At 53.1% G+C, this 69596-nt stretch overlaps 10 protein-coding genes across 10 annotated transcripts; 6 read left to right on the plus strand and 4 right to left on the minus strand.

Moving 5' to 3' along the window:
* Positions 1-682: 682 nt before the first annotated feature.
* On the plus strand, positions 683-2186 carry HRG_11250 (uncharacterized protein; the record flags this gene model as incomplete). Its single annotated transcript, XM_044869720.1, has 4 exons — positions 683-914; positions 1411-1836; positions 1937-1996; positions 2041-2186. 4 exons carry the CDS (start codon positions 683-685, stop codon positions 2184-2186), a joined length of 864 nt encoding a protein of 287 aa, XP_044715273.1.
* Positions 2187-4660: 2474 nt separating this feature from the next.
* Positions 4661-6311, minus strand: HRG_11251 (reverse transcriptase (RNA-dependent DNA polymerase) domain-containing protein; the record flags this gene model as incomplete). The annotated part of the gene is made up of 5 exons (XM_044869721.1): positions 4661-4894; positions 4988-5322; positions 5389-5668; positions 5740-5835; positions 6240-6311. The coding sequence occupies 5 exons, from the start codon at positions 6309-6311 to the stop codon at positions 4661-4663; spliced, it is 1017 nt and encodes a 338-aa protein (XP_044715274.1).
* Positions 6312-6643: 332 nt separating this feature from the next.
* HRG_11252 (uncharacterized protein) lies at positions 6644-7401 on the minus strand (the record flags this gene model as incomplete). Its single annotated transcript, XM_044869722.1, has 2 exons — positions 6644-6721; positions 6769-7401. 2 exons carry the CDS (start codon positions 7399-7401, stop codon positions 6644-6646), a joined length of 711 nt encoding a protein of 236 aa, XP_044715275.1.
* A 5743-nt stretch (positions 7402-13144) lies between these two features.
* HRG_11253 (cyclin domain-containing protein) lies at positions 13145-14071 on the plus strand (the record flags this gene model as incomplete). The annotated part of the gene is made up of 1 exon (XM_044869723.1): positions 13145-14071. One exon carries the CDS (start codon positions 13145-13147, stop codon positions 14069-14071), a length of 927 nt encoding a protein of 308 aa, XP_044715276.1.
* Positions 14072-14323: 252 nt separating this feature from the next.
* HRG_11254 (uncharacterized protein) lies at positions 14324-15821 on the minus strand (the record flags this gene model as incomplete). The annotated part of the gene is made up of 2 exons (XM_044869724.1): positions 14324-14462; positions 15073-15821. 2 exons carry the CDS (start codon positions 15819-15821, stop codon positions 14324-14326), a joined length of 888 nt encoding a protein of 295 aa, XP_044715277.1.
* Positions 15822-23131: 7310 nt separating this feature from the next.
* HRG_11255 (uncharacterized protein) lies at positions 23132-23939 on the plus strand (the record flags this gene model as incomplete). Its single annotated transcript, XM_044869725.1, has 2 exons — positions 23132-23278; positions 23421-23939. The coding sequence occupies 2 exons, from the start codon at positions 23132-23134 to the stop codon at positions 23937-23939; spliced, it is 666 nt and encodes a 221-aa protein (XP_044715278.1).
* A 6665-nt stretch (positions 23940-30604) lies between these two features.
* Positions 30605-32066, plus strand: HRG_11256 (FluG domain-containing protein; the record flags this gene model as incomplete). Its single annotated transcript, XM_044869726.1, has 6 exons — positions 30605-30633; positions 30682-30892; positions 30953-31389; positions 31442-31803; positions 31850-31944; positions 32025-32066. The coding sequence occupies 6 exons, from the start codon at positions 30605-30607 to the stop codon at positions 32064-32066; spliced, it is 1176 nt and encodes a 391-aa protein (XP_044715279.1).
* Positions 32067-34660: 2594 nt separating this feature from the next.
* Positions 34661-35864, minus strand: HRG_11257 (uncharacterized protein; the record flags this gene model as incomplete). Its single annotated transcript, XM_044869727.1, has 4 exons — positions 34661-34978; positions 35094-35246; positions 35451-35645; positions 35748-35864. The coding sequence occupies 4 exons, from the start codon at positions 35862-35864 to the stop codon at positions 34661-34663; spliced, it is 783 nt and encodes a 260-aa protein (XP_044715280.1).
* Positions 35865-42428: 6564 nt separating this feature from the next.
* On the plus strand, positions 42429-44195 carry HRG_11258 (RNase H domain-containing protein; the record flags this gene model as incomplete). The annotated part of the gene is made up of 5 exons (XM_044869728.1): positions 42429-42559; positions 42610-42626; positions 42807-42845; positions 43058-43241; positions 43613-44195. The coding sequence occupies 5 exons, from the start codon at positions 42429-42431 to the stop codon at positions 44193-44195; spliced, it is 954 nt and encodes a 317-aa protein (XP_044715281.1).
* Positions 44196-46354: 2159 nt separating this feature from the next.
* On the plus strand, positions 46355-49948 carry HRG_11259 (endonuclease-reverse transcriptase domain-containing protein; the record flags this gene model as incomplete). Its single annotated transcript, XM_044869729.1, has 6 exons — positions 46355-46653; positions 46728-47350; positions 47397-48323; positions 48473-48576; positions 48656-48739; positions 48977-49948. 6 exons carry the CDS (start codon positions 46355-46357, stop codon positions 49946-49948), a joined length of 3009 nt encoding a protein of 1002 aa, XP_044715282.1.
* Positions 49949-69596: the final 19648 nt, after the last annotated feature.

Raw genomic sequence — 69596 nt, forward strand, 5'->3', positions numbered from 1 at the left:
GCCAAGTCGGCGGATTATGGCCGAGACAGCAAACCAACAGAACTTATCGCAAGACCGCCGAGTATATCCCTTAGTTGGGAAGCAAACAGCAGTGGTGGAGTGCACCCCCTATGCAGCTCCCAGGGTGTGCCAGCCGCTACACCAACGGCCCCAGCAGACCTGTGGAGATTTCCCTTACCCAGGAGGCCACGGGGGACTAAAGACGTGATTGCGACTGTGTTCGACCGTCCGACCTCCGTGCTGCGATATGCCAGTCCGCATTATTTGTTTCGGGAGCTTCGGGTAGTTTGGTGCTGTCTGAATTCATCAAGTTAAAGAGAATTACACTATGCGGTTCCGCTGGTTGGGCTAGGTCCTCACACCTCAAGAATCAAGGCTGACCAACTGCAGGGCATACCCACCTTGGTTCCCACCCCCCCACAAACCTATCGGATATTCGGACCAGATTGCCGCTGGCAGGTGCAGCACATTTGAACGCTGGAGCCTGAAAGATGTGGACAAGCGCGAAGTGTTTGCTTGTAACAGTACATCAATACCATGCTACTGTACCATGTGGCCATTCTCTCCAGAGACCAAACCGCAATAAATACCATGTTTCGTCGCGTGCTCAATTTCTACGTTCCATACTTGGTCCGCACCATCATAATAAGTCCGAACCTCAATTCATCACGTCTTGTTGATCATGGCTATGACGATTCCGTCCAGTTCTCGCATCTTTCAACAAATCGAAGATATACAAATTCGAATTTCACAGTGCGAGCAAGAATTAAAGTCCCACAAGTCACCACGATTCGAGTATGAGGAGAGACTGACCGATGTCAACACCCGCATTGATGAGGCTTGGGAACGTCTGTTTTCAGGTCAAAGCCCGATCGATCGTTCCGAGCTCCAGAGCAAGATTCTGAATTATGGCCGTGAGTTGGAGAGGATTGAAAGTGAACATAAAGAGGGCCTCGAGGGTGCAGAGGCTTCTTACCAGCGTCGTATCGATGCTGTTTGGAAAGACTCTTGCAAAGGGCTTATCGCAGTATTGGAATCTATGCTGCTTCCAAATACACCGCAAAGCAGACAGGGCTCCAGCAAACACTTCCGAATGGGTCAACTAGAGATCAGCCGAAAGGCTCTCAACCGGCAACACCCGTCGAATCAGTTGGGCGTCGTGGGCCTCCTGGGGGCCTTGCACGGAGACCACTGACACCTGCGGCAAAAGCAACAGGGTAAGTTGCCCATGCCCGACCGAAAGGACTATATTGACGAATCAAGCCTAAACGAAGGCTCGATAGGATGATTCAGCCGCAGTGGAAGAGGCGACGAATCACTGAGAGCCAAGAGCGGCATAGTGACGATTCACTGAACGAGAATGACGGGCAGTTGCAGGATGATATAGCCAGATCTCTCACCCTGGCGAAGTCTACCTTGCTTTCAAATCCGACGCCTGGTCGCCAGTACTTCTCTTGCCCACAGACAATTTGCACGATGTTGGCCTTCCAATTACAATCGAGGCATTGGGTCTGACGAAAAACGTCCCGCACTGTTATGAGTACGACCGGGAAGAGAAAAGCTTTCGATGGCGAAAGGAGTACGAGGGTGGCGGACGTCTTTTCGCAGAGCGGCAATACCCCATCATATTTTTTGATTGCTTGGATTTTCCGGAGAGAAGCTCAGTCGGCTGGGTCGCTGCCAGAGACCTCCGAAGCTTCGACTTAATGGATGCCAATATTGACAAGCGCATCAAACACGTCGGGCAGGTTCGCCAGTTTGTCAATGAGCGGGAAAAGTCACGAGCAAAGGATAAGGATGATGCATCTGCCTCTCAACGAGCAAGGTCTGTTGATGGTGAGTCCCTGGTCTTGATGAGAAAACCCCAATTCTAACACACTATTCCCAGGTGACGATACTAGGAGCTTAGGGCTTTCCGTCTGACGCCCAAAACCAGCTGCGGAGATCAATCTCAGTCAGGTGAAATCGGATTATGCGCGGCCAAAAGGACCCGAAGGTCTCAATCGACGGGGAATGCTCAACTGACGATTCGGAACCAAGACTTGGGTGCGATCCCAATCGAGAAACAGCGAGCTGCCCCCAATCTGAGCAGGATCGCGATGGCGACCGCCCCAAGGAGGACTTCGGTCTTGCACCTCATTCGAAGGCTCCCATATCAACTATGGGTTCGACCTCAGGATCTGTAAGGCGCACACACACAACGAAACAGAGAGTGAAGAACGGGGCCAATAATTCAATTCGTTGATCTCTAAAGAGTTCCTCCAGTGGGCTGTGGGTATCCCTGCGTCCTTATATACCTCTGGCCGCGCGTCGTGATCCCCACTTCGGTTTCAGATCGTACAACCCACAGCTTTAAGCGCGTGACAGGTTGCCCTACCTCCCGAGGAGTTCGTCCCGAACTCCTAGGACCTTGGACCCGTAGATTGATCGTAGTCCGTCAGGAACGCCTTGTCCACGAAGTCACGACGAGACACCCAGGAGTTCTCTTCTTCTCCATGACCCTTCCATTTCACAAGGTATCGTCGACGACTTTTTGGCCCACGATGATCGAGAATTTGTTCCACGTCGTATGTAGTCTCCGCCATAAATGGGTGGTCCTCAGGCTCAACTGGCTGTTTGTCTCGACTCCGGTAAGGCTCCAAGCTGCTGATAGGCAAGACATGGTGGATTTTGACTGCTGACGGCAGGCGGAGACGATAGGCTAGTTTATGCCCCCCAATGGCCTGTTCAATCTGGTAAGGACCGACGTACTTCTCGGTCAACTTCTTAGTCGGGCGCCGTAGCGGAAGGTTTTTGGTGGAGATAAGGACCCAGTCACCCTCTTTGAAGGACATCGACTCTCGATCCTTATTATAGTATCGCGCCTGTCGCTCTTGGGCCTTTGTGATGAGGAGCGCCGTGCGTGCGTGAAGTTCTCTGAGACCCCGGTCTCGGTCTATCGCCCGGGTGCTGAAGCTTTCGAGTTGTCCCTTGACATGACCCTTAGACCGTGGCTGATAGCCCATCAAAACCTCGGCTGGAGCTCCTTTCACCGTGTCATGGTATGAGGTGTTATACGTGAACTCCGCCAATGGCAACTTGTCCATCCAATCTGACTGCTCTTTGTTGCAGAAAGTCCGTAAGTACTGTTCGATCGTCTGGTTGACCCGCTCAGTTTGACCATCAGTTTGAGGATGAAAAGACGTGCTGAGGCGTCGCTTGCAATGAAGCAAATGGCAAAACGTGGCCCAGAAGTGCCCCGTAAATAGGCTCCCTCGATCGCTGACAATGCCATCAGGCATTCCATAATGCTTGAAGATTTCCCTCAGGAACACATCTGCCAAGCCATCACTGGATATGCGCGACGACACCGGAATGTACCGTGCGTAGCGGGTCAGGCGGTCGACCACGACTAGGATACCGGAGTAAATCTTCTTCTCACATCGGACCGGCGGGAGGTCCGTGATGAAGTCCATCGAAATCTCTTGCCACGGACGGCTTGGCGCTGGCAGTGGCGCTAGCAGCCCGTACGGCTTATGATGCCTCGGCTTTGCGAGCTGACATTCGCGGCAGGTAGAGACATAACGACGCACGTCTCGACGTAATCCGGGCCAGTAGTACTGCACCTGGATCCGCTTGCAAGTCTTGGTTCCGCCTTGATGGCCGGCAACCTCATCGTCGTGAAACAACACTAGGATCTCGTTTCTCAAACCCAGAGGCACGAAGATCTTCTTGCGGTAACACAACAGCCCCTCGTCATTGGTGCTCCAGACTTCTGACGATAGCCCACCGGCGGTAACGCTACCAGGGACAGTGACAAGCTGCTTCTGTTGGGCAACAAAGGCGTCCCCTTGCTGTGCCGCCAGCAGGGCCTCTTGCAGTGACTCTTGTAACGTTGATGCCGTTACAGCGGTGCCCTCCTCCTGAGACGTCGTCCTCGACGTCCTCAAGACTCGTGCAACACGCCTGAGACGGTCGAGCTTAGCTCTTCCATCAGCGACAGGGACAGCCAGGGGCGACCTGGTCTGATCGCGTAATTCGACAGCCTGTCTAGAGTGCATACGGTCCCTACCCGCAGACTCACGGGAAACAGCCGATCAATCTTTTCGAGGGCGACGGGGACAGCCGGTCGCGAACCGGACTGCTCGCCAAATCCGACAGCCTGTCTTGAACACACACGGTCCCCTTCCGCGGGTTCACGAAACAGCCGGTCAACATGTGCATGGGCGACAGGGACAGCCGGTCGCGAACCGGACTGATCGCCAATACCAGCAGCCTGTCTTGAACACGTACGGTCCCCTTCCGCAGGTTCACGGAAACAGCTGGGCAAACTTTTCAAGGAATGACGGAACGCACGGATCTCGCAGCCCGGCTGTTCTCATCACCTTCTCATGGTCCGGCCGTCTTGATAATCCATCCGCAGGATTCTTCAAGCCCGGCCGGTAGACGATTTCAAAGTCAAAGCTGCACAACTGGTCTAGTGCATTCATCTGTCGATTGGTCAGCTTAGCTTTGGACATGAAGTACTTATGGTTCAGGTGGTCCGTCAAAACGGTGATCTTCTGCTCCGTATACGCAAGGTAGTGGCGCCAATGGCGGAAAGCTTCTGTGATAGCTAGCAGTTCGCAGTCCGGGATTGCGTATCTTGTCTCTGCGTCCTGAAGCTTCCGCGAAAGGAACGCTACGGGTGCCATCGATCGGCGTGCAGTTGAGAGATTATTGCTCCGATAGCGAACTGGGACGCATCTGTTTCGATTCGTATTGTCTTGGAAGGATCGAAGTGTCTGAGAACAGGCCCACATGTGAAGGCCGTCTTGAGATCCTCAAAGCCCTCATTGCTTTTGGATCCAGCTTGAAAGCTTCGATGCCCCTTGCGGAGACGATCCGTGAGCGGAGACACGATCTTGCTGTAGTTCTTGATAAAGCGGCGGTAGAACCCAGTAAACCCTAAGAAAACCTGTATGTCTTTTACAGAACGGGGTGCTGGCCATTCTGTGATAGCATGGACCCGTTCCTCTTCCATGTGGATTCCTTCCTCATCGACCACGAACCCCAGGAAGGAGACTTTCTTCACCGAGAATTCGCATTTGCTCAGATTGGCGTAAAGTCCGGCTTTTCGTAACCTTTGCAGGACGTCCTTGACATGGCCTTCATGCTGTTCCGGGTCTTCACTGAAGATAAGGATGTCGTCCAGATAGACAACACAGATGATGTCAACCAGGCCTTCTAGTGCATCGTTGATATATTGCTGGAACGAGGCGGGAGCGTTGACCAGCCCAAATGGCATCACCTGGTATTCGTAATGGCCATAGTGGCACCTAAATGCTGTTTTCCACTCGTCCCCTTCGCGAATCCGGAGTCGGTGATATGCGTCCTTTAGGTCGAGCTTGGTGAAGACTTTAGCTCTACCCAGTCGGTCCAAGATCCCCGAGATCAATGGCAAAGCCGCTCGGTTCTTCTTGGTCACCTTATTCAACCCACGGTAGTCGACGCATAACCGTAGTTTCCCTCCCTTTTTAGGAACGAAGAGAATCGGAGAGCCTGCAGGACTGATTGATCGTCGAATCCATCCTTTCGCCTGGGCCGAAGCGATGTATTCGCGTAATACCGCGAGCTCATGTTCTGACAGATTATAGATGGGTCCTGGAGGGTATTTGCCCATCCTCGAGGTCGATTGGATGGGAACGCCCTGAAAGAGGGGTAACCTAGCAGCCTCTTCCTCTGAAAGACGTCTGCCCAATCTCGGTATGCTAAGGCAACTTCTGGTAGGGCTGCGTCTTCTAAAGGAGCCACCGCTTCGTTGTTGTTCTCGTGGGTAAGGGGTATACCAAAGTGAGATTTCGCGAGACGCCTGATCTGTTTCGCGCCGCGAACGAACGATGTCCTTTGCGGGGGCGCAGCGAAAGCCCAGGTAAGGTGATCTGCCCTCTCCAGCAACAGACTGATATGTTTTAGCCAGGTTTGCCCAGCCAAAGTCCTTCCTTGTCAGCTACAGATGAGACGAAGCAGAAGACCCGAAGAATTTTCTCGGTTCCCCAGCTATCCCTTGCCTTGAGCAAGACGTGGATAGTTCCTTTTGTGTCAATCCGGCTATGGTCTGCCGTTTCGGGTTGCTCCATCGTTGGTTCCACTCGCTGCCAATCACGTTGAGTGAGCAGCCTTGGAGATCAGGTTGTAGTGGCTGCCTTGATCAAGCAAAGCCAAACATGTCTTGGACCACCGGCCATCCTGTCGCAACTGGTAGGGTATCCAGTTCTCACCGCTCTGAGACAGGAGCCGGTGTGGTTCCTAATCCTCATCCTCCGGTTCTTGTTGGACCCTGCGTATCCCATTGGGACCCGTAGCCGGGTCGGAGTGACGGGCCGTAGTGTGTCTGCCGTCACCGCATCGTTTGCAATCAGGCTCGGTGCACTTTGGTCGTATGTGACCGGGCTTCCCGCATTTGAAACAGGCGCCGGGCTTCTCCTTCCTTGTTGATGTATCCTCTTCGCCATTCGTTTCTGTCGACCTCGGATCACCGGCGCTGCGGTAGGGTTGGTAACCCTTGTCATGGAAATCGTCGTCATACTCATGGCCCTTTTCTACCAAGTCGGTCCACGATTTGGGGTAGTTTTGGGATCGAAAGAGATCCTTGATATCTTTGTTACAGCAGAAGAGAAACATCTCAATGCGTAGCCAGTCGGAACAGTTTGAGGAACTCGCTTTCAATCGCACGATATTGCCGAAAGAAGTCCCGGAATGACTGGCCGGGCTTTAAGCTTGGTCAGGCTGGTGTATGCATTCCGGTACGACCTCGGGATTGTTGATATTGCTCCAGAGCCAGTCCTCCATATCTCCCCACGTCATGTTTTCTTCACTTCCATCGAATTTGAGTCGCAGATTGTCTAGGAAATCCCTTCTCAATGTCTGGCTGAGATGGCCCGCCGCTAGCCTGATTCTCCTCTGCTCATCCTGGTAGTGGCGGGGGTGCTCCCGAAACACCCACTGAAGGGTTCCGACAAAGGTAGAAAGCTCGGCTGCCGAAGTGCCCCGGAACTGCTGAATCTGTACCTGGTTTTTGTTCTTGGGCTCGTAAATGGGAGAGCGTTCCCGAATCCTTTGCCGCGGTGGTGGGCTATACTCTGGCGACCTGGACCGTCGTCGTGACCTAGAGCCATGTTCGCCCGACTTTTCTAGGAGGGCGCTCAGGAGCTGCTGTATCTGCTCCCCTTGCCGCCACGAGCGATCGATCTGCTGATCCAGCTGTTGCCGGATCTCTCCTAGTTCGGTTTGCGTTTCCTGAGCTTCATTGAAGGCCACGTTGGAGGTGGTTGGTTCAGCCTGTTGCCCCACATTCTCGCCCCGCTGGGGTCTACCATGCGACTCTTTCCTTTTCTTCGCAGCTCTAGCCGCTGCGAGCTGATCTAGCCTTTTTTGTGTCATGGTTTTTCTTCTGTTCGTCATCGGGGAAGGTCCTGGTTCAACCTCGCCGCTATCCGAGAGAGATTCCGTTGCGTCCGATTCCTCCACAGGGGGAACCTGCGCCGAAGATGGGAGTGCTGTCTGTGAGGTAGAGCCCGCCACCTGAGCTTGGTGCATGTGGCGCTCCACTGCCCTGGCCAGTTCTGGAGGAAGCTGCGATAAGTCCATGATTCAAGCCGGTCCCGTTCAACGGTCTCTGTGCCCTAAAGGGGAGAGAGATCAAACTGTAAGGCGCACACACACAACGAAACAGAGAGTGAAGAACGGGGCCAATAATTCAATTCGTTGATCTCTAAAGAGTTCCTCCAGTGGGCTGTGGGTATCCCTGCGTCCTTATATACCTCTGGCCGCGCGTCGTGATCCCCACTTCGGTTTCAGATCGTACAACCCACAGCTTTAAGCGCGTGACAGGATCTGACGATGGTACTCCATGCAGCGAAGGGATTACGAGGTCACGCCTGCAGGATCATCTTGCTTCTGATACTACGATTATAGTGCGCGATGAGCGGCCACCAAACACTGCCCAAGACGGACCTGAGCAAATTTTGTTGGACCACGGTACGTCGGTGTCGCACTGGGAAAAAAACAAGGAGACTCTGACTAGATACTAGACGAAGCTAGAACTGCGACGCCTCAACACCATTCGAAGGCGACGGCCGATGCGCAGAATTCGTCACGCTTCTACGAAATCCTGGATGTTGAGCCTAACAGCGAGCGAGAGCTCAACCCAATGGGCCGGACGTGGGACGCCAACTTGAGGTGTTGGCGCTAATGATTGTCTGCCTCATACAAACTCTCAGACTGCTACTGCACCTACATCCACGTCAGATTTGGATGATTGTGAATACGAGAAACAAGCTCTTCAACCCGAAGACATGGATAAACTTTGCAGTGACGGGTTGCGATTGGCTACTGCGACGCGGACGTCTCAAGGTTTCCTTCAACTAGCGACAAATCGGGAAGGACTGGCATTACGCGCACACCTTACAAACGTTGAGACCCACTATTTTCAGGTACCAGCAAGCTAAGTTTGTGACCCAGACACGGGACAATGGCGACGAACAGTCTGGAGACGTAAATCAGTGTTTGCGGCTGCGAGACAACGCGGCTCTGCGGCGCCATGAAGACTCGCTGGCATTCCTGGACGGACCTGACTCTAGTGAGTACACAGTCAGCCTCGTCAGATCTCAAATCATTGATATGGGGCGACTGACACGTACACCGCTATATATGTTATGGCAGTGACGCAGCAACCTAACTATTCGATGACGTCCAGATTTAATGGATGGCCCCAACTTCTCCCACAGAATCTTCTTACGGAATTGACTCAAGTCTCAGGGTGGAAGATCCTGGCCCACATGTATTCATGGATCGTTACAAAATGTATTGTTGCCCCTTGAGTTGTGATAATAAGTGGCGATATTTGGCCTGGTTTACGAAGCATTTGCTGCGTCATCACTCCGAAATACAGTAGATGCTGTCTAGCTGTTTTTACTGCACATTGCTAAACTTCCATTGATTGAAATAGGCCACATCAGCCATGCTAGCAGCGGTGCTGTTGTGATGTGCATCTCACTTTTGGCTGGGTGGTCCATGCGACAAAGTTCTCTGCGGACTACTATGCCCTGCTCTACCAGCTGCAGATTATCTTGGATGATAATAAGTCCGCCTTACGACGAAGAGATATAGCCGCCAAGTGTAAGTGAGAAGATAAGAGAAGAGAAAGAGGTGGAAGATGTGGGGTGCTTGGCGACTGATAGTAGACGTCAACCCCAAGAACCGGTATTAAGGCAAGTTCGCCCTGCCGCCTGGAAGTGGGAAGTTGTTGGAGTGATGCTGTACAATAAGTAAGTCCTGTCGATACTTCTCACCTTGGGAGCATTTCGGCGTTTTCGTATGGGATGGAGACGCCAACGATCTGACCTGCCCGCCAGGGCGGCCACGATTATCTCACGGAGGATGAGCCGAGCAAGCATGAAGATCGGGGACTGAAGAACTCTTGATTCTATATATAAGTGATAGTGAGAAGTTGGCTTCTTATACTTGTGACGTTGGGTTGAGTGCCGATATCGCCACTCAGGCAGCCTAGATGACGATGTCATCTAGAAGGTTCGAATCCATCACTAATATGGCAGTACGAACAGCCACGACCTAAAATATGGGCCAGCTGTGCGAATATGGAAATCAGATTGTTGGAGGCTGATACATCCTGTGTGACAATGTTCATTATCTGGTTAAACGGAGACAATGAGGAAGGCTACCCCATCGAAGTCTTCAATGAACGCGGCTGTAGGGTTCAGTCGACTTACGTTTCAGCAAGTAAGAAGCGCTATGCCGTTACGTGTGCTTCGTCTCCTACATAGAACAACGACCTTGGTGCCCGAGCCTGTCCGAATCTCACGTTAATGCTAAACAGTAGCGCAAATGCCGAGGCCTCCAGCCCCGACACCAGTTGGAGAAATCGTTCCGTGGTATCAGACAATAAATGGCGAGCGACCCGACGATGAGTCGATGACCCGGCATACTGTACCAGTACCACCCATAGGTTCTCGCACCTCGTGATGATCCTAGGGGTGAGTCCCCATGTGTTCTCGCCGTGCGGTGATCAAGCCGACAGACGGGATGCGGCGGTGCGAGAAGTGGATTTTGGATGCGACAAGACAGCAGCAGGATCGCAGCTTGTCTCGCAACACCTTCTCAAAAAGCCGCCCCACTGCAGCCGGTACGGGATCCTTACACCATCTTCTACAGATAATGATTGCCGGACCTACAGAGTTCTTGTCCCTCACGTATTGCAACGTCGGGGGCGGCGGGTGTAAGGCGCACACACAACTAAACAGAGAGTGAGGAACGGGGGTCAATCATTCAATTCATTGATCTCTGACGAGCTCCATCAGGTGCTATGCAACCCTACTTTTATAACCACGAGAGGCCTCCCAGCCCCGTGCTTTTCCCTGGAAAAGTCACTCCAGCCAGTGGTTGGAATCAACCAGCCATCTACCGTGGTCAAGCACTTTAGGCGCGTGACAGCGGGGTAAAACCGTCTTGGGTCCCTTACAATGCCGTTTTACAAGCCGTCAAACCACACCCAAACAGGCACTAAATGTCTTGAAGTTCCGGCAAGTCGCTGCGCAACAGCCGGAAGGCCTCCTCCCCCGACCATCTTTTTTGGAGTAGTGGTGTCGTTACGGTACAGTGAGGCTCAGGTGCACAGCACCGAGTTTTAGTGCCCACTAAACTCGGAATTAAATCCTATCTCCTTGCTGCCCTAGCTACCCATGGGTGACCTGGTTGACTCGACCATGGGCCGTTCTTCGCGACAGTTGCAGGGCCTTATGTAATTGTCAACTGCGTGAGTTTTGCAAGAAAATTGGCCAAACCGAAATGCCATTCTGTCGGGATGGATGCCACACTTGACGAGGGCATGAGCGTATCATTGGTAAGTCAACACACTGCAGCCAAGACCTGCTACAGGCGATGAACGCCACTCGTAGCGAAGCTCCAGAACACAATGCTCAGAATTTCTTTACGTATTACTTCGTGAATTCGGAAGGAGGTCAATTTGTGAGTACCTACCAGCCCACGGCATTCCATGTTGTGATGTCCAGCCAAGAGTGGTCTACGCGACGGCATCCATAAAAAAAATTAGCCAAAGTTAGCTGTTGATGTCGAGAAGAAGGTCCGAACGAGTTGACGTCTCTAGGTCTCTCTAGGTAATACAGCTTGAAACCAGGTAAGAAGGGAAGTCTGCAGACTGTTATTTATTCTTCCTAGACCACTGAGGGTCCGGAGGATCTCCTATTCGAACGGGGACCCTTGAGGAGTCCGGCATAACTATCACTGGCTCGGGGACCTCGAGAGACTGAACTATCGATCCAAAAGCTAGCAGAGCTATTTGATCGGGGAGATGGAGCTGATGTTGCTGACGTAGATGACTTACGTGGCCTTCAGTAAGTGGCAAGAAGTGCCCTCTTCCTGATAGAATGTATACTATACCTGAAAACGGGATATCAACTTGGGAGAAGCTTGGAGGGATACAAAAGGGGCTGTTTGGACGGGAAAAGGGCAACTGGGGCAGAGCAATCAACACATGCACATCACAGACTATCAGATCATCTGGGAATCTACCTACGAAATGTCCCTTTATTCACTTTTATGCCCACTTTTGATCTCTCCTTCGCGAGAGTTGATCTACACTTCTTGGTACGACATACGACCCATCCAGTGATGAGACGAATGAGTGCCTAAGCCCAAATATATTTGAGAACAGGGGCGAGATTAAGCACAAAAGACATAACTTGCAGCTCATCTAGATTGAACATATAGATCTTCACGTACGAAGCGACCGTGGTTAAATGGAAAATAGTATTTCTTCCGCTGGATTTGCGCAACTTCGTCAAAAGGAGTCGCAGCGGGCAACTACTCGAGTCGCCCCAATGAAGACAGCGCACATTCAAATACCCGACAGTGTCTTGCGACTGGCTCATGCTAGACGTCGAGTTTTTGTCATGTATGAGACCGATAAGAGAATTCGGTCTAGTAAAGACGACAGAAGGAAGCAAGCAAGAGCTCGAATGTCTCGAAGGGAGAGTCACCCACAAAGCGGGAGCTTCGCAGCCGAGGTCGAAAAAGCAGAAGCCACACTTCGGCTAACATCGTGGTTCCTCTCCGCTCTAGCGAGCCGGGAAAACGCATGTTCAGTGGTGGCACAGGAAAGCGACAGAAGCAGGCACGAGGCTGAAGAGGCAATTTCCAAGTGTAAACAAGAAACGATAGAAGCAATACGAACCTTTGTGTAGGATTTTCCGAACATGATGCTTAACTCTTAGTCTACCGGTATGCCTCTGTTTTGCATACTTGATACGGAGGAGTCGAAAACAGCAGGTATACCTCCCCATTTGCGCTATAACGCATCTAAAATTCACTGCGCTGAGGCGAACGTACATGATAAGCGCGTGAAACGCAACGAAAAGTCACCCGCTGATGGATCCTTTTCGAAAGATCTTGAAAGATGAATCTCCAACCTCATCCTGATAGAGCTCCATGGTAGTGAAGTAGAGAAAGGGGGCTTTCGCGTCTTGAAAGCCCTCACACTACCCCCTCTTTTCTGGTGGCAGATCTGCGGTCAACTCGTGCCTTGGCTAATCCATAAAACATATAAGGAACTATTATTTCTACACTACGTGTTGGCCTACACGTTTACTGGGGCGTAACGGTTACCTGACAAATATCGTTGCGTTGCCCCCCCTCAGGATTTATCTCACCTTAAAATCAGCCTTTATTAGCCACAGAAGGTGCCAATTTAACAGACAAGTCAGCCTATCAATTTGTCTGCTGCGTGCGGGAGCAATACAGTATGCAAGCCGGGCGCGAAAGCTTGTGAGTGTTTCTACTCAGTGAGGCAGAACTGGCGACCAAACCATTTTATTCGTCGCTATCGCACAAATCCGAGAGATGCAAAGTCATTTACTCACCTTTCAACCTCGGCAATCCAGACAAGCTCGCCGCAGTCGCCTTCAGACTTCTATCTTCATCCGTCACGAACTACGTATTCCCAAACTCGGACGTAGGTGTCGCCGTGGGTCAGTGGGCTTGAGCTCTAGTTCCTCGCGTTCTAATTCTTTGCGCCCAAACTGACGCCGTCGGCAGTCTCGAATTGCGGTCTCTACAGCCAAAGGATAGCCATTGCCCACCAATATCTAAGATGCTTCCCCGATCTCCCACTGTCGATGCCTTCAACCAGCAAGCACTCAGGCACTTTGGAAACCAGCCAGTCAGCAGCGATATGATCGCGTATCTCGCGAGGATCGTGGACCGTGTAGTAAGCCACGGTTCACCACCTCCGCTCACGAGCCCGTGCGCCTCTCTTCAGCAGAAGGATTCGACGCCCTTTCCTTCTGAACTACTTCAGTATGGAGCTTGCTGGTATGAGCCTGAGAAGTCTAGGCTACCGGCACTGGAGGAGTTCATCGCGAATCTAGTAGTCTCATCGGAGGTCAGAGCCTTACCGCTCATGTCGACTCTCGTCTATCTCAACCGCCTCAAGTCAAAGCTGAATACGACAGCCCATGGCGTCTCTTCTACACCACATCGCATATTCCTAGCGTCACTCGTCGTGGCCGTCAAATTTCTCGATGATAGTCCACCCAAAAACAAACACTGGGTGTTTCACTCTAGCGTCCAGACTGCTACCTCGGCTCTTCAGTTCACCCAAGGCGATGTGAATAAGATGGAAGCGCAGCTCATATGTCACCTAGATTGGGATCTGACAATGAGCGAGCAGGACTTGTGCGCCGCACTGGCGCCATTCTTAGAGCCGCTACCGCTGAATATTGGCAAGGGGCGCGCAAGAAAGAAAGCATGGCGAGAAGATGAGGCAAAACTGATTCAAGACCTAGAAAGGTCCATTCCGAAGTGGACTGCAGGTAGCTACGGCCAGGGCGCTTCCAGTCAGGACGATCGATCCTTGCGTGAGTACAAACGAGTCTTAGTGGCAGCGCTTGGCCAACTCACTGCCTTGGTGAATTGGAAAGCACCGAGAACAATACCGCCGAGCAGCAGAAACGACACGTTGCATGAATCTGGGAGTCAAACCGATGAAATACGGCACAAAGAAGACGTGCCTCGCTGAGACCGCCACGCGTGAGCGTTGACCGTTGACCCAGTCAACGCCGTCGGAGAAGTCCTCTGGGACCGGGGAGTCGGCGGCGTTTGGGTTGGCTGGGAGCTGGCTTGGGCGGGCACCCGCTCGAAAGCCTCGGACGGTGTCTTGGGTAGAGCCCGTTTTGCTTTGCCACGGGGAGTGACTTCGAGCAAGCTGTTGCTTCATGACGCCATTTCAAGGAAATACCGCCCAGCCAAGGAACAAAACTTGATGATAACTCTACCAGTCATCGCCTGCCGCCGTGAGGACCTTCTGATTCTGCCACTTCTTCCATATGGCTGTCGCATTTGACGAGGCACCCGAGTGCGGGTTGCGCAGACCAAGGAAGAAGCGTGGGCTACTTCCGGCTGCACACCATCTTTTCGTGGAGTGTATGTCAGACTATTGATTCAAATTACACTGCTATCACGACTTTGCAAAGCGGTACATCGACGTTCTCGGGAAGTTGCGTTCCGGGGTTGGGGAGCATGGAATAGAGGGCGTTTGCCAGCAAGCGGGGTGACTGCCATCCCGGACCATACCCGCTTTTCTGCGGCCGGCTGGACAGTACAGATTCATCTCAACATTCGCGCCCAAACATGATATAGGTGCATTGAGAAAATCCGATGCTAGACTTTGTATTGGCCTCTTTCAGGCGGGAGGTCCGCGTGGTTTTTCTCTAAGCCGTGTCGTTCACCATTTGTCTACATTTTATGTCTCCTTGCCCATCTCGCGGCGGCTGGTGGGGTTTGGTAATTGCATCCCTGCAGAGTGTGGCAGCCTTAATAAGAGGGTGGTGCGTTTCCTCTGCCATGTATGGTGACTCGCAGATCAATGACACCCTACCTCATGAGCGACGTGGGAGGAACATGAGAAGATGGTGTTCCGCTGTTCCCATTGCCATTGCAAGAGGGGAAACGTAATAAGTATAAGTACAGCTGGCTTCCTCCCGGTGTCGTCCTGGGTATCCCAGAGCATGCCCTTGAAACGAGCCCTTGAGATGAGCCCTTGAGGAGAGCCACCGAGCCCTTGAGACGAGCCCTTGAGACGAGCCCTTGAGACGAGCCCTTGAGACGAGCCCTCGAGACGAGCCCTTGAGACGAGCCCTTGAGATGAGCCCTTGAGATGAGCCCTTGAGGAGAGCCACCGAGCCCTTGAGACGAGCCCTTGAGACGAGCCCTTGAGACGAGCCCTTGAGACGAGCCCTCGAGACGAGCCCTTGAGACGAGCCCTTGAGATGAGCCCTTGAGATGAGCCCTTGAGGAGAGCCACCGAGCCCTTGAGACGAGCCCTTGAGACGAGCCCTTGAGACGAGCCCTTGAGACGAGCCCCGAGACGAGCCCTTGAGACGAGCCCTTGAGATGAGCCCTTGAGATGAGCCCTTGAGGAGAGCCACCGAGCCCTTGAGACGAGCCCTTGAGACGAGCCCTTGAGACGAGCCCTTGAGACGAGCCCTTGAGATGAGCCCTTGAGATGAGCCCTTGAGGAGAGCCACCGAGCCCTTGAGACGAGCCCTTGAGACGAGCCCTTGAGATGAGCCCTTGAGATGAGCCCTTTGAGACGAGCCCTCGAGACGAGCCCTTGAGACGAGCCCTTGAGACGAGTCCTCGGGATGAGTCCACGCGATGAGCCCTAAAGACTTGTCGACGTTTGAACCGTCATTGTTGGTGTTTGAAGTTGATATTGGTTCTCTAGCTCGTGGTTCGACTTGGGTAGAAGTTCTCCAAGAGCTTATCATCTTTTTTGATTTATTGTGCCCGATGATTAAGTACCCGCTACCCTTTCGGGGGCATTGGAATTAGGACTTCATTCTGAAAGATGTGTTGAGTGTTTTCTTTTGGTAATGGCGTGAACACATCATGCTGGCAAAGATTACTTGTTTCTATCCTGCTAAGACGCTAGTATTCAGATTTAACGTCCTCAGATCAATAAAAAAATACGGGTAAGCTATGCGTGGGGTTGTAGGATTCACCATACAAGGCCAAATAATGCTTGCAGAAAGCATTTGCCTTGATTTAACAGCTCAACAAGTCGCCGCTATATTCCAGACCATCACTCTAGTGGGGTTCAGGTACAGCGTCCGGGCTTCAGTGTTCATTTAAACTTTGAATTAAGCCACTTTGGGCTGCTTGAAAGTCACGGCCAGGTAGCAACCGCGAAACCGAACGTATGGCTCTCACGAAGAAAGTCAGCAGAAAAGGCATATTGTAGTTTCATTGTATACCTTGTCTCTGTCCTCCTCCTTTCTGCCCTAAACCCAAGCCCCTATTTATATCCCTCTTTCGTAGTAAAGGTAATGTGTTCAGGAGGCTGGGGACCTGAGGTCCCCAGCCTCTCGACTGGAGATGTTCCAGTCTTTCAAGAGGAGCTTTCAGCCTCCTCGTTCAGACCTGGTTATCAGCTCCCTTGCTGCCCTAGCTACCCATGGGTGACCTGGTTGACTCGACCATGGGCCGTTCTTCGCGACAATAGCAGATGAATGATTGCCCAACCGCTGCAATCAATTTTTGATAGGTCTAGAAATTAACTCCTGGCTATATGGACATGTTGCCATGTTATATAGCTGTTAAATCAAGGCAGACACTCTTTCTGCAAGCATTATTCAGCCTTGAATTGTGAATCCTAATAACCCCACGGATAACTTACTGTCAGAGGGAGCAGACTGACGGTCTAATCCGCACACGTATAAACTCCGGTGAAAGAGGCAGGTCAGACACAGGGACTTGAGTCAGGTATCGATACAGTAGAGGAACATTGCCCTAATCAGGATACACGGGAATTGGCCCTGATTCAGGCCCTCCACGGGTCCAAGATTGGTATCTATTCGTATAAATACCCCCTCAATGTCGCACAGATAGATAGAAAACATGCATCATCGTTTGGACTCAATTGTGCCTGCCCTTATCCTTCCGCCCGCGCTCTCAGCTTGCTGAGACTTACCCATTGATTGATCTGCGGACGCTAAACCTAAACCTCACTGTATATACCATGGAGATATGTCCATATTGCCAGGAGTTGATTTCAAACATATCAAAAATTGATTGCAGCGGTTTTGGGCAGTCATTCATCTGCTCGGTTTCGCGGTTGCTGGTCGTGCATTTCAAGCAGCCCAAAATGGCTCAAATTGAGCCACTTTGGGCCGCTCAATTCAAAGTTTAAATCAACACTGAAGCCCGGACGCTGTACCTGAACCCCACTGTGCATGCAGGGGCTGTCGGTTTTAAAAATACTTCTAGTCGCACCTCAGCCACACCTTGAGGGCAGCAGCCAGAACCGGCCTAGCTGAGCCTTATTATCTGGGTCTGAGGGTGAAACTAAAATCGATCGGGACTGTACCCTATATGTTAACTTATGAAACAGACTTTCTTCGTGAGAACAGCCGCAGGGCTGCTAGGCAGCAGCCTAAAGTGCATTTAAAGCCTGGTGGAAGCCTCCGCACCCGAACAGTACAAGCCACTGCACCTTAAGCCGACGACCGGCTGCCCCCTGGAGCTAAAACTCCCCCGACCGCTTCTCCACCACCTGCTTGCAGCCAGAACCCGTCACGGGGACTTTGCCGACTACCACGAGAGGTTCAACCACGACGATGCGCGACTGACGTGCTCATGTGGCCGACGAAAAGAGCCAAACCATGTCTTTTATTGCCGAAAGATCGAGCCGCGGCATCGGATGAGGCTGACGCCCTCACCGAATGCAGCAGTCAATCGCGCAATAGGCAGAGACTTCGACAGGTTCGTCAAGCTGGCGAAGGCGTCCTCCTTCTTTGAATGGGCTTGCCCTCGCCACTAGGCGGCTGCATCACATCTTTCCTCACCTCTTTCCTTTGTTCAAATCCCCGGATTCGGCCAGGCAGAGGTGCTGCAACACCTTTGCCCGGCCGGGCCAACTGAGGCTGCGCTCTGCAGTCTCCGACAACGGTCTCTTGGAGACCAAAACTGAATGGCAATCTCACCACCGCGCCTGCACGACCCGCTGACGGGCACCAGGCTCAACACGGAGCGCCTCAGAGCCGATGAAATGCTGGATGGTGGTTGGTTACGTTTGCGAGAGGAGACTGTAGACAGCCTACTAGCTCAGCACGTCCTGTGCCCCACTGGGACCTGAGCGGCCTCACGGCCGCTGGACGGAAAATACACATACATACATACATACTTCGTGAGAACAGCCAAGAAAAGTTCTGGTGGAGAAGGCGGGAAGGGAGGAGGGGGGGAGGGAGTGGTGCTTTGTACACCCTCCTGGGGACGGTTGCCACACCTTGTGCCACTGGACAGCCGACCACACTGCAGCCCGAAAGCACTTCTTCGCCTGAGTATCCTGATATTCTACACTGGAGTCAGTCCGTGCTTCTGCGAGAGGTCGCTCGATATGACTTCAGGTCTCGCAATAAAATGAGGTAAGAGTCAATCTGTTCATTGTCGTCTATCTAAACTGAATGTGAGAAGTTCTGTCTTCTTATAGTCCTGAGGGAATGTGACTGCTTTGCGGTGTCGAAGTTGCCACTTGCCACCCAGGGTGCTTTTGTAATGTTATCTAGAAAGTTCCATGGCGTTGCTTAACAATCGCATATTTCATCATACGCATCTTGAATGCGACATCAGGAGTGGCTTCATTCAGGGCTCGCTCGTTAACGTGTCTTCTCGACAGGCCTCGCACGGCAAGGGGAGGTTTGTTTCAGGCCGAAACGCATACAGATGTTCAAGTCAGATGTCAACCATCTTCAAGCTTGACAGTTCGATCGCGTTCAAGTGCCCTGGAAGGAGCATTGAAGTGAGAGTGTCATCTATGTAGCTACGGTAGTCCGGGGTGAATGTTACGCAGGGGCTACCCGGTGAATAGGACGTGCCGAACAACGCATTGGCCGACTGCAGTGATACCATCCCTTAGCCTCCCACCACGACTGGAACTAGAACTCCTTATTTCGTCCGCCGAATGGGTGTGAGGTCTGCCAGTGCCTCGCGGTAGCAAACATTCATTCGAAAATTGTATTTCAGGGCGTACAAAACGGACAGTCGGCTGAAAGGGGTGTGCCTACGTGGGAGGTGCTGTGGCGGTGGAAGGGAATTTGCAGCATTTAGAAAGCTTCCCAGCCTAGATAGCTCGGATTTCAGAAGGAAGAAAATGTGTAGCAGCCCTCAATTTGACCTCTAATGATCTATTTTACTTTCACGAGCATTATCGTCTAAACAGAGGCAATATCGTGTCAGAAGAGTGTTATAATTTGACAATTGATCCTCTGGCTCCCAAGTAGGGCCGTCGTGATTTCTCCACTTTATGGCGTAATATACTTCGCCTCCATCCATCTCGTAATGCCCGAGAACACGCTCAATCTGATCGTCTACAGCACAGTATGCGTCTCGTGGACATTGTTGAAAGTCTTGCCACAGTTGGAAAGTTTGACCATCGTCATAGATCCAAAGCAACTTGTGTGCTCCACACAACCAACCCCGTTCATCGCGGTTTTCGACTCTCACGCCGTACAATGTTGAAAGAGCAGTTCGAAATTGTTGAATGAGTTCAACGATAGTGACATTTGCTGACCATGGGACCTTGACAAAGTCTCCTCGACGCGGGCTTAAACGAGAGTATTGCGCCATTGCAAGATATGAAATAAAAAAAGAGCGTATAATTGTAACAAATCGCAGCTCTGAATTCAGCCGGCGGATGTTGGCTAAGAAAGAGAAAATTAGCCGATGTGTGGTTACTCTTGCATATTTCCTGCCAGCTAAAATCCGCTCCTGAGGGGAGCAGCCTGAATGATTCATGGAGCCTCCAAAATCTTCCCGAGAAAGCAATACCTGGCGCTTGGAATACCTAGATAAAACTTTACAAAAGGTGTCTCCGCTCAAACTACTTGTGCTCGCACAATCATTCTTATATCATGAACGCAACAGAGAAGAGATCTACTGGGCATTCCCAAACTGAAATAGAGCTTGCCTCTAGTTGTCCAATCCACCTGGCAATGACGGGGAAATGCTGCAATTTCTCGATCCCATCTTCAAATGCTATACTGGGACTCTCCGGGACGTCAACATCTATTCCATCTCTTGGTTCGAGCATACATCGAGTAGAGAATTGGACTCGTACAGCAGGCAGCGGTCAATCTACCTTACCCGACAACTCTACTCATGGTTGGACGATGGCACCACCCGTTTCACCAGTTGTCACTGCGTTTGCACAACATAATCTTGCTTTCTCCGTACTGATGATATGGTGGATCACTATAACGGTGATCTTGCATTTATACTAGACACGTTTACGCACGATTGTTCGTTGGTATGTTCTTGAGTCTAATTTAGCTCATCAACTCAATGAGTTTGCACAGCTGCACCCGTATCTCTTTGCTGGAACCTTTTCTTTGCGCCTTAGAATCACGATCGGCATCACCCAATTAAACTCCACTCTTCTAGAGTATTAAGGGCTTTGATGATTTGAACACTTCACCGGTGTTAATATTACCTCGAGGAGCCGCTTAGCTAAAGGAGACGAACGGTACTGGTGTCGGGTCATCCGGGAAAGTTCAATTTTTCATTGAGACTAAAATGCGCCAAATGGGTCATCATAGGTACATGGTGAAGTCTGCAGACTGATATGTGGGGAAACAGCGATGGTTGATTACTATAGAGATGTTGTACCACGGATAAATGAAGCTTTCTCTTTCTCTTTTGTGACCTAAAGCAGATGTTGTATACCGGCAAGGGAAACTTTGGATTTATACGGTAACTGCCCCCCGAAACTTCCGCGCTTCATTAATTTGATGCCATCTGATATCTACTCGACGGAACACCTTATCTTCGCAGTTGCGTCCACTCAAGTCATTTAGATTTGAGGAAAAGGATAATTCGCCAAGTCAGACGACCGAGCAGATATTTGTGCCTCTTCCGCAACCGGCTCTTGAATTATATTCAACGCCTCGCGAAATTTCTCTGGGTGGTCTCGGAATCTACCACGACGTTTAGATATCTAAAATTTGCATGTAGTGGAAGGTAGTGGGATTCGCACGTCTTTTTCAGAGCTTCAAAGCTTCAGAAACCATCAGTCAGGCTGCGATCGAAGCATTGATGAGAAGCAACAGTAATGGCTTACCCTTCTTTCATGGCACTTGCACTATCCGAGAAGTCAGCCATGTCTCAATCGGATGTGCTCTTTCAACCTTACTAGTCTCTTACCGACCGGTTATGTTCCCCAAACTCAATTTGCTTTTCTCGAAGCTCGGCGAACTTTGTCATATAATCCTCGTGTTGAGACTTTAGCGTATCGTGAATACTCTGGAGGAGCCTCGATCTGGATGTGATAAGCCATGGCACAGCTATTTTAGTCGACTGCGCGAGTTTGCTTACATCTGATCGGATTGCGGCTCCAATGCTCCAGCAGCTTCACTGTTTCGCGTCTGGTACCTTGTTCGTTGCCTCCGAGTAATTATATTTGGATTTTCTTGGTGAACCGAATCTTCTTCTACTTCGTGAGACGGGGACCTGGATCGCCCTCGCTGTGGGCCGGCATGTGCGGATTGTCTCATACTTGGAAGCCCGGCCTTATCGCGGCGTGAATGTCCAGTCGTTGGAGCAGGACCCGGTGGTTTGCCCTGGGTTTGACTAGCCATCTTGGCTTCTCGATAGTTGTCTCGAGGCTCCTCTTGCGGGTCATCTTGAGGACCAAGCAGAGGGTCTGTCGGGCCATGAGGTCGGCTAAGACAATTCAAGGCTTGGTGCCTTTCATGTAGTTGTTAGTGATGAAAGAGAATTGCAGGAGAAGACGAGAGATTACTGAAAGCTAGGGTTTGGATTCGGGTCGAATGAAGGAGGCTGGTGAGTTTGGTATGTCTGGTATGGCCAATTGGAAGGCTGTTGAATAGGAAAAATCGGTTGCTGCTGCGACATGTACGGAATATGCTGTTGAGAATAGCTGTAAGGTACCTGAAGTTGCCAATTAGACGGCTGTTGCGGAGGAAGGTTGGCAGTTTGTTGCAAGGCAAAATTTCCTGATTGCTGGGGGGGGAGGTTGACACCGCTAGTGCCTAACATAGGTAATTGAGTTCGACGCGATTCTGACATGGCAAATTCGAAGCAAATGTGGTATGTAAGAAAGAAAAGAGCGGCAGAGGGCAAGAAAAAGCCAAAAGTGGGGCCATGGACTTTGATACTGCCCAACGAGGGCACGCGATCTGCTCGTCCTTTGTTTTTGTACTGAAGAGTGTGAAAATAGAAGAACTATTCGCCACCAAGAAGCTCAGTCTTGGATTTGCTGCATTGTCGAAAGCCTGATGCTCGTGTAGGCGCAATTAGACATTTGGACAAGAAAGCTCTGTAACCGCTCACCCGCTCGAAAAAATGCGATTCTCCTACGTGCCACCCAGAGCGGCCAAAACATGCTCCTGACTGCTCTCGCACTATGCCGGCAAGAGGAGCGGTACGTACTGACAAGGGCAGGCTGTGCTCCGCAAGCCGCCATACGCATCCAATCCGCGCTCATGCTTCACACCACTTGAAGCTGCCGAAGCACGCTCCAGCCACGCATGAGCCAGAATGCGCTCCCACTGTCTTGTTTGTCGACATAACCTCGATCGTTCGAGTGTGGCAGCCATCTTCGGCAGAGGGTGTGAAGGAGGAAAGGGTTTGGGACGGGTGTGGTGGCTTGCGAAGCGATGCCTCAGAATCCTTGCTAGATGGTGCATCATGCCTGGGTAAGGTGGTGTGAAGAGGACTGAGCGCGCGCTAGCTTGCCAGGTGTGATGGTGTGGATGGTGTGACGCAGCCTATTTTGGTCCCGCTTGATGGTCAAATGCGACGAGGACACTCATGTTGGCTAGAAATGCGGCAAAGCGAGCATTAAATTGATTGTCTCTAAATGCTTTGATGTTTTGCTCCTTACCTCCGCCACCACGAGACGAGCCGTGAAGGTTGCTGCACTACCTACGACCTCTCGAAGATTCACATCTCCTTTTCCTCGGCAAAGAGGATGACCTGAATTCTAGGAAGCCGATTGCGCCCATATCAGGCTGCATCACAAGAATCTCACTGGAACAGCTCAAAGTTCACGCGATTAAAAGAAATGGCTCGCAAAAGACATAACAGAAAACAGAAAGAGGCAGCTCGCAAGAGAGGGCCCAGTCTGTTAAACAAGGGCTACGACGTCGGGCGAAAGGCGGACATTATCGCGGGGGCTTTCTACTGGGAGCCAACTCATCATAAGTGGATGGTAAAAAGCCATGTGCCCCGAGGCCTGGAACTACCCGATTTGAACCGAGTTGTAGGTTAACATCTGCGATTCGAGTTGCGGTTTCTTCGGCTTATCGTCGAGCTGGAGTGAAATGGGAGGTTGGCCTCTAATGCCTGTGCAGTTCCAGGCCAGCGAGGACTCGGCTTCGCTGGATGACAGGGACAGTTTGACGCCCGACTCTGTAGATAACGCTATCCAGGCTCCAGTCGAGCCCGAAGCCGATGGTTTCAACACGGACGAGAACTCCTCTGAAGGGATCGACCAGATCCATGACGATATGCCTCACGACGCGGAATCAAGTAGCCAGCGTGGCGATGGCAATGGCTGGCAAATGGTTGGGAATAACGATTCAGCGTCTACGACTGAGGCTCAAGATGACAGTTTTCCATCGTCATCCAAAGACTGGATGACGGCAGTCCCCAAGTCTTTCCTGTCACCTTCCATGTTAATTCAAGACGAGCTGGATACGCTTGAAAGCATTCATGTGCAGAACCAGCTACCAGAGTGGACGAACGTTATCGGCACAACTTCCTGCCAGGTAGAAGCGGCAAACACTCAATCAAGGCCACCCTTGCCAGACCATCTCCAGGACGAGGTACTGCAGAGGGGAAAGGGGGCAAATGGTGGCCCTCGCGATTGACCTTGGCCTATTTCTGTTCTAGTTTTTGAAAGTCTCTACCCTACTAAGAAACAGGCAACCTCCGAGTACTTGATCATCGCGTAGACGTTGTTGACCTCTAACCGTCTGGTGACCCGGCATATGTTGAGCTAGAAATTACGACAAAAGTGTAGGTTCACCGCAAATGTGCTTCCATTTTTGGAGGAAAAGCTTCCATTTCTGGAGGATGGGCTGCTCTTTTCGGAGGACATTTTGCGAAGCGCCGGTGGCGGGGCGTGTGCTATTTGTCCCCACCCCTCCGCTGTAGCTCCGAGGTGCCCCGCCATCCCCGGCCGCGTCGACCCCCTAATCAAACCGCCAGTGTGCTAATTTTAACAGCGTCAGAATGTATTAATTGACAGATAACATGCCGTTCGGCCACGAATTTTTGCTCAAATCCCCGGAAGATCAGGATACATGAGAGCAAAGCATGGCGGTACCAAAAAGCTCACCGCGAGCTCAGCACTCCCCAGCCTACTACCGGTCGAAGCGCGAGCGACTCCAAAAACATGGGGCTTGTTGGATCCACCTGTGCACTAGGCACCGATCGCGCACGTATAACTAATCGACCGCGCTAGTCACGTGCGAGTAAGAGGTGAGACACAGGGAGGAAGGTCTTTGCACACAGTTTGTATGGGACACGTTTCCCTAGTTACACAAGATATAACCAATTGAACCAGTTCGAATAACCTCACTGCAGTGAAGAGCCTGTCCACACTGATCAGTGTCGCCCGGCAAAGGTGACACAGAACAGCAAGACGGAAGAGAGCTAACCTATCGTCACGCTCTGCAAAGCGAGCTCCTGACGGTAGGATAGTTGCTACAACGCGCGGATTGCTACGAAGACTCTGCATCAGAGCCCACTCTAGTTATCCAACCGTGCCTAAGCTTTGCTGTCATCAGCGACCCTTAGGCGTGCCCTATCGCACATTGATAACCTCATTGACACCCTGTGCCCTGTTTCTCAGCACACAGCCTGTCAATATGTCTGACAATTCATCTGCCGCACTAGCCCCGGCAACAGCCCAGGATACCCCGGCCAACGTGTCTCTCGAAGACAGGCAACTCGTTGAACGGAACCTGACGATCGTGGAGCTCCTTCACTCCCGATCAGGCATTTCGACGCGGATTTCCTCAACGAACCTATCACCCAGAGCTCCTCCTTGTCCACCGCAACAGCTTCTTCTTAGGCTGTGTGGCAACATACACGGTGGATAAACGTAACCACGGAATTGCCCTGCTTGGGGATCTGTATAACGACTTCACGGGATGGAGCTATGATGACTTCGAACTAATCAACCCACGCCTTAGATCAAGACTCCGGACGCTTCTCAGAATTAGGGATCTATATGGGCAAGGCCAACTCTAGCATCTCTCGAGCTTTATGTGGCCTTCTAACAAGTAACGAACTTCCTGAATGGGATGAGAACGAGTTGCTTGGTCAAGAGGTTGCTGAAAACACCGTGGCATATAAGGTGAAACAGAAGCTGCTCCAAGGAACTGTTAAAGCGGCTATATCGTCACCGGCACCGGTAGTAATCCAGCAGCCAACTATTACCCGACCGGCGGAACCGGAATCCCTCAGATCATTGAGACCCATCAACCCGCTCAGCAAGAGCCTCAGCATCAATGGCGCGAATCCCTCGGTATCAGCAGACGCTCCCGTACGGACTACCAACTTCCGAGATGCATACACGAGCATTCCACCTGTTCGATTCGAGAACGAGGAAGTTGAGGCCGATCTCACGATTAGATTCATTAAGATATGGGACAAGAAACTAGCCTATACCGGCGAACCATACGATATCTTCGATGACAAGATCCGGAAATTCATGAGCGTGTGCCGTCAAGCAAACATTCCTCCGTCTAAATTCCATGGTGTTTTCCCTTCGATTCTGGCCAAGGAAGCTCAGTCCTTCTTTCTACACGAAATCAGCACTGATTTAACCTTCGCTGAGATGTATCAGAAGATGAAAGAGCACTTTGACACCGAAATCAACCAGAAGATGTATCATACCCACTGGAGCACCCTCACCTTCAGCCGACTTCGGGCTGAGATGCCCGGTAAGTCATCTGACGAGGTCCTCCAGGCCCTTCTTACGAAATTGCGGCTCTGTAGGAGAGCACTCGGGATAAGTCTGGCGGCGAAGGTGGCCTGATCGATGCAACGCTCAGGGCGTGCCGTGGTGTGCCTGAATTCCGACTCGCGATATACTCTCCCGCACCTACATTTGAGGGATTGGCATCACAGCTTCGATCATCGCTATCTGCCATGCAAGATGAACGATCTGAACAACCCAGTGGCCAATATCCCCAAGACCTGGATAGAGGACATGATCAGCACTTCGTGGATCGCAAATTTCAGCGAAATTCCGGCGGAACAAGAGGTCAATCACAAAGGCGTCAGCCAAATTGGAAGAAGAAATGCTACGTTTGCGGCAAGGAAGGTTGTTTCTCAACGAGACATCCTGAAAACGAGAGAAAAGCAGCCAAAGAGAAGTATCTACGAGAGAGAGCTTCCACGGTCAATCTCGTTCGTATGCTATGTTCTTGGCTGACTATGAAGGGGAATCACAGGATCAGGATGACTCGAGAACCGAGGAATCCGATGATTCTGACTCCTCTGACCCTTATGAATCGTTCTACGCTGCTGCGACCTTCTGTCCAACGAAGCTTTCCATCATCGGATCTCTCCAGTAGGCATCAAGTTATTCAACAGTGACGAACCCACACAATTCATACTAGATCGTTACTCTCAAGACTCGTTCCAAGGAATCATGCCGGACACAGGTGCGGCATGCATATCGACGGAGGAATCGAACAACTGCGTGCTCTCCAACGAGAGATGCCCCAGTCCAATTCCGTGATGATCGCAAGCCCGAACCAGTTAGATTTGGTGCAGGAAGATTGAAACACCACTTGGCGTGATCACCTTGAACACACCAGTGGGAGAGGTTGATTTTCATATAGTCAACGTGCCAACGCCATTCCTCCTATGCCTAGCTGATATGGATCGGCTCGGCGTATATTTAAATAACGTCACGAACGAGCTCGTTGGCAATGGTGTGAGCGTTCCAGTGATTCGAAGATGGGGTCACGCGTGGTTCTTCTTGCGGAAACAAGAGGCATCAGTGGCATATCTCACGGAGGCTGAATTGCGGCGCCTCCACACGCGTTTTGGTCATCCATCCGTGTATCGGCTGCACAAGCTGCTGAATTCGGCTGGCCATGATGTGGAAATCGAAGCTCTGGAAATGATCAAGAAGTTCTGCCACTACTGTCAGATGAAATCCGACCCGCCACGAAGGTTCAAGTTCAGCTTGAAGGATGATTGTGACTTCAATTACGAAGTCATCGTTGATGTCATGACATTGGGTGGCAGACCAGTCCTCCATGTTGTTGATCAAGCCACTGCCTATCAGGCAGGAGATTCCTATCCAACATGACGGCCAAGGAAACGTGGCTCGCGTTGAAACAATGTTGGATGGATACATACCTTGGACCACCCGATGTGATCACTCATGACGCAGGCACGAATTTCGCTGCTGCCGAGTTCCAAGCAGAAGCGAAATTGATGGGAATAACGTGTCATCAGGTGCCTGTGGAAGCACATTGGGCTGTTGGGAAGGTTGAGAAGTATCATGTGCCCGTCCGAAGAGCATATGATATATTAAAGGCAGAGCTGAAGGATACCGTGAGCCCTGATCAAGTCCTTCAAATGGCTTTCAAGGCTGTCAACGACACAGCCGGTCCGGATGGCCTCGTTCCAACCCTCCTCGTCTTCGGTGCTCTGCCTCGAATGACGATGGATTCGCCGCCTACACCTTCCGCAATGGCAAGAGCTAAGGCGGTGTGGCGAACGATGTCAGAGCTGAGGAAGATCAACGCCCAGAGGAAGGTTCAGACCGCGTTAAATACGCGTAATGGGCCTGATACAGCGTTGCGCCTGCCCCTATCCCTGGCGCTAGGAAGCGAAGTTCGCGTATTTCGCGAGAAGCACGGATGGCAAGGCCCATATAAAGTGCTCGAGGTGACGGATACGGAAATCGCAGTTGACCTGGACAACGGACCAGCGAAATTTCGCAGTACATGCGTCCAACCGTACTATCGTCACCCGGAATCGCTCCTTCCTCAGTTGCAACCCGACCCTAGCCCTAGCCGCACAGACCCATCAACACAACAATCACTCCTTCCTCAACACAATCCGATCAACAACATCCTCTTCAAAACCCTCTTCCCTTCCACCCACAACTCAACAACCTCTTCCTCTTCCTACCACAGAAGACCAACCCAAACCTTTCGAATACCCTGAGCCAAAGAGGCCGCGCAGGCGTGGCCGACCTAGGAAGGATGCTGCACAAAATGGCACATCAGAATCCACTATTGTTTGCTCACCCGTTCAATTTATCGTTCATCATGAAGCTAATGCGTTTCTTGTTCGAAAAGAAATGGAACATCTCGGCCTAGCCAAGCGGCTACGAGCTGAAGGAAAGATCACAAGCACCGGTTTCCCATTTGAAGCTTCCGACACACTCGAGCTCACGAACCTCCTCGCCGCTGGGGTCATTGTACCCGAAGAATTCGATGCGAATAAACATGGTGGATATCGTGTCTTCAAATCACGAATGGTCAGAGAGGTTAAGGAAGAAATACTGCAACGCCATACGAGAAATCACGCCTCGTTGTGCAAGGATACAATGATGATGGGAAACGTGGATCCTCACACAAGCCCCTACCATCAGCCGGCCCGCACAACGCGTGGCCTTGGCCTTAGCACCGTTTCTCTGCACACGGGATATGTTCATCATGATCAGAGACATCACGATGGCATACACACAATCCCAGACCAAGCTGGCCCGTGTCATCCTTGCAGCCCTTCCTCAAGAACTCAAAAGAAGATATCCAGAGGAACAATCCTGCGAATCGTGAAGCCGCTATATGGCATCGCAGAGGCAGGAGCCCACTGGTTCAACACATATCACGACCATCACTGCCGCAAGCTTAATATGGAAACCTCTTCGTTTGACCCGTGCCTTCTGATCACGGCAAACAACATCGCCGACAAGGACCTGTTTGGCATCGCGGCCTTGCAAACGGATGACACATTCATTGTTGGCACAGATGCATTTCTCAAGATCGAGGAGAAAGAACTCTGCTTTAAGGCCAAGCCAAAAGAGATTCTCCAAGAAGGTTCCATCTGCGACTTTAACGGCAGCCGCCTGACCATACAAAATGGCTGTGTCATCGTCAGGCAGAAGGGCCAAGCCCAAAACCTCGAGGAGATCAATCTTCAGGCATCAAGTAGGCATCAGGATTATGCTGCTCAACGCGCCGGGGGCATATATCGCTTCGATTTGCCAACCCGAAGCAACATACGATTGTTCCGTTGCGGCACAAGCCCAAGAGCCCGTTAATACCGACTTCAAGGCTTTGAACAAGCGGATTGAATGGCAGATCAACAATCCCGACCGTGGCCTATGTTACATACCCATCGATCTCGAGAGCGCGAAGATCTTTGTGTTCACCGATGGATCATTCGCCAACAATAAGGATTTAAGCTCTCAAATCGGCTTTGTGATTATCATCGCCAATGAGACCGCGCAATCAACCGATTCATTTTCCATCCGCGGAAACATTCTTCATTGAGCTCAACTAAATGCAAGCGCGTTACTCGAAGCGTTCTTGCATCAGAGATCTATGGATTGACATCGGGCTTCGATCTCGCATTTGTGATCAAGCAAACGGTCAATACGATCGCACAACGCCTTGATCTGAAGCAAATCCCGCTCGTCATTTGCACAGATTCATATAGCCTCTATGAGTGCCTCGTCAAACTTGGCACCACAACAGAGAAGCGACTCATGATAGATATCATGGCGCTGAGGCAGGCATATGAATCAAGGGATATTGCGGAAATCCGTTGGGTCAACGGCGCAGATAACCCTGCCGATGCTATGACGAAGGCATCACCAAACAGCGCCCTCACGCAGTTTATTAGCGACAATCAGCTAAACGTGAGGGTGGAAGGATTCGTTCATCGCAATAACACAACAATTCTCGACGAGATTTAATCGGTTTTTCGTTCCTTCTTCTGCTTTACCGTCGTTCTTTTATTCCATTCACATTAACGAGGAGATCCTCGTGTCCATATTCCAACGTGGGACCGATGGAATCAGCTAGCGCATCCGGCGCTCGAAATGCGGCCCATGATGGCGTGTGGCAGAACACACCCAGTGTGGGGAGGAGAGCTACAGTCAGAGCACACTATCCAACATAGTGATGCATCGTGGTAGGAGTTTGTTGGTGTTCTTGTTCGTGTTTTTCCTATCTCATCTTAATTCGCTGTGTTTGGTGTGTTTTGGTGGATTGATTAGTGCGCGATCATCGATTTAGAAAGAGGTTCCAGTGTTGGATCCACCTGTGCACTAGGCACCGATCGCGCACGTATAACTAATCGACCGCGCTAGTCACGTGCGAGTAAGAGGTGAGACACAGGGAGGAAGGTCTTTGCACACAGTTTGTATGGGACACGTTTCCCTAGTTACACAAGATATAACCAATTGAACCAGTTCGAATAACCTCACTGCAGTGAAGAGCCTGTCCACAGGGCTGTCAAAAAGCGGCACGCCGAGACAACGAAAGTCAACATGCATGGAGTGAAACAGAAATGGACAAGGTGAGCCACCTTTTCTGTTGTATTCAAGCAGCAGGCTAATGAGACTAGACACTGCGTACACCTGTCAGTCGATCCGCTTGATCATCTTGCAGAATCGACAAAGGAAGATATCATGACATTTTTGGAGTGGATGCTCGACTCGCATCGAAGGATTCGCAAGAGAAGCACTGTGCATGCCTACAAAAGAATTTTTTTCCAGGTGTACCGGAAGTCTGTTGGAGCTGATTTCAGCAAGCAGGCGAACGAAGAGATCAATGACGTGAGTTTTGTCTCAATCGTGGAAGTTTATGTGTTGCACGATTAGCTCACTGCTCGATAGTATATCAACGGGTATTTAACTATTCGTTACAAGCTCGACACGTCGGTGAACGAGAAGCCCGTAATGGGCGTCGACGACGTGTATCTTGTGCAGCATCATCATTGGGTCCATGACACTTCAGTTTTCCCTGATGAGCGCCAGCGCATACAGTTAGCCTTCCTGGTTTTGCTCCAAGCGTATACAGCCACACGGCCCAGAGTACTCGCCTACAAGCGACTCGACAAGAACGCCGTCAACGACCACTACTTCGGCTGTGAAGATGAAGCGACTCAGGTGGACTGTGCGGATGAATTTGACCCAAAAGATGATGATTTCAAGACAATTTGCTACAGGGATGTCCAGCTGCTCCTCCTCAAAAACCCGGAGGGAGGAAGGGATCTTCCAGCTATGGAGGTGACGCTTAGGTACACAAAAGGATGGGAACGAAGAGAAAACCCGTGAGTGACTCCTCAGCACTTGTACTGACCCTGGCTCACACCGGGTTCCCAGAAAAACCTTCATCTTCTACGAGGTCGACGACTTGTTGTTTGATGCTGTGCTTCATCTTTTGGCCCTTGCACTTCTCGACCAAGCATTCGAAGCGAACATCCAGAAAGTGGACGACTTCTATCGAATCAGAGTCCCATCCCCACGACACTCTTTGGAGTTTCGTTGGCGGAAGGGCATGAGAGACATACCGATATTTCGGCAAGCTGTATCAACGAACGATGGAGCAGTCCGCACGTCTAAAACCGAAGCGCTCCGTTACCATACCTATCTCTACTATTTGCAGAGACTGGGGCTCGTAACAGGCTTCATGCAGATCCTGAATCCGTACTGCATTCGCCGAGGGTCAGGAGAAGCGGTTGAAAGTACGTAATCAGGTCAGTGTGTGGCTTCATTCGCTGACCTTTCTAGGCACCGCAACGCAAGCACAACTACAGCAAGTCATGTGCCACATCAACGCGGCGACTTACCAAGCCTACATCAATCAGAGAGTTCAGTGTGACACGGTAGCGGCGTTCCTGGGACGCCCCTCAAATAAGGCATTGTTAAAAGCGGCCGGCCACATGAGCCGGCATGCTGATCCCAGGGCACCAACCGACGCCAGTGCCATCGAGCTAAGGAAGATTAAGACGAATCCCACGCTTGTCAGTCTCATCGGTCTTCGCGATTCTCTCAGTAAGGAGGTCCGTCGCGAGTCAGGAACAATCAAGGAGGCCGAGGAAGCTGGCACACGGCTGTTCGAGATGTATCGCACCGTAGAGAACAAAGTGCGATCGACAAGGTCGTACCTACGGAAACTGGCCAAAGTCAACACAAGAGACGAGTTCTTCGATGCAATCCATACCATAGAGATCAATGCCCAACTCAAGGACGAGAGCCACTCTTTCCTAGACTTGAAGCCAGGATCTTGGCAACCTCAGCAATCCTACAGCTTGGAAGAAAGAAGACTTTTAGCCGAACTTATTTGCGCCAATACGACGGAACTCGATGACGAGACGAGATTGAAACACCGGCTCTATACGACACACGCGATGGTTACGCTAGGAAGGAAAATCGAGTCTCGCCCGCCAAAGATGGTAGTCAAAGACGTTGCAGTCGACTTTCCGAAAACATGTGGCAGGGACCAGTGCTTTATGTGTTTTTGGGATGAGACGGCGCCTCGGACCAAAAGGTCTTACAAGTATTTTTCTGCCTACAGAGCAAGAGATCATCTCGTCTCCCAGCATCTACAAGGCCTCGACGTGCGGTCTGTAACGTGTCCAGAGCCAAATTGCAAATTGAAAAATATTTCCTTTGGCGACATGAACAGCTTTCAGAGTCATTTAGCTAAGGTTCACAAGTACGACATCTTCAACCGTTATAAAATTTCCTTCAAGTCTTAGCTAGAAACTTAACCTAGTCCGTATATGGCATCAGAGAAGCAGGCAGTATCTGTTGGCTAGTATAGGCACCGCTGTTAGTAGGTCACCTGAAGGATCAAGGGAGGGCCACCTGAAGGATCATTATGAGACCATGTATCGGGGACCCATAAAGACCTCACGTATGGGGCCAGTTTGGTGCCTATGTAAGTCACCTGAGGGTCCCTCTGACTACGGCATAAATAGGGCCCTGTGGCCGCTTCTTTCTAGCTAGATCATGCATCTTTATCCCTTCTTGTGCTCCCCTACCTCACGAGTACCAGAATAACAGTCCATCGACAGTATCCTACTCTATAGAAGGTGGATGGCGTAAACCGAATTCCTATGTAACATGTCTACGGAATGAAGTTTGCAAAAATAGTAGCCTGGCTTTCTCCTCTTCACTTCAGAATACGACTACGCCTATAGGTGTTAATTATGCGAGGCTCTAAAATTTCCTTGGCCCCAGTCCTAGCACTCTCCATGGCCCCTGTGAGGGTTTCGTATCGAGATCAAGCTGAGTAATGTTCTCCAAGACAAGGTTTTGTTGAAGAAGCAGAATACGTCGGTTCTAGATACAAGACGTAGCGCAAGGAAGCAAGAGAAAGACATAATGTGGCTTCATCGCGCGAAGGACAAAAGTAGCGATGTCACGTGATGGCGCGCGTGACCCCCTTGGCGCTCAGGTCCGTGACAGCCCCTTATTGTTGGTGGCTTTTTTTCAGTGGATGGAGCGCCCGAGCGGTTACTAGAAACATGCAAGCTCGTTCCCAAAAGGCATTGGCGGGCCCCATGGGGGACCGGTCTCCTGTTACTAGTAACTAGACGCCCAACGTCACACTAGTTACTGGTGACCGAACCCTGCTCCACAACGATTACTGGCACCTCGCTCATGGGTGTTACTAGCAGCGTATGGCTAAGCGCCCGGAGGTTACCAGTCCCTTTGAGGTACCGACAACCGACGCCCGTAGGTTACTGGCGGCCCCTGGTTGACAGAAACTCGCAGCCGAGCGATTACTGACAACCGCGTGTCGTCGTTACCGGCGCCTTGCGAGCCGGCGCTTAGCGGTTAGTGGTAACTTCGTACTTACTGCGCATCAGCCGTTGGCCGCCGTTGGTGATAAGAACGAACGTTTAACAGGCCAGCCGATGTGCGCCTGAGTGCTACCGAGCTCTGCATGGCGCTGTGTAAAACTGCGCAGGAGGTTCTTGACGCCTATGAGGTCGAGATAGACGCTTTTCGTCACCGTTAGTTACATGTGCCCGCCTAAAGGTACGTCCCTTCACTTTACGTTCCCTCTCCGTCTCACGCTCCCTCTCCGTCTCACGCTCCCTCTCCGTCTCACGCTCCCTCTCCGTCTCACGCTCCCTCTCCGGCTCACGCTCCCTCTCCGGCTCATGCTCTCTGGGGTCATGTGCCGAGGTTACCAACCTGCCATTTTCGGGCGCAAGTCCTTCTTCTATCAGAGCGGCCAAAATTGACAACGCCTTAACTCGATAGTGATCAATTCGCCGCAGTGACCTGCTGATACTTACATGGCCGACATTGCACACTCTGATACAGCTGCACAGCATGCCAACGACAAGGACAAACGACCCGCCAGTCGCCTGCTCACCCCAGAGCCTACCCCAAGCGTTGAAGATGGTAAGGTTGTAGCGGAGCTTGCCCGAAAGGCTGCAGAGGATAGACACACGAATCAGCAGGTTTCGGAGCTCTTGTGACCCTTCTGTATGGCTGCATATACCGGTATATGTGTGGTCTCGCAGTTCTGTAACCTAACTCCTGGCTCCCAAAATGAGTGGCTGCAGAAACGCGTTTGGCAGCTCACAAGAAGCGGGCTCCCATAAGCAACGACGATACGGCCCGAATGACAGTCGGCGTCGAGAAGAGCAAGTCCCACTGGAAAGCCAGGTGAGAACGCCGCTGCCTGGAACCCAAGGCCGGCGTTAGCAGTCCATTCATTGCCCTTGCCGCCTTGGCCGGACGGACCTGTTCCTCTTCAATGATAAACGGCTCACCCTCGTCGTCGCCCTCTTGGCCGAAGGCTGACGTCACGCCGGCGTCGCGCACATCGTCATCGGCGCCATCTTCACCATGGTTCGACCCTAATGTATCGTCGGTAACCTTGTTGGCAAGGCTTCGCTGACCGGCTTGTAGTGAATGTCAGCGCCCAGGACATATTGAGTGCTCGGGGCGTCCTTGTATGACCGGCAGTGGCCCCTTTTCTCTTTTTGCCTTGCTTGCAAAAGTTGCGCACCATCTTTGACGGAATGTTCTCTTCCGACTCCCATGTCGGATTCCGATCCGGAGGCCAGTTGCCTTCCCATCGCATCTGAAGGTAGCGCACCAGCCCGCGTCCCTCGACGTCGTAGACAGCCATGTTCTCGAGTCGCTTGACCACCCACGCATGCTCCCCGTCGTCATCAGAACTGGTCGCGAGTGAAGTCTCCCGGGCGGGGCGGGTGACTCTACACGGCATGGCCCTGGGTAGGCTTGATATTCAACTTCAAGAGCCCGTGGGCGTTTGTGTACCGGAGAAGACGAATTGAGGTGGCGCGGGTCGACTCGTCAGGGCCGAGGCTGGCTAATGCGCTCCTCTAAACGTGCCATTGACCGCAATGGCGCCAAGCCCCCAAGTGCCCCATTCCGATTCAAGCGCAGACTGCTTGCCATCATCAACAACGTCGACTTCGAAGTCGTCGGCCATGTACCAGCGGGCCTCGCGAGCTATCTGCATAGAGGGGATTCCGCCCTCGTCGTTGGAAAGCCCGTCAAAGCCTTCCAGCCTGGTCCTGTGCGACGTAGACGCCTAGGCTCATTGCGCCCATTCTGATACGCGTCGGGGGTCCCACATCCGGGCTCAGCAACGGCAGCCGACTCAATGCCGGTGTGGGCGGGCGGTCAGCCCTACTTCGCCGCCCGCGTGCTTTTCGTGGGCCAGCTTCTTACGGTCCCCGTCGAGCTCTGCCTCCATGTTGGACTCCCATTCCTTGAGGGCTCGCGGCGAAACGTAGTCGAGGATCTTCATGGCAGGGACCAGGTGCCGGGCAGCGAGAAGGTCGTGCCATCCGACAACGTTCGTCATGCTTTTCGACAGCGGCTTGCCGTCGGCAGCCGGGCCCGGCGAGGGCAGCAGAATGCCTCGACAATGTAGGGGAGGCATATGCCCTGGAGCGGCGGGCCGCTGCCGGGGACGTAATCGCGCGGCTTGGAGCGTAGCGTTATCTCGATTCGACTCGTCGGCTTGTTCTTGCGCGGCCGAAGCTGCGTGTCTGAGCGAGCCGGAAGAGGCTTCGTCGCCATGGCAGAGTGCTAGAAGTCGTCGTGGCTGCGCGGTCAACTGTCGTGACGTGGTGCCAAGGGGGGAGGCCGGAACGCGCCCGCCCATTCGAGGCCAAGGAAGTGTGTAGAGGCGAGACGAGCAGGCCGAGGGGGCGCAATGCATGCGGAGGGAGCGTCGGCACTGGCGACGAGGCGTGGCCCGAGCCGCGGCTTCATCAACGTTGACGAGGCGCAAGATGCCTAGGACTGACCTGGCTTTTTACAATCTGAATCATCACGTCGTGCCTAGACTCGAAGGGAAATAACCACGCTTTGAGTCGGCAACCACCCTATACGCTTTCGACTCCACAGGAAGTTCATGGCGCTGTGACATGTCAAGACTAGTGGCCGTAAGGAGGAAGTGGCCAAAGCGACTGTTTGCGTGTTTTTTGAACCCAAGATGGTAAAACGGACCGATGAAAGTGGTTCCAGCAGACTTGGAACATCTGACGAAATATCACCTTGCAAGTGACTGTGAATCCCTCGGGGAAGCCACTGCAGATGCCCAGCCAATTTTCATCGCTACAGGGAGGAGGCCATCCAAGACAGAACAACAATGAATCAACACTTTTGCACCCCAACTATCCCTACCGTCCCAATTGTCCCCTTTACACCCTCTGCCCAGCTCTCTTCGTGAGATGTCGAATAAGTCACTTCCTCCCAGCTTCGTCCGTGATGCAGAGACTCTTATTATATTCCAGGAACACGTCTAACAGCTTGATGAAGATTCTCGACGTTGGGGTTGATGGTCTCTTGGATACGTGCCGTCTCAGGCTTGCGCTCACTTGCAGTATTCGACTCATCTGCAGTAGTGACTGTCACCCTATTCCTTTCACTTCAGCCAATCGCCAACCGTCGTCATGATAAATCACGAAGTCATTCTTACCATCGTCCTGAAAATGGGGCCGTTGAGCGGCTGTGGTGATATCGGAGTGAAAACCGGACTGTTCCTGGTAGCCGAAGAACCTTTCGAACATGCGGAGGGGCCGAAAGGAGGAGATTCGGTTTGCGACATCGTCTTCCAGAAGGTCGAGTGTATGGTCAAGGCTGCGAATAGATCATATACAGTAGTGGGTAGAAGCTCCGGGAAACACAATATGATCTGGAGAGGCAAACATCCACACCATCAGTCTAGTTTGATGGCAGCTCACAAGCGGAGAGATGCGATGGGGGCCAAGTGCAAGCAGCATCACAAATAGCGGCCCTGAACCATACTTATGCCCCTGACCGCACTGGCCATAAACCACGGTCAGGGTGTCCGGCTGCCCCTGTGTTGAACGGGAAGTAGACTGCGCCTGTTAATGCATGTTTTTATGAATCGAGTTACTTGAAAGGAGGTTGGAAGTATCGCAATATCTCGCATTTCCCACCCTATGGGGCGAACCAGTAGGCTCTCCTTGTATCCTTGCTACGGGCGCAAGCATCGCCAAAAGCCCATGTAACGGGTCCAAGCCAGCAAAGCGAATAGACCTCAGGCCACCTTACCAAGGTTCCCCAACAAGGGGAGTGGCAAGTCGGTTGGTCGGTTGGCCAGTTGGACCAGGTCCTGGGAGCCGCTCACTCCACGCAGGTCTTACAGAGGTTACCTTCTTCTTCCAAGGCTGATGCCGAGGAGGGCAATTATTCTTTGCCATGAAGCTTCGTACGCTGAAAGCTTCGCCACCTCCAGACCTTCCCATGCATATGCATACATGTTGGCACTTGGGGCCAAGTCGGAGAGAAGAGAAATCAGCAGGCAGAATTCTGCGTCACGCTCACCCCCTGAACCCCGCTGCAGAAGAGCTGCGGGCTTGTCCGTGTCATGCGGACGAGGCGGTCCGCCCAGTCACTCTTCGCCCTAGTACCTATTCGGAGGTTGGGTGCTGATGGATTTGAAGAAACCTCGGATGTGATCGGCGCGTACATGCAGAAGCTGGAGGTGTCCTGGTCAAGCTGGGGCTGACTATTAGACATTCATTCCAGGAGGTGGCTTACAAGCATCAGTCAAGCAACAGCGGACTACTGTCCCGAAGGAGGAATAAGGGGCAAAAGACAGCTGGCCGAAAGATGCCATGGGGCGGCCAAAGTTGCACTGCAGAGAACGTACGGGATGATTTGCTGGAGCCCACATTAGGAGTCACGGAAAAGCTCATCTGGGACAGCTCGTTTGCAGTCGCGTGGAGGATAGAGAAACTTAAGCACCGGTCCACCCGTTTCCTCGGTCCCCCATCATTCTCGTATTCTTGCACTCTCAGAAGGCCAATGAACGGCAGAATCCCACAAAGAACCTCCTGCCTGCCATGTCGACTGACTCCCTCTCGACGTTCCAGGAGTATACGGATACGGAGTCGATTGCACGTGGACAAACTGGCCAACTGCGTGCTCTCGGCAGGCTTCTATGTCCTGAATCGCCAACACCAGAGGCTCTAGACACCGTGACCCAATATAAAGGCGCGAGCCGTGGCGACAAACGTGCGCAAGATGAGATTTCAAAGTCACCTACAACCGACACGCCAGGCTTTCTAACCATACGCCATACGCCATACGGACCCGTATGGTTTATGGTGTATGGTTTGTTCTCATATGGTGAAATAAACCATATATTGCCCATACGAGAAATGACGTCATTGCTCATGACACCCGTGGCAGTTACGACGTTATCCATCTACGATGGAGATATTTTTCTCAGGCAAACAACCCAAGGAGCGAACTCACCGCGGAATGCACGAATTGAACGGCATATGAGAATCAACTCAAATATCCCTAATGTAATTTGGGTCTGCTATTGCATTTTCAGTTCTACACGCAACCTATTCCTAGCTTCCGAATTATGTTTTTGGGTGACATACCGTGACAATCTAAGCAACGTTGGTTACCCTACACTCTTTTCGCCGCATTCATGAGGAATCCTCTGCAGACACCTTCCCCTGTTTTCTTACTTTCTTGGCATGCAATTGTTAAGAAAGTAGCGCAATTTCCCACCAACTCGCCTAACAACTGCACGTTAATCATTCCAGCCGCGCTTTGCGCTGGCTTCGGCAGCAGCCATGGCATCTGCCACGAGCTCGCATGCCAGCCCAGATCCCTTTGATCTGGGTGTCCATACCCCGCCCAACCTCGCGCGATTAGCCCGTGCATCTCAGCTTCGACACAGTTCCCCCATTGCGAGCCGTCCCATTGGTCTCACATCCGCGTTTCGGCGACCGGCGGCGACGCCGTCCTCGCCCTTATCAGACTCTCCAATGCCGCCGCTACGGAAGGAGCGCAGCGTGAATCCACCCCGAACCGGCCTGGCTCGGCCGAGTCCGTTAACCTCCAGCCGGTCTCGATCGTTGAAGCTGCCAACAAGCTCGCAGTTGAACAAACAAATGCCTACAACGCCAAAATGACAGTGTTCCGAGCCTTTGTGAATCATTCGAACAGACAGCCAAACAATACACGTCCGGCCTTGAACACAGCTTTGCGGAACAATTTTCCAACAGCTTCCTCGACTTTTGGAAGCAGGCGCTCTCCGACCTCAATTCCGCACCCGCCCGACCTACAGCAGCGTCGCCGCCGGTCGCCCTGCAAGCCAGCCCTCGGGGCCACACTCCCACGGCCGCCGCAGCCCCGCAACAGCAACGACCACAACAACCAATCTCCCGTCTCCAGGGACGACCAATCCCCGCCCCACCAAAAGAAGACCTCCGTGTTTTCGTGCGGCTCGATGCCGAAGCGCCGGCGCGAGACCACAGCAGCTACGCAATTGGACCCACATCGCCGCCAAAGTCGGCATCGACTTGCACCGGGTCCCGGCAGCTTTCAAGGTAAACCCGGATGGGCCATCCGAACAACGGACGCTACCATCAGGGACCTCATCGTCCAGCGACAGTCGGAATGGTCCGAGGACCTAGACGCGACCTCGGTGGAGATTAGTCACAAATGGTACACGTACGTCGTGCCCAACTGCCCCGAAGACTTACGGACTTGCAGGGCAATGAAGTCAACTACGAGGCGGCCGTCAAAGACGAAATCGCCTGCCAGACCGGGCTCACACCCATCAGCATCCGTCCCAGCCGGCACGATTCAAGCGACCTTCCGAGTAAGACGCTTATTGTGTCCTTCCTCGAGCCTACCCAGAGACCTTGGACTTTTGGCTCCAGCCGACTTGCCCGACACATCGTCAGATCCAGCATGCCCAGCCAGTGCAACAAATGCTGGATTTCCACGCTCGACACAGCTGTGACCGACAACCGTCCTGCAAGCGTTGCGGAAGGAACGGCCATGACGGTGAAACCTGCGTAGCCCTCGAGCAGTGCGCAAACTGCCTCGGACCCCATTCCGCAGATTTCTCGAAATGCCCTGCACGCCCTAAGCGATCACACGGCGTCATTCGCCGCCTGACGAAGGAGGAGAAACCCTCGTCCGACAGATGGGCACCCAACTATTTGCTCAGCGGAAGCAACAGTTCGAGCGCATAGACCAACCCGAACAGCTAGAACGAGACTCTCCGAGATTCTCAATTCCATAGCTCCGAGCACTGCTCAGCCCGACGACCAGGAAGCCGAGCACCCAGATGACAGGTCACGGGGCAGGAGCGAAACCTCAGTCCTAAGCTCGACCAGGACCATGTCTCCGCCATTCATTATGGTAACCACGACACCTCAGCCTCAGAGCGAGGGCAACGAATCTAGACCAGCTTCCTTCAAAGAAGCGACGCATCAGCCCCATTGCACTATCTCCATGACGAGACATCCCCGCGTGAACCAAAGCGACAAGAAGACCCTGCGAGTCTTCCAAGCTAACGTAGGCAAGATCTCGCCAGCACATGACTGCGCCCTTGCCTCGCCGACTCTGAACGATACGACATAGTGCTCCTCCAGGAGCCGTGGACGGAAGCCAAGGACGGCCGATGTCTTACCAAAACCCACCCAGCCTACGATACCTTCTCCCAGTCGACAGCTGGGACGACAACAGCACCCGACCTCGAGTAATGACCTATGTCCGGCGGAGTCCCTGCCTGATGACAGATCAGAGGAGGCCTGTGGCGACCCGCGACATTCTCTGGCTCACCATCAACAACATAACAGTAGTAAACTTCTATCGACAACCGCACTACGATGAAGCACTGGAGATGCTCCTCCAGTGGACCACACCAGGAAGGTGCCTAGTAGCAGGCGACTTCAACGCCAAACACAGTAGCTGGCAAACCGGCCGGCTCGATGGCCGAGGTGACGACATCGCCTTTGGGCCTCTGAGAACGGCCTTAGCTTGCTCAACCCTGCCGATGTGCCAACGAACCCACATGGCAACACAATAGACCTCGCCTTCTCCAACATACCACTATCCGAAGCTGTCGTGGAGGAACACCTGGCCACCAGCTCTGACCACTTCACGCTCAGCGTGACACTCGCTGACCTGGCTCCGGCCTCGGTGCCGCTAGGAAAGGTCCGCCTCACCTCTGACGACGAGCTCGCTCGTTTCGCCGAAATGGTCGATTCCGGAGCAACAGCTATCCCGGCCGCGGCCTCGTCTCCCAAGAGCTTGATTCCCTGGCGTTGGCGCTCGTGGAACTTCTCCAACTGGCAGCCAAGGCCGCCGGTCGCCCCGTCCGCAAAGGGGCACGCAGCGCGCCCTGGTGGACAGAAGAATGCGCCCTCGCCGCGGCGGAATACCGCGCGATTAGGAGAGTCTACCCTCTCGGCTTCAATCGGGAAGTCCAGCTTGCAAAGAGAGACTTCCAGAAAGTCGTGCGGCGAGCCAAAAGACATTACTGGCGCAATCTGATCGACAGCTTCACTGACAGCGCCTCCATATTCAAAGCGGTCCGATGGCTGAGATCACCGGGCGCTTTCCAGCCTCCGCCCCTACAAGTAGGCGATGTAGTTTACGAGACGCAGCTTGACAAAGCCAATGCCCTACGGCGGGCGACGCTCGAGCGGCGCACGGCGGACGACGACATCCCAGATCCGTGGATCCCAGTCGACACAACGAAAACCGTTCCTTCACGCAACAGGCGTCACTTGAGGAAGTGCGCGACGCAACCCTACGGACAGGAAACACGTCTCCCGGCCCCGACAGCATCACGGTACAAATGCTCAAGGCGGTATGGCATATTATCGGAAGCCACGTCCAGCGGCTGTACGAAGGCTGCCTCACCATCGGCCATCACCCGAAGCCGTTCAGAGAGGCCGAAGTAGTCATGATAACAAAACCAGGCCGAAGGAACCTCTCGACCCTCGTGCCTGGCGACCCATCTCCTACTGTCCTGCCTAGGCAAAGGTCTCGAGCGGCTCATCGCACGCCGCCTGGCATGGGCCTCCGTCCACTACGGAGTCCTCCATTCACAACAAGCTGGCGCTCTCCGAAGAGATCTGCCGTTGACCTTGTTGCCGCTCTGCTGCATGACATTGAAGAGGCGTTTGCCCGCGGACAAGTTGCCACGTTGGTGACTATGGACATCCAGGAGCCTTCGACACTGTCCTCCGCAACAGGCTGATCCTTCGCCTCCGTGAGCAGGGGTGGCCAGAACATCTCGCTCGATGGGCTGGTTCTTTCATGCATGACCGCTCGGCGCGCGTCAGATACCAGGACACTACCACGCCCAGCTCGCCTCTCAATGCGGCCTCCCAGGGATCACCAGTCTCGCCCATCCTTTTTCTGTTGTACACGGAACCAATTTACCGCCTAGGGAAGCCGAAGGGGCGCTTCGGCTACGCAGACGACACGGGTATCCTATGCATAGGTAACTCCCTGGAGAAGACAGCCGAGAGAGCGTCGCGCTATGTAAACGAACTTGTGGCCTGGGGCGCCGCCAACGGCATCGCCTTCGACCCGATGAAGACTGAGGTCATGCATTTCTGTCGAAGCAAACCTAAAGTTGCCCGCCTATATTTCACGGCGACTCAGAGAAGCGCCCTGACCGAGCACTGCGATGGCTAGGCATCTGGCTCGACAGCACCCTGTCGTTCAAGACACACGTGGAAAAGTGGACAGCCAAGGCACAGGTCGTGGCCTATCACTTGAAAAGTCTGGCAAACACCAAACATGGTCCTCTTCCCGGTGCCGTTCGCAGAGCCGTAAGAGCATGTATCGAACCGGTGCTGCTCCACGGCACCGAGGCATGGTACCCCGGATTAACCAGCCCGCGATGGACCCAGCCAGCAAAAGAAGGACCATCCGGGATACAGCAACTCATCCGAAAGATGAACAAGTCGCTTCACACATCCATCCGAGCCATCCTGCCTGTTTGGAGGACGACGCCGATCAATGCCCTCCATCGAGAGAGCGGCATTCCACCGGTGATACAACTGCTCGATGTCGTCGCAGCGCTTCGCGGCCCGCCTCAAGTCTCTCGATGAAGCCCATCCGCTTGCGAAACGTACAGTCCGGCCCAAGCCCCTGTCATCCACAGGTCGATCAAACTGAAGTACCAGGTGCCGCGAGAAGGCTTCGGACCCGACTTCGACGCAGTGACCAGCTGCTGCCTTGCAGCAGGCGGCCAATTCTCCTCCCTCGCCGCTTCGGCGACGATCAGGCGCTGCCTCTGCAAACCGCCCCGAAAGACCAGTCAGCAGCGGATTTCCGCATTTGGCTCCGGTCAGTGCCACCACACACTCTGGTCGTCTACTCAGACGGATCGCTCTCCTCGGATGCAGCGGTCGGTTATGGCTATGCCATCCATCTGGATGGGCAAACCGTCCTAAGTGGCTGCGGCCGACTTGGGCCCGCTGAGGTTTTTGATGCGGAAGCGAAAGGCGCGCTCGAGGGCCTGCGCGCTGCCCTAAGCCTCCCACGATCGCAGAGGGTAGTCGTTTGTCTCGACAACATCGCGGCGGCAACATGCCTCAGAGGCATGCCGGCAGACTCCTCCCAGGATGTCTTCCTCGAGTTCCAGGCCCTGGCCACAGCACACGGTGCCACGGAGGTCCGCTGGATCCCCGGCCACACCAGCATCCCAGGCAACGAGCAGGCCGATGCCTTAGCGAAAGCAGGAACCTCTCAACCCGAGCCCGCAGGCGCTGTCCCGACACTGGCATATCTGCGCAGGGCTGCCAGGCAGCAGCCTGTGTGCATTTAAAGCCTGGTGGGAAGCCTCCGCACCCGAACAGTACAAGCCACTGCACCTTAAGCCGACGACCGGCTGCCCCTGAGCTCAAACTCCCCGACCGCTTCTCCACCACCTGCTTGCAGCCAGAACCCGTCACGGGACTTTGCCGACTACCACGAGAGGTTCAACCACGACGATGCGCGACTGACGTGCTCATGTGGCCGACGAAAAGAGCCAAACCATGTCTTTATTGCCGAAAGATCGAGCCGCGGCATCGGATGAGGCTGACGCCCTCACCTACTGCAGCAGTCAATCGCGCAATAGGCAGAGACTTCGACAGGTTCGTCAAGCTGGCGAAGGCGTCCTCCTTCTTTGAATGGGCTTGCCCTCGCCACTAGGCGGCTGCATCACACCTTTCCTCACCTCTTCCTTTGTTCAAATCCCCGGATTCGGCCAGGCAGAGGTGCTGCAACACCTTTGCCCGGCCGGGCCAACTGAGGCTGCGCTCTGCAGTCTCCGACAACGGTCCCTTGGAGACCAAAACTGAATGGCGATCTCACCGCCGCGCCTGCACGACCCGCTGACGGGCACCAGGTTCAACACGGAGCGCCTCAGAGCCGATGAAATGCTGGATGGTGGTTGTTTACGTTTGCGAGAGGAGACTGTAGACAGCCTACTAGCTCAGCACGTCCTGTGCCCCACCGGGACCTGAGCGGCCTCACGGCCGCTGGACGGAAAATACACATACATACATACATGAGGAATCCTCTGCATCCTTCCTTGTATTTTTACTTTCTTGGCACGCAAGTGTTAAGAAAGTAGCCTATTCTCACATACTTTCGCTTAACAAGTGCTCTTGACAAAACACCAATTGAGCCGCGCGCAAGCGCCGGCAGCGACCATGGCACCAGCCTCAGGTTCGCATGTCGACTCCAATGCCTCGAGACAAGGCACGATCGCCGCCAAATCCGGCGGCTCACATATCGCATCTCCGACCTCGCTACCCGACGGAAGCTCGCCGAAACGACTCGTTTCCGCGGCCCAGCAGCTGGCCCAGTCAATCTCGTCCACCGAAACGCCTGAAGCTGCCGTCACGGAAGGAGCGCAGCTGGAAGAAGCCCGAATCTCTTCGACTCGGCCCAGCCCACTGAGCACGCGCCAGTCTCAATCCTCGAAGCGGCCACGAAAATTGCTCGCGACAAAACGGCAGCCCATAACGCCAAGCTGGCAGTCTTACGGGTCTTTAGCGAATCATTCGAACAAGCAGCAAAGCAGTTCACGTCTGGCACCGAAAACAGCATCGCCAAGCAAGTCGCCACCAAATTTCTCAAATTCTGGACTCAATCGCTTGCCGAACTCGAAGAACCACCGAAGCCCACGTACAGCAGCGTTCTCGCATCCGGCAAGCCGAAGCAAGGACAGCTGGCCTTTACAGCCTCCGCCCCACCACAGCGAAAACCACAGACCACCACTCGTCTGCCAGGACGACCGCCCGTAGCCCCACCGAAGGAAGACCTCCGTGTCTCGTCCGACTTGACGCTGACGCTCCGGCCCGAAACCACGAAAGATACGCAATCCGGACCCACATCGCCGCTAGAGTCGGTATTGACCTGCGCCGCATTCCGGCAGCCTTCCCGGTAAACACGGGCTGGGCCATCCAGGCATCGGATGTGGCCACGCGTGACTTACTTGTGCAACGGCAGGCGGAGTGGGCTGCAGACCTGGAAGCCGCGGCCGTAGAGATAAGCCAGAAATGGCATTCGTACGTGGTAGCCGATTGTCCTCGTAGGCTCACAGACCTACGAGGTGTCGTGATCAACTACGAGGAGGCGGTCAAAGAAGAGATTGCCTGCCAAACCGGACTGAAGCCCATCAGCATACGTCTATCGCGACACGACTCGGGTGATATGCCCACCCAGACCCTGATTGTGTCCTTCCTGGAACCCACACGAAGACCCTGGAGACTTTTCGGCGCCAGCCGTCTCGCCCGTTACATTGACAAACCCAGCATCCCTAGCCAATGCGATAAATGCTGGGATTTCCACGCTCGCCACAGCTGCGACCGGACGGCGCGCTGCAGACGTTGCGGCAAGACCAACCATCGTAGCCAAGAGTGCGCAGCCCTCGAGCAGTGCGCAAACTGCCTCGGGCCACATTGCGCTGATGACCCTAAATGCCCTGCCCGCCCCATGCGCGTTCATGGCATTGTACGGCGCCTGACGAAAGAGGAGAAGGGTCTGGTGAGGCAGGCGGGAGCTCAGCTCTTCGCGCAGCAGAAAAGACAGACACCAAACCACAACGTGCCCGAGCAGTCTTGTCAGAGCCCTGATTCGAGTCAGTTACGTTCTTCGGAGTCGCAGGCAGCTGGAGAGGATGGAAGCTCTGGCAGAAGCGCCACCCAGAGCGAGCCGCTTCTCACCCCTTGCATTGTCGTGGCCACGACGCCGCCGCACGCTAGCGATGACAACCAGTTCACCCCTGTCGTCCCGTCGAAGAAACGACGCACTAGCCCTGTGACGCTGCCCTAATGCATCACCGTCATCCCAACAATCGAAGCGACAGGAGGTCCTTGCGAGTCTTCCAAGCCAACGTGGGCAAGATCCTCCGGCGCATGACACCGCTCGCGCTGGCTGATTCGGAGCGATACGACATTATCCTGCTGCAGGAACCATGGACAGGACTTAAAGACGGCCGATGCCTCACCAAGACGCATCCGGCCTACGACACATTCTCACCCGTCACCGACTGGGACGGCCGCGACACTCGTCCGAGAGTCATGACATACGTCCGGCGCTCCGCAGGCCTCGTCGCTGATCAAAAGAGACCTGCGGCGACTCGTGACATCCTTTGGCTCACCGTGAACGGGACGACGGTAGTTAACTTCTATCGGCAGCCGGACTACGACGCGGCTCTGGAAATACTGCTTGGTTGGTGCGTGACGGATAAATGCCTTGTATCTGGCGACTTCAACGCCAAGCATCCCAGCTGGCAGGCCGGTCGACAAGAGCACCGCGGCGAAGACATCGCGTTCTGGGCCATGGATAACCGACTCAGCTTATTGAATGCTGTCGATGTCCCGACTAACGCGCGCGGCAGCACGATCGATCTCGCCTTCTCCAATATACCTTTGGCGGACGCGGTTGTTGAGGATCATTTAGCAACCGGGTCCGACCACTTTACCCTTAGTATCATGCTGCCTAGTCAAGCCCTAACACCCTTCCATTATGCAAGATCCGCCTCAACCCGATGAGGAATTGAAGCGATTTGTCGAGCTGGTAGAAGCCGGTGCAGCTTTCATCCCGACTACAACCTCAACTCCCTCCGAGCTGGACAACTTTGCGTCGGCGCTGGTGGACCTTCTTGGTTGTGCAGCGAGAGCTGCGGGCCGACCCGTCCGTAAGACGACGCATGGGGCGCGGTGGTGGAACGAAGAGTGCGCAAAGGCGGCGGCCAATTATCGCGCGTGGAGGAGGGTGTACCCTCTCGGCTTCGACCGAGAAGTGCAGCTAGCCAAGCGGGAGCTTCACAATGCAGTGCGCCGAGCAAAACGCCTTTACTGGCGCGACTTGATCGACAGCTTTGCCGACGGCGACTCCGTCTTTCGGGCGGTCCGCTGGCTAAAATCCTCAGGGCCGTGCCAGGCACCTCCCCTGCAAGTAGACGGCCGAGTGTACGAGACGCAGCTGGAGAAAGCCACCGCCTTGCGGCGAGCAACCCTGGAGCGGCGCACAGCGAGCGACGACATCCCAGACCCGTGGATTCCCGTGAACACGGATAAGATGATTCCCTTTCCCAATCAGGTCTCCTTTGAGGAGGCTCGCGACGCCACTCTACGCACCGGGAACACATCTCCAGGCTCGGACAACATCACGGTGCGGATGCTTCGCGCTGTCTGGCATGCAATCGGCAGTCTCGTCCATCAGCTGTATCAAGGCTGCCTCAGGATTGGCCACCATCCGAAGCCCTTCCGAGAAGCAGAAGTGGTTATGATCGCCAAGCTAGGACGCAGAGATCTGTCTACACCCCGCGCCTGGCGCCCCATCTCCCTTTTGTCTTGTCTCGGCAAGGGCCTCGAGCGGCTCATTGCACGGCGTCTAGCGTGGGCTCAATCCACTTCGGCGTACTACACCCACAACAAGCCGGCGCGCTCCCGAAGAGGTCGGCCGTGGATCTCGTAGCCGCCTTGGTTCACGACATCGAGGAGGCATTCGCCCGGAAGCAAGTCGCAACCCTGGTGACCTTGGATATACAAGGCGCCTTCGATACAGTTCTCTGCAATAGATTGGTCCTCCGCTTACGAGAACAAGGATGGCCATCGAACCTCGCGCGCTGGGCCGGCTCGTTCATGCAGGACAGATCGGCACGCATCCGTTATCAAGACATCGTGACGGATTCATCGCCCTCCAGTGCGGTCTGCCGCAGGGTCGCCCGTCTCGCCGATCCTCTTCCTGTTGTACACGGAGCCGATATATCGCCCAGGTCACTCTCAGGGACGCTTCGGCTACGCGGACGACACTGCCATTCTATGCGTCGGTAATAGCCTTGATGAAACGACCGCCGAAGCATCTCACCATGTACGTGAGCTTCTTTCGTGGGGCGCCGCTAACGGATCTCTTTCGACCCCGACAAGACAGAAGTGATGCACTTCTCTCGAACGAAGCCCAAGACGGCGCCGCCGGTGCTCCACGGCGAGTTTGAGAAACGGCCGGATCGAGCGATGCGTTGGCTCGGCGTTTGGCTCGACAGCTCTCTCTCAAGACACACGTCGAGAAATGGACGGCCAAGGCGCAAGCTGTTGCCTTTCATCTTAGGAGACTGACGAACACGAAACATGGCCTCTGCCGAGTGCTATGCGACGAGCCGTCTGCGCTTGCGTCATCCCCGTGCTACTGTACGCGGCGGAGGCCTGGTACCCTGGTCCGAAAAGCCCGCGCTGGACGAAGCCTTCCAAGGAGGGGCCGTCGGGGATTGGCAACCTCGTCAAGAAGATGAGCAAGGCACTCTACACGTCTCTTCGGGCTATTCTGCCAGTGTGGAGGACGACACCGACGAACGTGCTGCACAGGGAGGCGGGAATACCGCCCGTTCCTCTACTCCTCGAAGGGCGTCGGACGGCCTTTGCTGCGCGCCTTAAAGCTCTCGACGAAGCTCACCCGCTCGTCCAGCGCACGTCGCGACCAAAAGCTCCCGTCGTGACCGTGAACAAACTTATCAAGTTGAAGTACCAGAAACAGCCACAGCCCTTCCGTACCAGACTGCGGCGAGCCGACGAAATGCTATCGAGCTGCCCGAGACCTGCTTTACTGCAGCGCGGATTTGCCGAAGAGCAGACTGCGCCTCTGCAGAGTGCATCGAAACACGAGACGGCGAAAAAATTTCGCGACTGGCTTCAGGCACTATCGCCCCGAACTCTTGTCGTCTACTCCGACGGGTCTCGTTCTGAGGAAGGCCACATCGGATACGGCTATGCTGTTCACCGGGACGGATCCACCGTCTTGAGCGGCAAGGGCCGTCTTGGAACAGCTGAGGTTTTCGACGCTGAGGCGAAAGGGAGCCTTCCAGAAACTGACCGCATCTTTGTCTGCCTCGACAACCTCGCGACCGCAACATGCTTACGGGGCACGCCGAACGACTCCTCGCAAGAGGTCTTCCTGAGTTCCAATCTTTGGCGCGAAAATACGGAGCTGTGGAGGTCCATTGGATCCCCGGCCATGCTGACATCCCAGGCAACGAGGAGGCTGATGCTCTGGCAAAGGCAGAGCATCACTGCCAGAACCCGCTGATGGCGAACCGACGCTAGCGCATCTGCGAAAAATTGCCCGACTGCAGCGGAAAGAGGCTTTCAGTGCCTGGTGGGAAACCTCTGCGCCGGAGCGATACAGAGACCTGAGGCTTAAAGCCACAACCAGCTGTCCGTCAGAATTGGCGCTCTCTCGGCCCCTGCTTCATAACTTGCTTGCAGCAAGAACCCACCATGGGGATTTTGCTGACTACCACGAAAGGTTTGGTCACGACGATGCGCGACTGACGTGCTCGTGCGGACGACGAAAAGAGCCAGCACACATCTTTTACTGCAGAAAGGTTGCGCCACGGCATCGTATGCGGCTTGCACCTTGGCCGGCTGCAGCCATCAACCGCGCAATCGGCAAGGACTTTGACAAATTCGTCAGGCTGGCGACAGCGAGCTCCTTCTTCGGAGGGATCTGCCCACGCCACTAGACGGTCATCATTCTCCTCTCTCACCCTACCTTTCCTCTCAATTCTTTCTGTTACCTGCTCCGATCTCGGGCGGCGTCAAGGTCTCACGACCATGCGATCGCCGAGGTCATCAAGGGCTGCAAGGCCCCAGAAGCAAATTGGCTGATCTGACCACGGGACAGCTTTCTTCGTGCCTGGACGTCCCGCTGACGGGCAACAGGTTTGTCATGAGCGCCGTTGAGCCGATGAAATGCTGGATAGTGGGTGAAGTGTACGATATGTAGCATGTAGACACCTGCTAGCTCAGCACGTCCTGTGCTCCCCTGCGGAGACCTGAGCGACCAAAAGTTGCTGGACGGAAAATACACTAAACTAAACTAAACTAAACTAAACTGAGGAATCCTCTGTTTTTATCTGGCAAGGTTCGAGGACACGATCTACGTATTCGCGCTATCTTCACTAATGTCCCACTGCGCGAGGAGAACACGTCCATTCAATTTGAATCATCAAAGGTTCTGCAACTTGGTAAAACCTCACCAAACGTTAGTTGCACCCATCCACTCGCCAAGCATTTCAGCCGCGGGGGAACTTTACACCGCGTATGGCCATATATGGTCATTCAGCCCGAAGGGCGTTTATTCAGTCAGAAAGAGAGGCATAAAACCTCTTCTCATTGGCTAATTGGCCTCCCCTGTACTCAACTCGTGCGGGGAGTGGTCGGTTGGCAACGCCACCAAATGAAGGCCATGCCGCAAACCCCTGAGCGTTGACTAGGTAACGAGCTAGCCGTTTCGAGAGCTTTTCTTCAATGCAAGTTTCCAAGCACACGCTTCCACTTCCATCGTGGGTCGAATCTATCGAACCCATCGGTTACTAACGGATTCTAGGTCAAATTTAGCTCCGCGGCCGACCTAGCTACAACATTCCTGGCACCACCTGCGGGTGTGTATTGCTGCAGCCACGCAAGTCCTCGCAAAGCCTCCCTGCCCGAGCAATATCTAGCAGTCTCGGTGGGAAAGAGGTGGATATATACGGTCAGATGGAGAACAATATGCCCGAGGCAGTCCGCAACTGTCGTACCTGCAAGCAAGATCTGCCCGAAGTCGAATTTCGAAGCGTCAAGGACCCTACGAAGTTTACAGGACAGTGTGCTAGCTGTAGGGCACACCGAAAAGAACGGGCAACCGAATCGCGAGCCGCCGTTACCGCGATGCGGAATATCGCCTCGAGACCATCGCTACGCAGAGCCACGAAGAGGACGGATTCGCTAGCTAACCTGACGCCTCCAAGGCGGACTGCGCCAACGCCTGCGTCTGTGACTGACCTACGACCTCCTGCCATGCCTGTTTTATTCCGTGGCCTGGCGCCTGCACCGGAACTGCCTATACCTCCGCTGGGGCCATCTACTCTAAGCCCTGTTGAGGACCTTCCCTTTTCCTCCTACCCTTGGCCTGCCAACAGTAGTTCTGGGCACGCCGATTCAAGACACTGCTTCTACAGCTCCTGTTGTGCAAGGCACTCCTATACCACAGGAATCGCTTCCTACCACTCCTTCATTATTGTCACAGGGTCATCACCGCGGCCGTTATACTCGTCAAGGCACACAGCCTCAAGCGCGGCTGTTTGATCAGAGTAGTGATCCGCCTTTACAGGTGACCTTGACTTGCCCGCCCTTAGTAAGGAAGATCAGGCGCTTGTGCGAGAGTTCTATACTGCCCTGAATGACGACAAGATGCATAGTTGCATTCGCTGCCAGGAGCGTTGGTTCGATATGAAACGAAATAGCTTGAAAATCTGCAGCCGCTGCATTGGTCGAGACAGGAAGAAAGCCCTCGACGAGCCCTACTTCTTCAGCGCTGCGAATAACCTCGACTTTGGGGAAGTCCCCGGCAATCTACCCGATCTAACGATGGTTGAGGAGATGCTTATTGCTAGGATTCACGTACACGTCAAGGTCCTACAAGTGCGTGGCGCTCAATACAAATATCGCGGCCACGTTATCCACTTTCTTCGCAACATTGGTAGGCTATTTGAAGAGCTCCCAGTGCTACCGAAGGAGCTAGATATCGTGCTCCTACGGCCTCCTAATATGGAAGGCGACCTCGCTTCCAGCAACAGTTTGCTCGCGATTTCCGGGTACGCCGTTCATGCCTGTTGACCTGGCTGTATTACCTACAGCGCCACCACCCGGGCTATCGCGATATCGTCGTGAGCCAGGATCGCCTGCAACGGCTTCCTCTTGACGGCAGCATAGTTGCTTCCATTGCTAGCCAAGTGGCTGACATACCTGACGGCGAGATCCCACAAGGCCCTGTTGAGGAGGCCTTGGAAGAGGATCCCTGCGATGCGGACGCATCACCACCAGATGCCATTGCCATCCATTCGCAGGACCCCTATCGACGAATTCAACCGTTCCCAGCCGCTGTTATCGCTTGCGTTCCCTACCCTCTACCCTGACGGCAAGGCCGACTTCGTGGAGCCTCGCCTACGGAGCATCACGTACCAGGACTACCTTGGCCATGCGATGAGATGGCATGACGGACGTTTTGCCCGCCATAAAACGTGGCCTTCGTCGCCCTCAACACGCTGCTACGTGCGCAGGTCCGAAAGCGAAGTGACTACTTCGTCAAGCAACGCGACAGCCGCCGTCAACCCCTTACACGCGCTGACCTAGAGGAAGCGATGGCTGAGCCTGATGAGCCAGAGGCTCAGGACCTGATCCAGTCGATCACGCGCCAAGCCGCGGTAATCAGGCACCCGGCCGTATTGGTATAAGCAAAGGAAGGAATTGGAAGCATATGCCTACAATCTGGGCAGACCTGGCCTTTCGTTACTGCAAGTGCGGCCGATTACCACTGGGAATCACTATATCGTCACATGCCTCGATTCCAAGAGTGGAAAGCAGCTCCTGAGGCGGCGCGCATGGTCCTGTCCCGGCAACTACTGCGAGACAACGCCCACATCGCCGCCTACCACTTCTACAAGCGTTATACGCTTCTACGACTATTGTCCTGAAGCAGAAGTTCAACCTAACGGACCTTTGGGGCCGCTATGAGTGGCAGGGCAGGGGTCCAGTCACCACCATGGCCTATATTGGTTAAGTGGCCACCCAGACTTGGATCCTGACGATAATCGATCCCGGAGCGATTTGCCCGTATCTGGGGATATCACGTATCTGCCGTTAACCCAGAGCCTCATCGAATACAGGCTCCTGGGGAAGGGAATCCTGATCAGCAATCTATTGGAGCAGCCCTTACCGTTCAGTTCCTATCGATGGTAGTCAACCGCGTGCAACGCCACCGCTGCAACAACTACTGTATGCAGCGCAATAAGCATACCAAGCAGGTAGAGTGCCGATTTGGATTTCCTCACGGACAGCGCCTACTAGCCTCCCTTGACAAGTTGCCTCACCCAAGCACTGGACCTTTAGGGGTGGGAGGAACGATGGCCAGATTAACCACTACAACCGCTTGCTTACCGTTGCATGGCTAGCCAATACAGATGTCTCTCCTGCACGAGCCTCCAGCAGGTGATCGATTACGCAGCCAAATACTGCTCCAAGTCAGAAAAGAAGAGCGAGTCTTTTACCCAGATTGGGAAGGCGCTGATGCCCTGGGTCAAGGACCACAACCCCTGATTTCTTTCACGTCAAAGCTCCTGAATCAGCTAGTTGCTGAACGGGATTACTCGAAGCAGGAGGTTAGCCACTTCCTCGGCCTGCCGTTACAGGAGGGCTCACGAATCTGCCTATACGTTGACTGCCGTCATCCTGACAGACATTCCCGCTCCTTACGCATTGACGGCGATGAGGTTGACGAGGCCCCAACGTCTACGAAAAGTACGGTCAGCGCCCGGAAGCCCTGAAGGACCTGACCTACGTTTCCTTCCTCAAACACTGGAATTTCCGCTCTAGAGACCCTTCCGCATGGAAGCAATGGCGGCCAGGCAACGTTAACGGCAGGCCCCGTGTGTTGGTTTACTTTCCTCGCTATCAGGTTGCTCCAGAAGGCCAGCAGTGGCCAGATTATTGCCGTGTAAAGCTGACATTAAATCACCCACATCGCCGGCTTGATGAGCTCCTCACTTTCGACGGCCAGGCTTTTAGTTCCCACGTTCAGGCCTTCTCCTATTGTTGGCAGCATCACAATCATGGTGATGACCATTACGGCCAGCCAAAAGAGGCTCGATTACAGCCTCAAGATGATCAATATGAGGCTCTGCCTGTGGGGAAGAATTTGATGACGAAGACTGGATTCGCCTCGCTGCCCTTTACCTGACCACCCCTTACCCAGGAAGTTCTTGACCTTCTTGGCCGCCGCGATATCGACGTCAATTACGACTGGACACGGCATGTGGGTACATATCCGGAACTTCGAGATGGCTACTGGAAGGACCTTATCGCTAGCCACCCCATGGCCAACGATGTGGAGGTCCTTGGCCCTCAATGGCGTAATACGCTGAATCCACAACAACGGCTCGTGTACGACACATTCATGGGCCACTTCCAGGCGCGAAATCCCACTCAAATCCTTCTCCACGTTGATGGTGGTGGTGGCACCGGCAAGTCGTTCCTTATCAAGGTGCTTTCCTCCCATCTTCAGGCGGCCGCTCTACTGAATCCTAGCCCTATTTGCCGCGTAGCGCCAACAGGCGTTGCGAGTAACCAGATACAGGGCAGCACCATTCATTCATTGCTACGCCTCCCAGTAGGTGGTGCTTTACCGACCTTCCCCAGCCGACGCAGCCGCCCTTCAGTCCCGCCTACGGCACGTCAAATACCTCGTGATCGATGAAAAGAGCATGCTGGGGATTGAGCAGCTCGCGCGGATCGATTCCCGTCTGCGACAGGCCTTTCCACAGCGTAGCCTCGAGTTCTTTGGTGGTGTGAGCGTCTTGCTTGTGGGCGATTTCTTCCAGTTACCACCAGTCCGGCAAAAGCCCCTGTATTCGACTAGCACCAGCCTGTCTTCGTTGGAAAGGAGAGGGCAGGTGGCCTACCGGTTATTTGACCGCACCGTCTTCCTGACCACGGTACAGCGCCAGGCTGGTGATGATCAGGCTCAGTTCCGTCGGGCGTTGCAGGAACTGCGTGAAGTCAAGTTATCCATACCGTCCTGGAACCTCCTTAGCAGTCGGGTACAGTCCAGGCTAACGCAGAGCGAGGTTGACAGCTTCAGGGCCGCTTTGCGGGTGTATTCTACCAGGGCCCGGGTCAACGAATACAATTACGAGCATATGGTGCATCTCAACGCCCCGGCAATACAGGTGGAGGCAAAGAATCAGGCAAGGGCGCGGGGCAGGCACCAAGCGACAATGCTGGCAATCTATCTAACAAGTTCCCTGTTGCTAAGGGCGCCAGGGTAATGCTCACTACTAACCTATGGCAGCCAGCTGGCCTAGTTAACGGTGCCCAGGGTACTGTATACGATATCGCCTGGAACCCAGGCGCCGAACCATTGGAAGATCCCCCGGCCGTTATTATGGTGGACTTTGATAGCTACGATGGACCGCCATATCTAATAACTAACGAGGGCAGGAAAATCTCACCCATCCTCCCAGTCAGGCGTGATTTTTATGGGCAACGAGACCTGCGCTCGCACGCAGTTTCCTGATGGTGGCGTTTGCTATCACTGTTCACAAATGCCAGAGCCTAACGAAGGAGCAAATAGTTACTGATCTCGCTACACGCGACTTCCAGGCCGGTATTAGCTATGTTGCTGTGTCACGGGTTACGTCGCTGCAAGGCTTACTCCTTGAGGCGCCTTTCGATCGTCAGAGCCTCTATAACCACACGCCGACAGAAGGTTTATAAGCCTGTCTCCCTACGTGCTGCGTTTACGGCTAACTACAAAGGCTAAAGCAGGGATGAAGATGCGCCTCGCTGACCAACAACGGCGTCAGGGTCAACAGCTGAGCGATGCACCGTATCCACCACTCTACCTTGACTAAACGACGTCTTCCTATAAGCTACAGGGAAGGGGGAGGTTCGATATAGGGTATATAGTTAGATTGGGCCAGTCAAGGAGCGGTTTAAACAGCTGGATGGCCGCCGCAGGCGAAAGGGGGGTTCTAGGGGGTCCCCCCCTAGGAAAGTTGAATTGCAGGAATACGATGTTCACCCTTCGGGCTGGATATTCAGCCGTTAAGCCCCTTGCCTTGGCAACTTAACGGGTGTTCGAAGTATTTTACGGCTGCTTCAGTATGGTATAGGTTTATTGACAATATATGGGCAATATATGGTTTAATTAAACCATACGCGTATGATTAGAAAGCCTGCGACACGCAGCCGATACTCGCACCAAGCGATCTTCGAGAGGCTCATCATTCTTTTCTCGTGGCGATGGGAAGGGGAACTGTTCTCCTGGACTTGCATTCCAGGTCACTTTGTTCAGTGCCTGCCATCGAGTAGAGGCCCACGGATCCATTGATGGCGGACATGACGAAGAAGTTGCACTGGATTTCACTCTCCCTCATCGAAAGCCAGTTAATATCACCATGAGATTTTCTCAGTATTCTCCTCGAGGGTCTTCACAATATACCAGGCAACGCAAGCAGAAGGTCCATGACGGAGTTCCAGGAGGATCGGGGCGGAATTTCAAGCGCCTCAGCGAAGATGGCTAACTCCTGAACCGGGGCACAGAAGACAACGAGCCTACAGATCACAAAGGAGCAAGCAAGGGGCCTTGCGAGCCTTCCAGAACAAACAAACGTATTGATTTCAGATTAAGTGTCTTCACCAGCCCCTGAAATGGTAATTGCCCCTAGCTGCCTCCTCCAATAGATATCTGTTCCACGAACCAGCGTTGCCTTCGCTTGCCTTCATGTGAGGACCCTCGGAAATTGCCTCAAGTTCGGCGTATCTTGCAATACGTGCTGACGATCGAATATGGTGTCGGTTGCGAATTTCACTTGCTGCCTTTCCCACACGAGACCAAATCGAAGAGAGTCAGCCAACTCATTCGCGAGCATGTTATGACGAGTCCTTCGTGGCGATAGAGGTGCTGCGGCTTTCCCACGGTCGCATGTAGCTAGAGTGTCTTGCACATTGGATCGGGGCGCCTCGCTGCTGCGCTTGTCAGAGGTTGCCTGTTGCTTTCTTTCACTCTCCAGCCCAAGTGTAATGAGTGATTATCGCTGCCTTGTCCTAAGACGGGGTGCAGTACGCTGGAACAGCTGCGAGTCCATGATCAGCTCGTCACTATCATCAGAACTGTCGTCGTCGGTAGTCCACTCGTCGCCCCCATTTTCAGATAGACTTAATGCTTCATTCGTGCATGTGGGCAGGGCACATCTGGACGCCTGAACATCTTCTATAACGTGAAGGTCGGAGCCGGGCGAGCCGGGCGTCTTGAGCAAACCCTTCTTCGAGTCCGAGGAAGTCCTTCTTTGGGACATGTTTTCAGACGACTGGTGGAAATTGGTGTAAATTAAGGTGGTAACGTCGGTCAAGGAGAGTGTCGCTGAACTGAGGTCATATATACGAGATGATATATGCGGAAAGCAAGGCTTTCTTTAATACTTCGGAAGGCACCTTTGCGTCGCACTCTCAAACATGGAAGGATTAGTTAAAGTGTTCACGTCAATCTGAACGCGGCATCTGCGCGTTGCCCAAACTTGGGCTGCTCGAATTAGGAGTAGTAGCCTTGGGTAGAGGATGGCAGTGATGTGAATTACCGTCGCTCTGATCGAGTGCCCTCAGGAGATACCAGGTGCTCCGTCGACCGTTTAGTACCGGATTCTACCATTACAGACAGTTGTATATCCACCTTCTTATCTATCAGTCTCCTCTGGTGATCTCTTATCATTCTATCTAGAGGTACCGCTGGCATGGATAAAATCACCAGACAAAGTCCACACTGACCTCCAAACTGGTGTCTGACCCAACCAGTCACAGAAACACTAGAAGCACCGATGATCCCAGGAACACCAAGCCACTCACTGCTCCAAGCCACGGCATCCCCTGGTTTGACGTCGGCCGCTCTGGCTGAGGCTGGTTAGGGCGCTGGCCATAACGACGGAAACACTGTGTCTTCCTCCATATCGCCAGAGCCATAATACCGGTGGTCAAGTGAGACACCATTGGAGCAGCCCACCAGTATTCAACACCAGATCGCCTAAATTGCCAGACGGTTGCCCCAACAAAGGGAAGGTGAAAGACTAGTACTAGTCCGAATATGATGATTCTCGCCTTAATGGAGGTGTCAGGCTCGACGGCGCCGCAAAAATAGGCATATATCAAGGGGTCGACGACTTGAATAAGCTGTATTCCATGAGTACCTGGAGGAGGTAATTAGACGGCCTGAAAGGGAAGTACCTCAATGATGTCGACGCATAACATGGTGACCCCTTTCCAGGCTGTGAAAAAGGGGTAGGCAAACGCGCTTGGTAGGAGTGCATCTCTCGCACTGCCAAACAAAGCGGCGAATATTACTCCGGCACCCAAGAGGAAACAAGTAGTATAAATCAGTGCCCAAGTTCGCCTACGCGAAGCTTCTCGCGGCTTAACTCTGATCATCCAGTACAGGTAGGGCGCCAGGAAGACCGTGGTCACGGCAAACACGACACCAGCCTCGCTGACCTCCTTGGTTGTAATCTCGTCTTGCATGTCGAAATTCGGCAACCTGGACTGGTGGAGAAAGTGGAATGAGAGCTTGGAGTAATGAGAAGGCACATGAGCACCGGATTTAGCTGACACGAAACGTGCATTATATAGACGTTGAAGTCATAACAACGAATATTGGTATATAGCAAGTAACGCTCGGGTTAAGAGAGCCGCAGTGCATTGTCCGGTCGACTGACAAACGGGAAGACATACCTAGAGTAAGGTGGTGATGGGTGCTTTGTGCATAGTAAGGTTACACCATTATTGTCTTGAAACTGGGCTATAGACTATAGTTGATACGGTGATTTACATATGTAAGGCGGGTGAGCTTCGTCCCATATTGAAACGGTGTGATCAGACCAGGGTTGGCGGAACGGCACGTCTTCAACTGGCCATTGCGTTTGGCCCCCGGTTACGAGGCCATCCAGTAGATCGGCATCACCAGCAGTGCATACAACCTGGTTCATGCACTTTGGCTTGCATGCGTCCAAGTCCCCCTTGACCAGGGAAGTCGGGACGCCATGGGCCTGCGCAGAGGGCACCTTGCCCGGGTCCGCAGTCAAAAAGAAATGTGGCCGTGACGACACCATAGGCTCTCGAGTGGAGATGGACCAAACAAAGAAGGTCAAAGACACGAGCAAAAGGTGTCGTTGCGCCATTCTACATCGGGGTTTGTGAGACAATAGCGCGGCTGTGGAACGCGTGACTCTTAGCTGTGACGATTCCGCAAGTTGGGCTTCGTAACGGCTCGTACTGCTAAGAACCTGGCTCTCACCCGGTGGTCCCTGATTCCGGCCTCGTCGGGGCTGTTGGTCATGAACGTTAAGAAGAGGCAGGGTTATCAGACGGGAAGGGGAGGAACACAGGATAGATCACCGCGAAGAAAAATGTAACTAGTTACTTGGCGATTCCTCCGGCTTGTTCGTCTCCTCAAGAATCTCCATCGCCCTTGCTAAAAGTGCTTTGCCCTCATCGCTGTCTAACTCATGAACAGAACACCATCCTTGACCTTCAATGAAAACCGCGCTCGCACCGCAACTTGCTAATTTGACAAATCTTCTGAAGTCTTCCTGCCAAATTCCGCGCATACTTCTTTCCATTTCGGCGCTGATGCTCTTGGGAGCAGGAATGCCCACTCCCGCGCACCCAGCCTGAAAGGCCCCCAAAAGTTTCTATCTTCGCTGAGCCTTCGGCAGTACCAATAATGGAGTAAAGATGATTCATCTTTGAGGTCGGGGAAATTATCGCGGAGTCGGTTGTCCTGCACGCACGTCCTGCACGTTTCGGTGATGATCTGAAAAGGTTGGACTCCAAGTCGGCAGGCTGGTTATGGCGGCACTTCTTCTGTTCAACGTCGTTAAGGTGACCGCACCTAATCGAGCCTTGGGTGATAATATGTGATGCCATCGTTTTATTGCAGGTAGCTTGACAACGCTTGTTTGGGCTGCAGAAGACTTGTATTGGTTATGAGTGTGTTTATGTGTGGGTTATTCAATGCCTAATATGTGAGAGATCCAGCTTCATAGCTGCCGGCACTCTTTCTGAGCCTACAATTTGAAGAGCTAATTGTTCAAGGATGGTATATTTGATCTGACCTTGATGTAACGGGCAAGCCGCTTTAACGGCGGCTGCGCCGCCTAGCTTCTAGAACCTTCCATTGGCTCGAAGCTATAAAATGCCGTTATGCTCTTATGTAGCAGATTCTCTTTCTTTCTTTCTTCTCTATCTTGATAGTAAACAGCATAGGGACTAGTTAGTTGTATCAACTCACTAGAGGCCTTTCACACTTGAGAGACGTTCCCTCGCTCGGTGCCCTCGCTTGGTCAAAAGCGTTTGACTCTTGTGAGTGACGCTCGTCGCGCGCCGGACTGGACAGTCCTTGGCTCCTCCCTATGGGTGACGGACGAGCCCCTTTGGGTCCCCCTATATCGCTGAAAGCACAGCTTGAAGCGCCTATGTTTGGTATATAGGGGGCCCAATGGCCCACCGGCCCAAGCAGCTTACGTACGTTTGACTGCGACTGGCACAGAGAATCATGTGACACCCTACTCGGAACAGAGTAGGATCCATTCCCTGAACAGGGATGGAGCGCCCCGCCTGTAGAGCTTGATCTGCGACGTTCACGTGCAGTCAATGCTGTCCATAGAAGAGGGAAGCCGGGAGGATGACTCTCTGTGTAAATGCAAATGGGAGGAGACGAACCATGCAGGTCGGGGTCATGGACCCCACACTTGTACGGACAGGAGCTGTCCAGACAACCCCACTCTGTGAAGACTATTTAAAGACCACATCCCCCGTTGGGGGGAAATTCCCTCACTCTCTTCCTTCGCCTTTGATGACCAGGTGTTGAAAATTCGCAATCAACTGTTTGCTTGTCGCCCAGGCTATTTGCTTTGAGCAGCGACGGCGAAGTCGTTTTTCTGACCTGACGATGAAGCTTCGGAAGATTTGTCATCTTGTGTAGGTATGTCACCTGAACAGGCCCTCTTCTCCTTAAAGTCGAGAGACATGCAGCGGAGTATTGAATGGTTTAAGCTGGCATTTTTGAAGCAAGCTTATTGCTGTTTGGACGGGGAATGTCCCCTTTTTGCCGGCAGATGCGAAACCGGGCAACATGCGTTTGCCACTTGACTCGGATGCAGGTCCTGAGGGCTGCTCTTTTCCCTTCCCAGTTGGGCTGCTTGGTGGTTGCTGTTGCAATCATGTCCGTTGTGCTCCTCTGCGCCACCAGCGCTGGTGCGAACGAGTTTATGTGGTTCATCTGATGACCACTTACAGCATTCCGAGTGACCTTGTTGTGGTGGGACTGGCGGACTGTCTTTGCTCAAGACCATTTGAGCATTTCATTGCGCAGTGCTCGCACGACGGTTTCTTTTACCACCGGCTTCTGCTGTTTCTTGGTCCCGGTCAGAGTGGGCTGAGTCGGGAGGAATGCTCGAGGCTGAAGGCATTACTGGGACCCGCTCCGGATCTTGCTTGTATCGTCGACACGTCTTTCGCGAGACCCTTTGTGCTGTCCCTGTCGTGTTGTGCAGATCGTGTACTGGAGGAAATGGTGTTTTGGGCCTGTCACATGTTGCATGAGGGTACCGCCCACTCTGGCAACACCCACCTTTTACATTTTCTTGTCACTAGGGTGCGGAAGATGGGTGAGTTCGAGTTGAACACATGATTTTGCTTCGCGGTGCCGGCTCTGTCGGCGAGGTACGTACCCCACTGCGTCATGCAACGCACCATTGTCATGCAACAAATTGTCCGACCGGCAAGCCACTGCGAAAATTAATCCTGCGACCAACACAACCATTGACAATATTTTTGAAAATTTCAGAAATATGAAATAGTGTATATAGAATCTATTTATATAATTGTTTTATTTGTAAATACAGTCTGGCGGTCTTGTGGTCCCCCTAGACCCGAGAGACAGAGAAACCGGCCTCTATACTTCGCTGCGCTTTCGTCGAACGGGAAGTGTTTTTTTCGCTCTTAAACTTGGGGGACTGAAGTCTTGAGCCACTAATGTTTTAGAATCAATTTTTACCTTTCGTCCTCCGGGTTGTTGTGTGGTTGAGTACCCGTCGCGCGAGCCCGCTTCCTACGCCCCTCATTTCTCTCACTACTCTCAGGTCTTAGGTGCCCTCTTCCACCAGCCTTTGACGCAGTAGCTACCTGAAGCTTACCTTTCTGAATAGCCCGGTGTCCATACTTGCGGGAAGACCTCTCTGCTCTTAGTTTTGCTGCACCCTCCATATTCTGAGCTCGCTTTGCCTCGCTATCCGCAGCACGCTCCGTCCTCTCTCGAGAACGCTGCTGTCACGGCACCAACCTGGGTTCGGTCACGTGACTCCATATACTTAGTCTAGACTCTGTTCCACCTCCGTAGTTTGCCCTCCTCACAGCACAACATAGATCTTCCTTGGCATCCTAGGTCTGCCCCGTGATAGCTGCTCTTACAAAGCTTGACGCATTGCAGCCCGCTGTTTTTTCTTCTCGGAATATTCTCGAGCCTTCTCTTCACGTGAAATGGCTATCTTGAGTCGACGATCTTGAATGGCTTGCTTGCGCTGCTCGTCGGCCTGTGCCTTGTCCATCTGACGTTGCCGCAACAGTTCCACCTTAGCTGGACTGAAAAAGACCGGCCGACCTCCACTTTCTTCTTGATTGGAAATACCCGAGGTCTTTCTGCGTTTCCTTTTTACGTGCAAGTTTGAACGCTTCCTGTAGGTCCCGACTTTCGTGTTGTACGAGCGCATATTGCGTTGCCAGGTTTTTAATGTCGGGAGAGCCCTGTAACTCGGGATTCCATCAGTCCTTCCTTACAGAAATGACGGGTCATTCGCCGAATAGCCCGAATAAAGCCTGAAGTCTTCATTTGGTCCATCCCTGCCGCAGTTTGCGTAGGGGTTACGTTACTGTTGTGGCAAATCTTGGACAATACCCTGTTGGGGTCGAATGGATGGATCCAAGTACCTCGCCAACCAGCCTCGATATTTTTGGCTGTAAATGTTCCAGACTGTGCTGTGCATCAAGAAAGGGTGGCAAAAATCTTCGTTTAGTAAAATGAGTCAATCCTCGCCCAATGACCATCAGTTGGTCAGAACCAGGTGGAGAGTGCGGAAAATAGGCCAACATTGAGTGGTTGAAGCCGAACCCACAGAAGTGCTCAAACTCGCCCGTAAAAATGGGAAACGCAAATGGCCAACATAGAAAGGCCTGGAGTCTTTTAATCCGGAAGAAAGTGGTGGCCAGCTGGTCTTGTTCAGTCCAGCGAAGGTATAGGGGGCACGGCGACGTCAAATGGACAAGGCACAGGCCGACAAGCAGCGCAGGCAATTTATTAAGGATTGTCGACTACAAACAATCATCTCTCGTGCACAAAATGCTCTACAATCTGTTCAGATGTACTAAAACCGGACTGCAATGCGTCAGGTCTTGTAATAGTAGCGTTCTCGAGAGAAGGTAGAACGTGTTGTAGAGCGCGAGGCAAAGCGGGTTCAGAGGTTCCATGCTGCACCAAAACTAAATTGAGAGAGGTCTTCTTGCATGTCTAAACGCCGGGATATTCAGAAATGTAAGTTTCAGGTGGCTACTGCGTCAAAGGCTGGTGGAAGAGGGCACCTAAGACCCGAGAGTAGTGAGAGAAATGAGGGGCGCTGGAAGCGGGCTCGCGCGACGGGTACTCAACCACACAACAACCCGGAGGACGAAGGGTAAAAATTGATTCTGAAGCATTAATGGCTCGAGACTTCGGGTCACCGAATTTAAGAGCAAACAACACACTTTCCGTTCGACGAAAGCGCAGTGAAGAATAAAGGCCGGTTTCTTAGTCTCCCAGGTCTGGGCGAACCTCCAGGCCACCTACCCCAATTCTCTAATACAAAAATAATATATATGAATTCTGTACACAATGTTTCATATTGCTGCGACGTCTAATATTATTTTCAATGGTTGTGCTGGTTGCAGGATTAATTTTCGCTATGGCTTGTCGGTCGGGCAATCTGTTGCATGACATGGTGCGTTGCATGACGCAGTGAGGTACGTTAGTAGTCTTCTGGAGGGGACTCAGGGGAGTAAGTAATGCGGATGGTTTTGAAGAAAAAATGTTGTAGACACACACTACGTTCAGATGAGAGTGGGCCATCGTGAGATGTTCCCTCGCTTACTGCGCGCGCTTGGTCAAGACAGAGCATCTTGAACAACACAGTTCCCGCGCTTGCTGCGCGCGCTTGGTCAAGAGACCGTGTAGAAGACATTGACGCTCGTCGCGCGCCGGACGTGCCGTCCTTGGCTCCTCCCTACGGGCAACGGACGAGCCCCTTTGGGTCCCCCTATACTGCTTCGAGCACCGCAAGAAGCACTCATGTTTGGTATATAGGGGGCCCAACGGCCCACCGGCCCAGCTTTGAGATTGCGTCAGCTTTACTCATTGCGGTAGTCATGGAGCATCACATGACCCCTACTCGGATAGAGTAGGATACACCCGACTCAAGGGTGTAGCGCCCCGCCTTTAGGCATGTACTGCACCGTTTACGGGCGGTCACTGCGTTCTAGAACAAATGGGCGAGGAGGGACCATTGTTGGTACTAAATGCCAATTGGACGGGGGGGACAATGCAGGTTGGGGTCATCGACCCCACTTTGGTCTGGACAATAATGTCCGGACAACCACCTGGGGACAGGTATAAAGAGGAGACATCCCGCGGGCGGACTGGTGCTTTCCTCTCCTCTCCTTTCCTTTCCTTGGGACAAGTGTTGATGTTCCAGGTACAGAGCGAACGTGTTTTTGTTTAGTGGACGCCTACGCTGGTTGGTTTCCTCGAGTGGAGTCGACGCCGGCACGACGATGACGGATTTCGTCCGGACGAGAGCCTTCCATTTCGACAGAAACGTATGAAGAGAAACGACAAGTGGCAACTCGGGTCAACCAGGGGGTGAATAGCATCTCCTTCCCAGAAGGCGTTTTTTGTGCGCCCTGTACTGCAGCAGGAGCGCTAATTCTGTTGGAATCCAGTGACTGGAAACGGTGAGGCTAGGTGCCTTCGATCTTACGGGCAGAACATTAAGAGGAGTCCCCATCGTTTTCCGTGGAGCAGTGGTCAGCTTGCATCTGGCACATATCCTCACTAGAACAGCCACAGTGGATGGACTGTCGTTTTGTTTCCGTGGCAGGGTTTCGGCCTTATTGCTGCTGCTGCCATTGTTCTTGTTCTGCTTCCCGGGCGCAGCGCTGGTGCGAGCGTTGGTTCTTCACGCACTCGGTGACGACTTTCAGCGTTTGCAGAGCGCACATTTTGACGAGAATGACCTCATGCCTGGGAACGAGGGGTTATCTCTATTCACTTTCGCAGTCAGCGAGTGACGGTGTCTTATATCATGCAATGTTGTTCTGTCTTGGTCTTGGTGAGCCCGCGCTGAGTAGTGAAGAGTGCGCCAGACTTCGGAATGCTCTTGGGCCGGCTCTTACACCACTGGCTATTGCCGGGGCGGCCTTCTCGCATTGTTTAGTTATGCGTGTCTCTTGTTGCGTGGAGCAGATGAAGGCGCAGGTGTCCTTTTGGGCTTCACTCATGGCCAGAGAAGGAACCGTACTGTCAGGCTGTTTCCAGCTTCTGGCTTTCCTCATCTCAGAGATGCGGAATTACGGTGTTTTGGAGACATAGCACGTCGTTCTTCGTAGGTTTGACTTTTACAAAGATGGGCGTTGAAGAAATGATAGGAAGAAAAGAAAACCCGAAGAAGCAAGCACCTGGCCAACAGTAAGGTGCTCTGAATTTACGGACTGCAATGCATTGAAGCGTTGTAGAGTACAGTCCGGCGGCTACGCAGCGGAGCGCCGCCGGATTCATTACTCTCCAACACCTCCGGAGGACCAGCCGAAAACTATGTCCCTGGAGTCCACGGGGAGCAAGGGGGGGACCCCCCGCGCGGACATTGTGTCACGCACACTGTACATCTTTTACTTGGAGCAGTAAAATACAATTCAATAATACGTGAGATGTAGCACGGTTCACTGCGTGTGTGGCGGGCACACACTACGTTCAAGTGAGAGTGGTGATGGCCCACACTCCTTGCGGAGGACATGGGTCCACCTCCAGTCGAGAGACTGTCACGTCTGTGAAGCAGTTCCCGCGCTTGCTGCGCGCGCTTGGTCAAGAGACCGTGTAGATGACATTGACGCTCGTCGCGCGCCGGACGTGCCGTCCTTGGCTCCTTACTACAGGAACGGAGAGCGCCTCCGCCTACCAGCTATGGGTCCCTCTCCCCGTGTATCCCGATTAGGGCAATGTTCCTCTACTGTATCGATACCTGACTCAAGTCCTTGTGTCTGACCTGCCTCTTTCACCGGAGTTTATACGTGTGCGGATTAGACCGTCAGTCTGCTCCCTCTGACAGTCCCCTATATCGCTGAAAGCACAGGCTGAAGCGCCTATGTTTGGTATAGGGGGCCCAACGGCCCACTGGCCCAGCATAGATTGCTTTAGCTTTACTGCTGCGTTAGTCATGGAGCATCACATGACCCCTACTCGGATAGAGTAGGATACTGTCGGTGGACTGTTATTCTGGTACTCATGAGGTAGGGGCAGCACAAGAAGGGATAAAGATGCATGATCTAGCTAGAAAGAAGCGGCCACAGGGCCCTATTTATGCCGTAGTCAGAGGGACCCTCAGGTGACTTACATAGGCACCAAACTGGCCCCATACGTGAGGTCTTTATGGGTCCCCGATACATGGTCTCATAATGATCCTTCAGGTGGCCCTCCCTTGATCCTTCAGGTGACCTACTAACAGCGGTGCCTATACTAGCCAACAGATACACTCTTCTGAGTGTAGCGGCCCTTGGCAGACATGTACTGGCACATGCTACGTGCAGACACTGTTGCTTTAGAACAAGAAGGGATGAGAGGCCCGTTGTTGGTGGATAAACGCTAATTGGATGAGAAGACAATGCGGGCAGGGGAGGCTGCATAGCCCCCCCACACTCGTACGGACAGAGGTGTCCGGACAGAATCCTCGACGAGAGGTATAAGAAGAACACACGCCCCGGCGAGGGACTTTCTTGGTCTTTCCTCTTTCTTGACTGACCGAAGACAGGAGATGAGCATTGAGAAGACGGTCTACACTACAACGTGCTGTTTTGGTGACAAACTACGATTTGTATCAGTTCCAACGTGGGTCAACCAGCCTAGCTCTGCAGCAATGTCCGCTCGGAGGCAGCGTTTCAAGGGCGTTTTTGAAGCAGTTGACGAGGAATGCGCGCAGTCGGAGACATCGTTAGGTGAGCAATGCAACTCGAGAAGAGTCACCATGTTTTCTTGCTAATGTGGAACTTGTTCTGGGCAGACAGCTGTGATCATGATGCTCAGGTCGGGGCCCCGGAAGCCTTCGGGAGTTTGTGATACCTGATTCACAGAGCGACGTTTCGGTCAGGTCGAAAGAGGCATTCGATTCTGATCACATGCCCACGACCCCTAGTTGTGCACAACCCTCCTCCGATACGGTCTATCGCCGAGTGGCGGAGGAAAGCCGTTCGAAGCGTAAGGCGATGCAAGAACAGAGTCGATGGAGTCGGAGGAAGATGTCCACATGCTCTAGTCCTCGTAGTAGTCCTCTCGTGGTGGACGCGGTTCCAGACAGCGTCGGATCTCAACCGAGAGTGAATGGCCATCTCAACACCGAATGAGGTGTGCAGGCCTTGTTAAAGGCACTCCCATGTCTGCAGAGTGCGGTGGCCTCGGCCAAGGAAGAACTTGTTCGTGTGGAAAGCACGCTTGGAATGGCGGAAGAATTGTTAAAAGCCTGCGGTGGTGTGTGCAGCTGCAGCTGTCTCCATGCAAACGGCAGAAATCCCGCCGTGAAATATCGCACTCTCGGAAGCCCATTCAAGGCAGGAAGTTCTGATGAAGAGGATCGAAAGAAGAGCGCCTGGCCCCAGCGTGTTCAAAGGAAAACGGATGTGGCGGAGGAGACGATTGTACTTTCGGACTCAGATGCTCCACTGTGTAAGCCCAGGCGAAGGCGTGGATGCTAGCTACTCGACTGGATGGAATGGTAGGATCGGGTGAACTATGCTCGCCCCAAGTTAAGGTGTTTTTGGGCACGTAGATGCAGGGTGCTCTGAATTGTGGCGGGAGACAGTCCGGCGGCTACGTAGCAGACCGCCGCCGGATACCCACTCTCACTCTAACCCCCGGAGGGGTCCATCCCAAAACTATGTTCTTGGAGTAAACGGGGAGCAAGGGGTGAAGCCCCGCGCGGACGCCTTCGTTGTCCTTCACCCGGCTACAGACAGTAGAAAAGTAGACGGAATAAAATTGTATATTTCGACCATATCGCCATTCATTCAAGATTTTGATGAATGAATTGAATAAAGACTCCTGATTTTCGATTCATCGAATTTGAAGACCTTACCCGATTCCGCTTCATTCAATTCAAGGGTCCCGAGGCCGATTCGACTTCAAAATCTTCAAATATCAGCCCTAGCCGTGCGCCCCTGGATATGGTGCCCCTGAGCGATGTGGCGATGTGCCCAGCAAAGCACTTCTTCCGATCCCAGTAGCGTAGCGTTCCCGCCATTCTCAGAAACTGGATGATGCCAGTGTGGCTAACAATCAAGCTCGAACTTGACAATTCTCAATCAAGTTTGACTTTTCGTCAAGTCAAGTTCTCAAGTCAAGTTAGGTAGTAGTCATCAATCAATCGAGTTCAAGGAGTGTCAAGTCGTCAAGTACTTGACGCCACATGGCAAAGAGAGGACTACCCTAGATCGGGAAGTAATCCGCCAATTACATCGCTTCGAATCGTGGGATTCGCCCTCAAATATTGTGGGGCCGAAAGTGGTTGCTTAGCGCGCATTAGGCGTAAGTGGGCGCGCGGGGCCCCAAACCGTCCCAACACAAGCGAAAATGAACCCCACTCTTATCACACAAACAGCCATCAACAACGCGTCAATTCGACGCGTGATAACGTTGCCACACGCGTTCCGGGGGGCCCAAGTCGGTCATTCAGCACTCCAAGCTCCAAAAATTTTGCGCGGGATTTCTGCACCGCGAGTGCCTGTACCAATTACCGGATTAGGCATAGTACATCAAGTACTTGACAAGTTGTCAATCAAGCTCATTGACTGGTCAAGTCAAG

Source organism: Hirsutella rhossiliensis (assembly GCF_020360975.1).
Source record: "Hirsutella rhossiliensis strain HR02 chromosome Unknown scaffold00019, whole genome shotgun sequence".
Classification (NCBI taxonomy): domain Eukaryota; kingdom Fungi; phylum Ascomycota; class Sordariomycetes; order Hypocreales; family Ophiocordycipitaceae; genus Hirsutella; species Hirsutella rhossiliensis.